Source organism: Neolamprologus brichardi, chromosome 3 (genome assembly GCF_056152115.1).
Source record: "Neolamprologus brichardi isolate AB-2024 chromosome 3, ASM5615211v1, whole genome shotgun sequence".
NCBI classification, from domain to species: domain Eukaryota; kingdom Metazoa; phylum Chordata; class Actinopteri; order Cichliformes; family Cichlidae; genus Neolamprologus; species Neolamprologus brichardi.
In genome coordinates, this window is record NC_142106.1 from 17,906,612 (window position 1) to 17,957,685 (window position 51,074).

At 39.1% G+C, this 51,074-nt stretch overlaps 1 protein-coding gene across 1 annotated transcript; it reads left to right on the forward strand.

Moving 5' to 3' along the window:
• The first annotated feature begins 14,651 nt into the window (after positions 1 to 14,651).
• LOC148103701 (uncharacterized) lies at positions 14,652 to 42,596 on the forward strand. Its single transcript, XM_087833311.1, has 11 exons — positions 14,652 to 14,717; positions 38,107 to 38,182; positions 38,557 to 38,898; positions 39,205 to 39,498; positions 39,592 to 39,717; positions 39,975 to 40,093; positions 40,883 to 40,999; positions 41,333 to 41,449; positions 41,838 to 41,996; positions 42,206 to 42,313; positions 42,408 to 42,596. Exons 2-11 carry the CDS (start codon positions 38,125 to 38,127, stop codon positions 42,558 to 42,560), a joined length of 1,593 nt encoding a protein of 530 aa, XP_087689437.1. The 5' UTR covers positions 14,652 to 14,717; positions 38,107 to 38,124; the 3' UTR covers positions 42,561 to 42,596.
• Positions 42,597 to 51,074: the final 8,478 nt, after the last annotated feature.

The following is a 51,074-nucleotide window of genomic DNA, read 5'->3' on the forward strand; positions in this document are numbered from 1 at the left end:
GTGGAGAGTCCCAGATATAACCCTAGTGGGAGTGTCCCCCCACAGAGGGACAAAAGGACCCCCTGATGATCCTCTAATCGCCTGAGCCAAGGTGTGGAACTGGGTGTGGGTCCCAATCAGCCAGAGTTTCGGGTAAGTTCATTGTGAAACCTGGCCCCACCTTATCATGCGAATTCCTGAGGTCAGATGGCCCAGGGTGTGAGTGGGCGTTAAGGCGTCTGGGAAGGGATCTCAAAACTGGATTATAGATGGCAGAGAGTTGGTGTCGTAAACCACCGCCTCTGTTCAAAGATGGTCGCTCACAGTGGACATAGATGGCTTCTTTTACTCCTCTTTCAAACCATCTGTCCTCTCTGTCCAAAATGTGAACATTGGCATCCTCGAAAGAGTGTCCTTTATCCTTAAGATGCAGATGGACAGCTGAATCTTGTCCTGTGGAGGTGGCTCTTCTGTGTTGTGCCATGCGCTTGTGAAGTGGCTGTTCGGTCTCTCCGATGTAGAGGTCTGGGCATTCCTCGCTGCACTGTACGGCATACACCACATTGTTAAGTCTGTGTTTTGGCGTTTTGTCTTTCGGGTGAACCAGTTTTTGTCTGAGTGTGTTGCTGGGTCTGAAGTACACCGGGATGTCATGCTTGGAGAAAACCCTCCTGAGTTTCTCTGATACACCGGCTACATAGGGGATGACAATGTTGTTGCGCCTGTCCTTCTTATCCTCCCTCGCTGGTGTCTGATCTTCTTTTCTGTGCCTCTTTGCTGACTTTAAAAACGCCCATTTAGGATAGCCGCACATTTTGAGTGCTTCCTTTACATGTGTGTGTTCCTTCTTTTTCCCTTCAGGCTTAGAGGGAACATGTTCTGCCCGGTGGTGTAGGGCCCTAATTACTCCAAGTTTGTGTTCCAGAGGGTGATGGGAGTCAAACAGGAGGTACTGGTCCGTGTGTGTGGGCTTCCGGTAAACTTCGATGTTGAGGTTGCCATTCTCTTCAATGTGCACAGCGCAGTCCAGGAAAGGCAAACAGTTGTCCTTTGTGTCTTCCCTGGTGAACTTGATGTTTTTATCCACAGCGTTGATGTGCACAGTGAAGGATTTCACTTCTTGTGTCTTGATTTTGACCCAGGTGTCGTCTACATATCTGTACCAGTGGCTGGGTACTCTTCCTTTGAAAGAGCCAAGAGCCTTCCTTTCCACTTCCTCCATGTAAAGGTTGGCTACAATAGGTGACACGGGGGAGCCCATGGCACAGCCATGTTTTTGTCTGTAATAGCCTTCGTTGTATTTGAAATATGTAGTGGTGAGGCAGAGGTCTAACAGTGTGCAAATCTGATCGGGTGTGAAGTTGGTCCTGTCCTCCAAAGAGCTGTCTTCTTGTAGTCGTTTTCTGACAGTCTCCACTGCCTCCGTGGTGGGTATGCAAGTGAAGAGAGATTCCAGCAATACTCTGGCTCCTGCACCTGTATCTCTTTACTAGGAGGAAAAACTTCTAACCATTTGGAAAACATGTCAACCATCATAATAATAATAATAGTGGATTGCATTTATATAGCGCTTTGAGGGTCTCGAAAAGCGCTGTATAAATACCACTATTCATTCCCTCTCACATTCACACACTGGTGGAGGCAAGCTACAGTTGTAGCCACAGCTGCCCTGGGGCAGACTGACAGAAGCAAGGCTTCAAACCACATTTTCCTTTCAGTTCAGTGAAGTTTACTTATAGAACATCAAAACCTTATCTGAACATGGACTTAACCCCCCTGTAGAGGTTTAATACCTGTACATGAACTGTTAATCCCATAAATCACAGTAAAAAGCCATGGACAAAAATATCATGAAAAAACTCATGGAAAACATAGAAAGCATTGTTTCATGTTAAACCTAGAATCCCTCTTTTTGACACATGGTCCCTCCCATGAGTCAACTCATCAGAACTAGGAGAATAACAAAAAGGAAAAGGTTAGTTACACAAATTCTTAGACAACATCAGGGCTTCTCCTCCGGAGTAATTTCACTTCAGCCCTGTAAACCCTGTGTTAAAGACTAAAATCAGCATTAATGTCATGTTAAGTGGGTCTAACTCTTGGCTCTGCCTGGAGCCTGCATCCACACCACAATTACCTAGAAACCAAAATCAGTGAGTAAATACAAACTTCACACTTACAAACAACTGTAGGGTCATAGGAGCAATAAGGCATCACACACCACAGACACAAGTGTGCCATGTGCAGTTTATGTCCCCAGATTATTAAAAACACTACTGTTGCCATAATTTACCCAAATCATGAATCACCCCATGTGTTTAATCAAAACTACCGTAACCAGTGACTTTTCTTAAGTAATGTCACTCACGTGCTTTCACACTATGAGCTCAACAGTGATATGATAATGAGCCCAACAGTAAGATGTTCTGCAATCACTGCACAACCTTTCACTTATGTCTGTCTGTGCCGAATCCTCCACAAGCAGTCTTTGAGAGAAAAAAACATTAGTAAAACATATGAAGCATCCTGGAGGTTGTTCCTGGATCAACAGATTCCAGAGGTGCTGCAAAAAGATCATAAAGTTAAAACCCTGCTGTAAAAGAGGTAATACTGGTTTCAAACACAGTATGTTTGACATTGTATTCACATTTTCTCCAACATTTTCTCCAACATTTTCTCAACAACATAGTGTAATTGCATAACCAACATATAACCTGCAATCACAGTTGCCTTCACACATAAACCCAGTGCTTTCTCACCCAGTCCTGTGAGAAAAAAAAATAACCAGTTGTGTGTCCTACTATAAATCACAGAATCAGGTCACATGATGAACTCTCTGCTGTAGAAAAGAGAATGTAAATGTTAGAGCCAAGCAGGTGTATACACACTTTCTCACAGTGACCTCTGCATTTGGCAATACTAGGTTATAATAACACTCCGCTGGTAAATTCACACACACAGAAAGTGGCATTTAAAAGGTTAAATCAGCACACAACCTAGGATGTTGCTGTCATCTTTCCACTCCTTTAAAAACAGAGAAACACACATAGATACATCCACCCTGTCGTCATGTAGAGGTGCAACCTCACTACTTTTAGCATTTATCCACCTCAAATAAATCTATGGTCAGAGCTTTGTGACTTCCTGCACATGGCGGGCCCAATTCATGCATTCAACGGACCCGTCTGTGTTTTGATTAAAATTTTGTTTCCTAATGAAGTCAGCAGTGGGTGAAAGCCGTTAATCAGAGCATAGCTTAACTGCTGCTGATGTGGGCTGGCCTTCTCTGCACGCTCTTCAAGGCCGCTATGTTTTCTGCCAACTTCTAACATTTGACATTTTCCAACAATACAGTGTGTTACCATAACCAACAAGCAGCCAGTAAAAACAGTTTCTTTCACACAAAATCAGTAAAACAAAAAAGTAGCAGCGTAAGGGTTAAGTTTGCAAGGCCCGCCCACTCTCATGTAAACCTACAGTCTCTCCTCCTCTGGTCTCTGTCATCCTTCTGCTTCTGCAAAAACAAGCAAACAAAAACACATACATCCACCCTTTTTCACTGTTTGGGTGGATTAGGCATTAGAAGTGACTAATCCTAAAATAGTTACTGTCTTCTCAATTTCAAGTCAGTCACATTTAGTCCACATCATCAGTCCAGCCACAGTCCTCTGCATTTGCATTTATACCAATCACATGCATTCATCTAGTCACATGCATTCATAACGATCATTGCTGATGGTGGAAAACCACGCACAAATTTAAATATCCACTGACAGCAATATTTCAGTGGAAACAAAACAAAAACAAAAACAATTCTCATTGCTTTGAAATGGATTGAATCGCTACAATCCTGTTAAACACAGGATTTACCATCTAATATGGTCAACGTCCTATGTAGGTGAATTTTCTCAGAATCCAATTGTAATCTAGAGAAGCTCACCTTATATTTGCTCTCAATTAAAGTATTTTATAGCGCTTTTGCCCCCCATCTTGCAGGCCTGCTTTTAAATCATCAACACACAAAATATCACCCCCAGAGGGATGACACCTGGCAGGTTTTTTTTCCCTAAGTGCACTGTTACAAAAAAAACCCAAAACATATTAGGCCTGGTTCCAGACATGTCTAAGTGTAAAAAAACAACAACAAAAAAACAGTCTTTCTCTTAGGTTTAGGTTGTTTTTCTTTTTCTAACTGGGAGAATCAACCTGGTACTAAAACAAAAACCCCAAAAACTACCGGAAAAATCACAGGAAAAGTTTTGCCTCAGGTGAAATAACAGGCTGTAGGGGTTAGAACCTGCCATGCAGTGCTGCAGTCACTGCTTCTGGCTTTAATTAATAACTGATGCTTACATGGTCTGAAATCAGACTTAAGAGTCACTACCTTTGTTCATTTTCCCCACATCATATTTACTGGTTGCCCACAAGTGCTCCAGAATATCACACAATTGTCTGGGGCCAACCAACATAGTTCCACCTGCTAAACACAAACTTTTTTTATTAGTAGCTGCACAGTTCAAACAACACTAATGTTCACCATTAAAAGCTTCCTAAACACTTCATATCAATGTTTTATCACTGGAATGTGGATTTCTTCCCCCTTTTTTTCTTCCCCAAACATAAAACGTGTAACATGCTGTCAGGTATTTCACAAAACAGGTTTGTTCTCATGTAATCAGATCTGGGTGCAAGCTTCACCCATACATCAGAAACAGGAAAACAATTTCAACCCTCTGCTACATCTTATTCACTTGTTTTATAATCCAGTCATCCTTCCCTGATCTAGTAACAATAAACTAATTTGCATATCAGCTAAAAACTCACTAAGCTGACAGTTAACTGTCAGCAGTGGATACACTCATCATTTGATAACAAGTGTCTGTGAAATTTGCACAATTTTAACAGTGACGACAGATAACAAACTGATGTTCATTGCATGTGTGTGTGTGTTAGTAGGCAGGTTTAATGGATGTGTGTGCAGTGGAGCTGCAGATTCAGCAGGGCATGTCCTTAAAGCTGCCTTTCCTTCACATTTCTCTGTTTATGTGTGTTTGTGTACGTATTATTTTTACCTTTGTTGCGATCCTACGGACTCTTTATCAACCTCCACAAGACAGCCGGCCACAGTTTTCCAACCCAATTTTCATGTGTTCTCACATTAACAACAACAGACTTCATTTTTCCTCCATGCTCTCTTCTCCCCACTTCTCACAGCTTCTGTCTCTCTCCCACATCTGCAGCAGTTCACAGTTGTGGCGTGTCAGGGACCCAGTGGGCCGTTCTTCTTCAGCTTTGCCTTTTGTCTTTCACTCTTTTAAGTCTCTTCCTTTGCCATTTCAGCTCCCAGTATAGCAAACGTGAAACTCAGACAGTCTTCTCAAGTCCATTCACACACAGTGATGTCGCTGGTGTACCTCCGAGCTTGTGATTGGGAGCGCATACTTCCATCTATCCATGGTATTTGTACATGCTGCTGAACCCTTCAAGGTTTAGGGCAGTGTTGCTGTGTGTTCACATTGTTGAGTCTTGAAGTCGACGCAGTTGCTCTCGAACTGCATTTTCTCTTCAGGGAGAGATTGATTGTCCTCGAAGCTTGTTCTTCATCGTAAGGTGTACATGGAGTGAAGCTGTGTAATATTCAGCCAAAACACAGGCTGGGTGTGGTTCCAATTATGTTAATCTATCATTTTGCTCCGACATTGATCCAGTTCCGTAGCCACCTGTACAAACACACTAAAACATTTATTTAATATAATTTTCATCACTGCTCATTAACACTTTCCCTCTCTTATTCTTCTATCCACATTTTAACTCTTTAATCTCTTTCCATCACTCTCGATTATACACACACCCACAGCACTTCTCTCACACACACACTTCTCTTTACTGCATTCCTCAGTTTCTACACACTTCATACTGTACGTATTCTTTCCCATATTTCTGAAAGAGAAAAAAAATCATGCAATCAAATCCTGGATTTGCCCGGACCACCCGGAGGTGGCCGTACTGCTGACCTCAGCTTTGTGGACAAGCGTGTTCACCGTCCAGCCTTTTCCTTATGGTGCAAAAGTGTTAAACACCATAAACTAAGGACAGAGTCCTTCCCACAACAGTCCTGAAATTAGGTGTCGTATTCCTGAGGTTTCCCTCCCAGTGGTCCATCCAAAACAAAAACAAAACAACAAAAGGAAAAAGAAAACAACAAAAGCAACAACAACTTAAAAAAACCCCTACAAACAAACAAAAAAAACCCTCTTATTCCTGTCAACATCTTTCTCTTACACAACACATACTTCACCCATTTGGAGTTTTCACCCAGACCACCTCCAGGGACACAACCTCCCCACGGCTCCTGTAGCCGCTTTGCTGAGCTCAGCACCCATTGCAGCCGGGCGTCCCCTCTGCTGCCTTTGCTTTGGTACAAAGTGCTAAAAACCATAAACCCAAGGACAGGAGAGTCCTTCCCAAGGACAGAAAAGTCCTTCCCACGACAATCCATAATTTAGGTGTTGTTTTTTTGAGGTTTTCCCTTTTTGTGGTCCGCTTGAAAATTCCCCCCAAATCAAAAAAGCTCACTGTTGCAGATTCTTTTCCCATTTCTTTCCTCATAGTTCGTTAAATTCCTGCATGTGTGAGTCGCTGAAGGCCTCTAGCGGTTCCCCCTTTTTTGAAAACAAAAGAACGGTGGGACTGGGACAATTTTCCCCCAGGATGGCCAGTCACCACATACCTGCGATTCAGCGAAACTCAAGTGAGGAATCCTGTTCGTGACGCCAAATTGTTATGGAAATGTTAACAATAACCTGCAACACACCCAGTGATCTTGATTTGAAGTGGGTTTAATAAACACATTGCAATGTGGAGAGAGCATCCCAGTGAAACACCAGGACCATCTCTGAATTGTGGCCACCGCCCTTACATCTTATATACAGAGACACAGACAAAGAACATTCCTCAAACTCTTACATATTGGCCCCTCTCCGGGGGGGGGGGGGTTTATACCTCCTCCCTCACCGAGAGAATTATGGCCTTGTTTTCTGCTTAGCCATCACCTAAGGATTTACATCCCTGATAAGCAGAAGGAGCCTCACTATCTGTTTAACGTCTCTCATTACAACGGCCTCACTGTGTTAACTTTCCACATGCATGTAAACTAGTGACAGGAGTGCTCTTACTATGGTAAAGTGAGAAAGTGATATAACTATAACTAATGTGATATGATTAAATATGTGATTAATACATGAGAAAAGAAATCTGCCACCACACAGCCTTTCAAGCAAAATGTAATGTTCAACGGTGTCAAAGGCTAACGTGAGGTCCAACATCAGGAGACTGCAGAACACTTTCCTGCATCATTTTGTATCAGAATGTTATTGGAAACTCTAAGATGGGCTGTTTCAGTAGAATGAGCTCTACGAAAGCCAGACTGAAAACAATGATATTATGTTTGTCTAAAATTGCTGTAAGCTGCTTAGCCACAACCTTCTCTAATATCTTAGCAATTAACTGTATTTTTGAGATTGGTCTGTAATTGCTAGTGAGAGATGGGTCCAGCATAGGCTTTTTTAACAGGGGGTGTATAACAGCAGTTTTAAAATAAGCAGGGACTTTACCAGATGTTAACTATGGTGAGCACACAGGGACCAATAAAGTGGAAGACATTTTTGAATAACGATGCGGGTAAAATGTCGAGTGAACAGGAGAAGGCTTTTGTTGCATTAACTATTTTTTCCATCTCTGATAGTGAGATGGGTAAAAAGCTTTCTAAAATGACAGGCCGAGCTGGCGTAGGAACTGACGATGCAGATGCTGATGGGGACAATTTTTTCCTTACATTACTAATTTTTTCTAGAAAGAGCGAAAGAAATGTTTCACAGTCTTCATTAGAAGAAATAATGGCAGCAGGTGGAGCAGGAGTAATAATATTAGTCATAGTGTCAAATAATACCTTAGGTTTACCTCTGCTCTTTGCAACCAGATGAGAAAAATAAGCAGCCCTCGCATCTCTAATTGCATTGTTAAAAGAGGCTAAAAGATCCTTTAAGTAAAGGAGATGAATTCTTGGAACAGAGTTTAATAAACTGAATCATATGAACAGCAGGAAAAATACATACAGACATTTAGCAAGATAGTTACATAGCAGAAAGCAAGCAAAGCAAAACCCCGGGGTGTACAGCCTTGAGCACAGACAGTAGAGCAACACAGAGACGGACAGAGAGTAGCAACATAGGGGAAAAAGTGCTGGGGGTGTCCTCTGGTCCTCTAATATATAGGGACCAGTATCCCCGCCCCGTGCTGCTGGGTAACTTTCCCACACGCCCAAACAGAGCTGCAGGGGTCAGGTACAGGCCAGGGTACGGGCAGGGATCTGGCTGAGGGCCCCGCCCAAAGGGACACCCTCAGGTTAACCCTTTGCTTTGCCTTCTGACAATAGGTCACAACATGGTCAAAGGTCACACATTAATCCTAATTATTAAATATTCGCAATATATAATCTTATAATTACATTTAAAACACTTCAGTGTAGTTCAAAGTATGTGCGTGTGTGTGTGTGTGTGTGTGATTATATTGTATCTCTGTTACAATGTTACTGTTTTGGTTGTGCTGCAAGATGTTGAGTGTGTATTAGGGAAGGTTAGTTACCGGAGCTGGAGAGTGAGTTATTCAGGCGAACTCTCAACAGCATTAACTGTCCTGTTACTGTAAAACCTTAATAAACCATGGTGAAGCAAAATGTCTTGTGCTTAAGACTCTACATGAAAGTTAAAATATATATGTTCAGTGCACATAGATATACAGTGGGGCAAAAAAGTATTTAGTCAGCCACCGATTGTGCAAGTTCCCCCACTTAAAATGATGACAGAGGTCAGTAATTTGCACCAGAGGTACACTTCAACTGTGAGAGACAGAATGTGAAAAAAAAATCCATGAATTCACATGGTAGGATTTGTAAAGAATTTATTCGTAAATCAGGGTGGAAAATAAGTATTTGGTCACCTCAAACAAGGAAAATCCCTGGCTCTCACAGACCTGTAACGTCTTCTGTAAGAAGCTTTTCTGTCCCCCACTCGTTACCTGTATGAATGGCACCTGTTTGACCTCATCATCTGTATAAAAGACACCTGTCCACAGCCTCAACCAGTCAGACTCCAAACTCCGCCATGGCCAAGACCAAAGAGCTTTCGAAGGACACCAGGAAAGGAATTGTAGACCTGCACCAGACTGGGAAGAGTGAATCTACAATAGGCAAGCAGCTTGGTGTGAAAAAAATCAACTGTGGGAGCAATCATCAGAAAATGGAAGACATACAAGACCACTGATAATCTCCCTCGATCTGGGGCTCCACGCAAGATCTCATCCCGTGGGGTCAAAATGATCATGAGAACGGTGAGCAAAGATCCCAGAACCACACGGGGGGACCTGGTGAATGACCTGCAGAGAGCTGGGACCAAAGTAACAAAGGTCACCAACAGTAACACACTACAACGGCAGGGAATCAAATCCCGCAGTGCCAGACGTGTTCCGCTGCTGAAGCCAGTGCATGTCCAGGCCCGTCTGAAGTTTGCCAGAGAGCACATGGATGATACAGCAGAGGATTGGGAGAATGTCATGTGGTCAGATGAAACCAAAGTAGAACTTTTTGGTATAAACTCAACTCGTCGTGTTTGGAGGAAGAAGAATACTGAGTTGCATCCCAAGAACACCATACCTACTGTGAAGCATGGGGGTGGAAACGTCATGCTATGGGGCTGTTTTTCTGCCAAGGGGACAGGACGACTGATCCGTGTTAAGGACAGAATGAATGGGGCCAAGTATCGTGAGATTTTGAGCCAAAACCTCCTTCCATCAGTGAGAACTTTGAAGATGAAACGAGGCTGGGTCTTCCAACATGACAATGATCCAAAACACACCGCCCGGGCAACAAAGGAGTGGCTCCGTAAGAAGCATTTGAAAGTCCTGGAGTGGCCTAGCCAGTCTCCAGACCTCAACCCCATAGAAAATCTGTGGCGGGAGTTGAAAGTCCGTGTTGCTTGGCGACAGCCCCAAAACATCACTGCTCTTGAGAGGATCTGCATGGAGGAATGGGCCAAAATACCAGCTACTGTGTGTGCAAACCTGGTAAAGACCTATAGTAAACGTTTGACCTCTGTTATTGGCAACAAAGGTTATGTTACAAAGTATTGAGTTGTATTTTTGTTATTGACCAAATACTTATTTTCCACCCTGATTTACGAATAAATTCTTTACAAATCCTACCATGTGAATTCATGGAATTTTTTTTTCACATTCTGTCCCTCACAGTTGAAGTGTACCTCTGGTGCAAATTGCTGACCTCTGTCATCATGTTAAGTGGGGGAACTTGCACAATCCGTGGCTGACTAAATACTTTTTTGCCCCACTGTATAGTGTATATAGTTAGATAGTTATACATATCACACAAAAATCACCACACCATATGGGAATGCGCTCAAAACTACTCTCTGCCTCTGAGCAAACCCCCCCCCCCCCCCCTTTCCTATTGGTGGAAAAATGTATAATTTCTACCAATCAAAAAATGATATGAGAAAATGGCATTTAGTTGTTTAGGAAGGGGGGAAGTTTTGGGAGTGACGGCGGTGTTTTGAGATGTGTGAGATTTCTGACATTTAGCGCAAATCTCTTGTAGTTAGTGTGTAGTCTAGTCAATAGTTTTGTTGTGTGTGTCAGAACAGTGAGGAAACTGCTGAATGTTACAGGAGTGATACATCTCCTGTTGTCAGGCCTGCAGGTATCAGGCTGTTGTTCTCCTTTATCTCATAGTGGACAGAAATTATTTTTTGGAGTGGCACAAATAATTTGTGTGGCATCAAATTTGACACAGAACAGCTGATTGTTCTGTAAATAGTTTGAAATGTTTATTTAAAAACTGCCTTGGCTGCATTTTCAGGTAAACAGCTGCAAAAAACTTTGTTGTTTGCAAAACTCAGTAACTTTTTTGAATAAGTAACTATATAATCAATTGCCCAACATTGGTCATTATTTACTGTATTTTGCAGACAGAGACACCAGGACTCTCTCCCAGACCACAGACTCAGACTCATAATACAACTCAGAGACTTATAAAAAAAAAAGTTCAAATTATTTTTACTTCCAATAGTGTTAACATACTACACAGGTCATGAAGAAGATTTTTTTTGTTGTTGTAATTTTCACTGTAAGTGGGCTTAAGCACTTAATTAAAAGTAGTCTAACATAAATGTAAATGCTGTAATTTGATTATTTAATAAACCATGTAACTAAGATGGATTTGATGCTGGCGTGAGCATAGTGCACACGTCTAATGTTGCTCACAGTGGTCCAAGGGATCGCTCAGGGAGCTTGTGTGTTCGCTCAGACACATTGGTTGTGCATGTTTCTTCTTCTTCCTCCCAAATTGTTATTTGACTTATTTTGAAAAATTTGGTCAAGATGATTGAGCCTTTGCCTCAGATTTGATAACTGAAGACTCCACCCTTAAACTGATGTATTATTATTATTATTTTTATTATTCTTTTTTTTTTTTGCCTGTCCCATTTGGTTCTTTAGCCGTCAGAATTGTTGTCTGAAGACCAACAAGGATACCCAATGGATTTATTTTGCCAAATGGATCATCATGGCATTGCCGTATTGGTCCATTTGATCGACCTTTGTTGTTGTTATTAATTTTATTTTATTTTCAGTTGTTACAGACGGGACAGACATGAGTGAGGGATAGGAAAGGGAGAAAGAAAGATGAAGGAAAAGAAAAACAGAAGAGAAGAAGAGGCAGAAGAGAGAGGTTGGTTAATTGGTTGTTGCCTATGCGCAATGTAGACAAAAAAATGCACATAGATTTAAATGATTGTTTGTCTCTTTGTTAGCTCTGTGACAGACTAGTGATCTGTCCATGGTGTACTCTGCCCACTGCCCTATTGTACTGTAACTGGGGAAGGCTCTTCCCTCGCCCCCCAGAAACCCTGATAAGCATAAATAGAAGAGAATGGATTGATTGGAGTGACAGCTCAGCCTCCATCTCCACTGTTTAAGTGGGCATCTGGGATGTCTTCTTGATCAGTCTGTTCTGTTTCTTTTGTCCCAGAGATACGGATGCCCCAGCACACCACAGCAGATTCATAGAAGGGCTTCAAAAGATCCTCATGCACTCCAAAATTTGCAAGTGTCCATTGCAGATACAGCCTGCCCAGTCCTTTCCTGTAGATGGTATTTTTGTTGTTAATCCAGTCCAGTTAATTGGTCGAGTGAACAACCAGGTCCTTTTATTGTATGAGTCTACTGTCCTTTTTCACATTTCTTCATCTCAGCTCATAGAGTTTATGTGAATTGTGAAAAACTCCCCAGTAACTGATGTTAAAAACATCTACGCAAATTTTTGGCTTTGGCTAAATGTTTAAATCATCATCATCCTCCTCATCATAGTTTATTTATATAACACTTTAAAACACACAAGGCTGACCAAAGTGCTGAACAATAAAATATAATAGATACCATAAGAATATTAAATACGATAAAATAATAAACATAGCAAAAACAATAAAATATAGGTAAATACAAGTCAGTTAACCACTGAGTCAAAAGCCAGCGAAGAAAAATGTGTTTTCAATCTGGATTTAAAAACCAGCACTGATGTCGATTGCCTAATGTGAAGAGGAAGATTATTCCAAAGCTTAGGAGCCACGATAGAGAACGCTCGGTCTCCTCTGTTTCTTTTCTTTCTTTTTTTTCTTTTTTTTTGCCTGTCCCATTTGCTTCTTTAGCCGTCAGAATTGTTGTCTGAAGGCCAACAAGGATACCCAATGGATTTACTTTACCAAGTGGATCATCACAGCCTTGTCGTATTGGTCCATTTGATCGACCTTTGTTGTTATTATTTGTTTTATTTTATTTTATTTTATTTTCAGTTGTTACAGACGGGACAGACATGACTGAGGGATAGGAAAGGGAGAAAGAAAGATGAAGGAAAAGAAAAACAGAAGGGAAGAGGGACAGTGAGAAAGGGCACTTAAAAAGAGAAAGAAGAAAAAATCTCCTGGATCACCTGTTGAGAGAAAAAGAAGAGAAAACAATGAATAAAAAACAAAGCAACATACTAAACACAACACCATCGTATTAATCTAGCTAAGTGTAAACAGCAGTAAATACTAAATATTGAATGTTGTTGTGCAGCACGCAGGACCGACAGCACACAATGTGCTTTGAAGTAGCAGCCAAGAAAGGTGTAGTTTATGTCTATGAACAGTGAACACCCGTGTGCACACCTGTGTGGATCAGTGCGCTTGTATTCAAAAGGTTTCCCCATGTAATGGTCTGCAAGAGGATGTAGAGAGCCATAGCCCCGTCCTCCAGGGCATGAAGCAGGCATGGAGGAGATCCAGTCTCCAGACATCCAGAGGCCCCAGAGTGCAAGAGCCCAAGGAGGACCACCGGAGAGGCATCCGTGCCACCCTCCTGGGAAGGGCTGAGGAGATCCCCAGACGAGGGGTTACCCAGTAGCCACGGAGCAGAAGCCAGAGAGGGCTGCACCGGCGTGCCCGCCAGCTCCCCCCGCGCAAACATACTCTTTGATACTTTGAAGGTTACATAGTACATACCCAACTGAAATGAGGTTTACAAATAGGAAAAGAGTTCACTACAAGTAGCATATGTGTTTAATATCATTGGAGGGACCTGTATGCAAGACAGGTTTAAAACAAGCATAATACACGACACATATAAGTTATGTAATGTATAAACAAACCTGTTAAGAAGTCTGATTAATTACATAATGATGTGGAGGCAGGGAACTCACAGCACAAGCATCCTAACCTATTATAAGATTGTTTTGTATATTATTATATATAATCTATGTTGTTTTAATATCTAATGACAAAAAAAGAAACAAAATAAGATCACAGCGAGGCACATGTGGCGATATTTATTCATCAAAATAATATTATTAATTAAATAAACACATGTATTTTTTCACCCCCAAAAAATACATGTTCAAAGCACCACAACAGCACCCTGATAGTTCACAGACATGTCACATGGTATCAAACAGAAGTTGATAACTCGGCTCTGTAGAGTGGGTAATCATAATGAAGCAGTTCATTTCAAGCTGTAGATGCAAGCTGCTCTTCATATTTGTGGCCACCAGATATCACCAACAAGCTTTGAGTATGAATTGTTTTTCAAAACAACTTTCAGAAAGATTAATTTGGTCATTGATAACCCTGAGTCTCTTATCAGTGTGCATTCAGTCCTGAACTGCCACCTTCAGTAAGATATTTTAGATAACACCTACCATGTGAATGCTTTTTGAACACTGCAAAGAGAGATATAGTTTCAGTTTGATTATTTTATAACAGGCTCAAAGATCAGCAATGGTATTCTCTAGAAAAAGTCAGCATAACGAAAATAAACTCCACCTAAACTTGGTTTATATCTGACCCAGATAGACTGCAGGTCACAACTTCTTACATGAAGTTCAGTTCACCTGACATTCGGATCTGATGGAATATGCAATCAAGGTCAACCGACCCTGTGTTCATTGTGCTCCGTGTTTATCTGATAAATACACCAAGGAATGTGCAGCAATGAACGTTAGAAACTGATCAGACAGGTTCGCAGTGACTCATTAATCATTGTCTCAGTTTTTGTTTCCTGCTCAGCTCCAGTAAGCCACTTCACTTTGACAGCGGCAGTTTGGATCACTGTGTCGAAGTCTGGGGTCTTTATCTGTGGTAAGTCTTTGTGTTTATTTGTTTGTTTGGTTTTTGAGTCAGAGAACAAACACGAATGTTATAACAAAACACAAAAATTTGTTGTGAAAAACAAAAGGATTTTTTTTCTAGATGCTACTGAACAAACTCTGAATGAAGTCAGACTGTTTTTCTCTGTCAAACTGGGAGCATATACAAGATAAAAAATGTCTGTCAGTCGTTAAAACCTTACACAGAGCTCCAAAAGTAGCAGCAAAGTGTGTGAAAAGCTGTATTTATGTTTATAAAGACTTTGTCCCATCGAGGTGATTAAAAGAAACTCTGAGCTTTCAGTTGTAGGTACTTATGTGCCTATAAGTTACACTTATAGGCACATAAGTACCTGGGTCACCTCCAGTCTTGGCTGAGCCTTTGTGCTTTTCTTTAATGTATTTGCCAAATAGACATAAAACACAGAGCTGACTGCAGCAGCAGGTTTCTCAGATTGTCTTAAGACAGCTACATAACCACAGGCTGCTGGTTATTGGTCTGCTGTTTACAGAGTGGGTGGAGTCAACTCACATAAATTGTTTCGGTTTCTCCTTTGAAAATGACTACTTGATACAAACTCAGGAGCCAGCTGTCTGAAATACCTGAAAATGAAGCACTTTTACTAAGGTTAGGTAAAATAAACGGAGTATGTACCTATCTGTGTTGAACTGTGACAATCATCAGTTAACACGACTTTGCAGCTGTTTGGGGCAGAGTTTCCTCCTCGGAAAAAAAATTGTGGGTGTTTGGAGGTGTTTGGTTGATTTTAAGCTTTAGAGTCATCAGGTTTGTTCTGCACTCTGTCAATCAAAGCTAGAGAGCTCACTTCTTCTTTTTTTGTTGTTGTCCCTTTTGGATCTTTAGCCATCAGAATTGTTCTCTTAAGGCCAAGAAAGATGCCAAGCGGATTTATTTTACCAAGTGGATCATCATGGCCTTGCCATATTGGTCCATTTGATTGACCTTTATTATAATTATGTATTTATTTTATTTTCGGTTGCTACAAACGGGACAGACATGACTGGGGGATAGGACAGGGAGAAAGAATGAAAGAAAGAGAGGGAGAGAAAGAAAAATAGAGGGGAGAAGAGACGGTGAGAAAGGGGGGAAGAAAGAAAGAAAAACAAACAAAACACCTGGATCACCTGTATGGAGAAAAAAAAAAAGGAAGAGAAAGCAAACAAAAAAAGAGCAACATAATAAATACAGCACCATCACAATAAACTAGCTAGCAGTAGATAACAGTAGATACTAAATATTAAACGTTATTGTGCAGCACGCAAGATAGACAGCGCACAATGTGCTTTGAGGCAGCAGCCAAGAAAGGTGTAGTCCGCATCTGTGAACACCCGTGTGTACACCTGTGTGGATCAGCCTGCTTGTATTCCAAAGGTTTCTCCATGTAAAGATCTGCTAGGGAGTGTGGGGAGCCATAGCCCCGTCCCCCAGGGTATGAAGCAGGTATGGAGGAGATCCAGGCCCCAGATATCCAGAGGCCCCAGAGTACGAGGACCCGAGGAGGACCACCAAAAAGGGGGGAACCGTGCCACCCTCCTGGGAAGAGCTGAGTAGAGCCCCAAACGAAAGGTCACCCAGCAGCTATAGAGCAGAGGCCAGAGGGGGTTGCAGTGGCGTGCCCGCGGGCTCTGCCGGCAGCCAGCTCTGCCAGAGAGGACCGAGCTTCAGGCCCACAGGCCTGAGGGCCACCAGGGCAGGGGGGCCCAGGCCCATCCGGACCGGGGCCCGCAGCAGCAGCACCGCCCAGCCCCACAGAATCCGGGGCAGCCCACCCGACTCCACCCCTGAGAAAACTGCACCCACCCCATCATCCAATCATCTCCCAAACTACACAAGACAATAGACACCCAGGTTGAGTTCATTCTCTACCTGTTATGCTGAGTGAACGGACTCTATGGCAGAACACACAGAAGCGCAGAAAATGCAAGGAGTGCTCTTTATTTGTGGTGTCAAAGTTATATGAAATTATATAGAGGGACAAACAGAGGGAAACCAGGGGAGGACACTGACACGTATTCGGAGGGAAAGGGGTTACCCGCGCACGCAGGGTGGATCTATAAGAAAAAGAAAAACGAAACTTTAGAGGGAGATGCCAAACCACCGGTAAGAAACAGCAACAAACATGGGGAGAGTTGGAGAGCTCACTTGTCACACTGGCTGTACGGGCTCGGGCGAGGATTCTCGGGATGTGGGAGAAACGCTGTAAATGATCTCCGTAGTGATCCCGGAAATGCGGCTTCACAAACAGCTGACAGGTAAGCGGGTGATGGATCCGGCTGAGGATACAAGACAACAGGTAAGCAAACAAAATCCCAGATATAGGTTGGCCGTAATGCACACCGCGGAGAATTAAACACGTTACCACTCGAGGAGGTGGCAATACTCCGACACCAGACGTCAGTCGCGCTGCTCCTAAGTAACGCTCCATCAAATGACGTCTGATGCACCGCCGGTGTGTCAGCATCCCGTGACACACCACCCCGCCTACCTGAGCTGAAAACAGAAGCAGACCCCGTGACACCACACCAGAGAAACCCCACCAACTCCTAACACTACCTCTCCTATATCTCTCCCCCACCTGCAGAGTGAGCTCCTGTAGAGAGGAGACCACCTGCAAAGATATAACAACCTCCCCACCAGTTAGAGAGCCCCCTAGTTGAGCCGATGCACCAGAGGTCCCTGCACTGGGGCCGAGCCCCCCTGCACCCACCCGCCCACAGCTCCGGTGACACAACAGCCAGGACCCAAGCCCCCAAGGCCCAGCCAGCACCCCAGACCGGGGGCGGAGCACCCCCAGACCCCCAAGCCTCCACGCCCGTCCTGGACCCGCCCAGGGGCAGCCAGGCTACCAGGCCAGTAACCAACGTCCGCCAGCACAGACACTCCCCCATCTCCGCTGTACGCTGCCACAAGGAAAACACCATCTAAGAGCCACCAGAGCCCCTAACCAGGTCACTTTTCTACTTTTAAAAGAAAATACTATCGCGGCTGAAAGAGAGGGTGCACTAGCCCAAAGACTCATGGTTCATCCTGAAAAAAAAAACAACAACAACTACAAAAACGGTTATCCTGATGATGACAGTTGTGATGTATACATAATAATCAGTGAGTTATATCCTTAAGAATGCTTAAAAAACAAGTGGACATTTAATTTATGAACATAACCCCTCTTATTTGACAAAAATAGTATTGTGACAAATATTTTCTCATATTTTTTCAACAAATCATAAAGTACTGCACAAATTACATATTACACAAATTATAGCATCCAAAAAATGGTGATATAAAAACAGCTCTCATTATGAAAGAGATTGAACAACTATTTGCTTGCATTGTAAAATTGATTTCAGGGCTGACTTCAAAAAGTGTAAAAACACATTTTGAATAATAATTTACAATAATTATTGAAAAGGGGAGAACAATCAAAATGTGTCCACTCGTCCACATCAGGTGGAGGCTGCAGGTGCCAAAAAGGTAACCAAAAAAAGTACTGTCAAAATTACATTTACACTTTTTAAAACAAACATTTTTCTTGTTCTTTTTCAGATTTTCAGAACAGCTTTATATTGAGAATGCCTCGCTTTTGGAGTCAGGTGTCACTGCTCTCTGTGGCCTGTAAGACAGAATAAAATATTCTAAAACAAACATGCACATATGTTTCACATAGCTTAAAACCCAGGCTTTCTTTAGTAAGCAAGATTTAGGCAAGAGTTAATATACATTTACATAACTTCACTTGCACCCTTACAACAGTACTAGTTTTTATCCACTACAGACTAATACAATATCTGTTTTAGGCCTAGCACAATTACATGGCCATTTCACTGAATGTACTATGCATGGCAGCCACTGCAAATTGAATGCATTTCTCAGAATGGAAGAGGCTAACTTTCAATATATGGAGGATACATAATGTTTAAAAGTCTTAAGCCACAACTAATTTCTTTATATTTTACTTGGGAAATTGGAAATAAGTGCAGCAATTTCTTGAAATATGTAGTGTAGAACCACAAGAATTCCAAACCACTGACAACCACCTGGGGGAGCCACATCAGCAGTATTAGCAGTCCTTTCTTGAAGGAGTGGTTAATTTTCACTTCATACTTCTAATTCAAATGAGTAATTATAAATTTAAAGGTATTCAAGATGAATTTTTAGGTGTTTCATTAGTGATGACAACTAACCCCTAGGATTGATATACAGGGATGTTATACTATAATTGTTTACAGTAAGTAGGAAAGGCCAAAGACCAGTAGTCTTACAGATCTGATGGAGGAATAAATATCTTCCTTGACTGTGAAGCCTGGGCCTTCACCTCCTCTAGAATTTACTGCAAAGTCTGATTCTGCTAAAAAACAAGAAGATTACATGGTTTACTTTAGTGGAGAAATGATACAACAATCTGAAAACATTCCCATAAAAAAATTTCAATAACATAAAATAATTAGGACTACATTAGCAACTTTTGATTTCACTGGCATTTCAGTTTAACATCTTTAGTGACAGGATAAAGTTAAAGTTATTATCTTACAGTGGCTCTAAAGAGCAATCAGTGGGCTGGTATCATAATATTGTAATTACTGGAAAAAAAAATTTATATGCATTCAAAATACTAACCCAGCTGGCAACTTTGTTGTGCCCCACGTATGGTTAAAGTGGAGTACACAAGTTCATTTGATTCATCTGAAGAAGAAAAAAAAAAGATGTATATAACATAACCAGTTATAAATACTGATATTACCGACTTAACTTGTGCTTTTTCTGTCTGTGGATTTATGCTGTGGTTTGACACAAGACATGTTCAGATTAGCACAAACACCAGATGGGTTGAAAACAAAACCCTGAATATAACACATCGAGAGGAGGTAAAAATATGTATGCAGCGCATCTCAAACATTGCATGATGACACTTCAGCTTCCAAATTTGACTCTCATGATTCTAGAAGGTTAACCTGTTATAAATATTAAAAATATTTTAGTCTCTCAAATGAAGTGGCGCATGTTTAAAAAAAGTGTTAATAATTCAGACATTTTGTGATTATCACACTGAGCTAAAGAGCAATTTAAATAAAATATCAAGTAAACTATCAACTATCAGATACCCTGCTTTGTGGCAACATATATAACAGAATAAAAAGAACCATGTCTTTCTAGCAATTGAAAAAAAAATATCAGTTGACACAATGCCACTATTTTGCTGCAAATCACTCACCTGCTTGATTGGCTTCAGCAGAGTGTGATGTTCTTGTTAGTATCCTTTGGAAAGGCCATGAACAGAAAAGCAGAAATCCTGACATGAATAAAAGACAAAGAGAAAGAAGATGAATTCAAATTTAGCTTTCTTCTTTAATACAAAATTAGATTAAAAAAAAAAAAAGAAAACTGAAAGCCATTTCCTGGTTAATGTTTTGGCCAATCATTAACATAATCATAAAGAACACGATTTATAAAAAAAAATTAACTACAAAAGTTAAAAAAAAAAAAATTAAAGTTGTAAGCCAATATAGCAGTGAACTAAAAATAAGTAATCTATTCCAGAATTTTAGAGTCAAATCCAGTATTACACTGCTACATGTTTCATACTTTGTGTTTCTTTGAGAGTCTTTTGCCTACAGTTTATAAAAGTAGCAGTCATTTTTACCTCTGCCTTTCCCTGTATGAAGAAATCGACCCAGCACAGTCACCAGTATCATGATAAAAATGATGATGGCAGTCCAAAGCAGGGCGATGACATATTTGTAGTCAGAACCAGAACGGTGAGTCTCTTCATGAGGCAATGCAGGTAACGCTACAAATAGAATGTTTTTGTAGTTGAAAATGATGCATATCATAATAAATGAATAAAAAATATGCAACAGTTATTGTTTAATGAGCACTTTTAAATTAAATTTGTGCCAATTAATATGAATAATTCTCTCAGTTTTCACACACATTCTTTTTTATTTTTTTTCCTTCTGTAGTGAAAAAGAGAAAGCTGAACTTTTCTTCCAAGTTTCAAATTACTAGATCTGATCATGTGCCTATACATTTACATCACTTTGGTTAAAGCTTAATAATGAGGTATTTTAATTCAAGGATGTGTTGATATTATGACTCACCTTTCATGGCCAGCCAGCTTCCCGGTGAATATCCAACATGAGGGATGCTGCACTTGTAAAGGCCTTCATTGAGCTTGGAAAAATTGTTAATTTTTATGTTTTCTACAGCAACTTGTTCCAACTTGATGTCATCTTTGTAGAAAAATGCAAAGTTAGTAGAAGATGTCTTATTTCTGCAGAGAAGAGTAACACTGCTGCCTTCAGGTATAGCAAGAGTCAGACTGTCCAGGATCACAGAACCACCTGAGCAACATGTTTAAAACAAAGATTCACTTGTTTAAAAAATTACAGAAACATGTTTGTTATGTGGATTCCTAGTGTTAATCTATTAACCCTTTAAGACCTACCATAGAACCAAGTCTGCCAGAGTTTATATTATATTTTTACATGCTGTAGTGCCATTTATGGGAGCATTTCAAGGTGCTATACATCAGTACAACCATTATAGCCCAAATTTTAATAATATGTATGCATTAAGTGCATATTAATTACATAAATTGCAAAAAAGTGCAATAAACTACAAAAAAATTGAAAATCGTTTTTGCTTTTTTAACATATATTTCTAGTTAGAGAAATTTAAGAGGCTTATCCCTCAAAACTGTACATATAAAAAAGTTGCACAAAATAGTTTCCCACCACAGAAAATTTATTTTGAGTGTCTTCATAGTTTTATTTTTGAAATACACAGATTTTTATATACTGCAGGAAAAACAAAAAACAGTCCTATAATGCAAATTTGCAAAACAGCATATGCATCACAATAAACTATTTCCAGCAGTGCAATATGAGTCCTAAGCATCCCAGAAACGACACAGAAAGTCATAAAGTCAAAGATAACTTTTAAAAACACCAGTATAGCATCATGAGGCCCTGATGGTAAAAAACTACATTTCCGCGAAAATGATGTCACTTCCGGTTTTGGGCAGGTAATGGCGGACATCGATACTTCGTGCTGACGTCTATTCCAACCTAGGAAGTGTTACAAACAGCTGATCGGATCGGCAAAGCGTGTTTCTGGAATATTATGTTTTTGTTGCTGCAAGTGCTTTTTATGCAGTTTTTGCAAAGCTATATGTGGAAGGAAACCGTGACCGAGGACAAGCTGATGGCATAAGATGTAAGTACAACTCCTCCGGTTTCATATGCAAAAAAAATTATTGCGCTAGCTTACATGGTTGCAGTTCTACAGGGATTTAAAAGTAGTTGCGCAAAACGGAGCGTGCCCGCTCTGACCGGTTTTAAAGGGTTAATTGATTGATTGATTGATTGATAATACTTTATTCATCCCACGGGAAATTGGGTTAAGGCTGCCAGCCATGCCAGTGCCCTTCCGACCAGACATACATTACACAAACATCACATGGTGTTGAAAGGTCAGAGAGCTATAACAATGGAAAATGCACAACATGAGGAAAGATGAGGAGAAAAAAAAACTCCCCCCCAGACTGACTAACCCCCCTAACACCACAGCACATGAATCATCACATCTCACAACATAGAAGACATAAGCTTCGAAGGCATTTGGAGGGCGTGGGGGGGTGAGTGCAGGTCTGTGTCAGTGTGCATGCGTATGTGTGCGTGTTTGTGCGTTCCGTGTTCAACAGAGAGACAGTACGACCTTGGTAGGCCTTCAGCTGGCACCAGTGGAATAGAGTGAAGATGGTGATTTGGGTTTAGTGCAATTGGTCTAATGTCCATCACTGGTCACCAATTCTCTCAATTCCCATTGTTCTTCTCCAAGATGTTATCCATATTGCAGAGCCATGGGCTTCGCCAAGATCTTATCCATATTGCTGAGTAATATGAATACTCACAGCCAGTGTTGGTCAAGTTACTTGAAAAAGTAATCAGTAACTAATTACAGATTACTTCCCCCAAAAGTAATCCTGTTACTTTACTGATTACTTATTTTCAAAAGTAATTAATTACTTTTTAAAAACACGATTTACAACCTGAATAGGTGATAAAGCGATAGATCTTTCAGCCCAATTCTACTTTTTCTACATAATCCATCATATAAAATGTAATCAAATGGAAAAGTCTCTTTTTAAAACTTGTTTTATTAGTTTTAATCTTTTAACTTTATGCATCAAGCAAAAATGTAATTATATGCAACATTCTCTGACTGGAAGAAATTTGTTTAATATTTAAACCTATTTTCTTCACATTCCAGCACATAAATTTTTTTTTTTGTGTGTGTGTTTACACTCACTCTTTCAAATAGATGCAAGTAAAACACAGCAGAAAACAAATAAAATCAAAGACCGGCGGTCCTTTTGCTCTATTTTCACCTGTAAAGCAGGAGTAGAGTAGGCGGAGGTTTACCCTGGTGCAGGTGTGCCGCAGCGGTCACTGGAAGAATCCGCAAGTTTCTCTGTGAGTTTCCTATTACATTGTAGCTACTCGGTGCTTGCTTGGAAGTTTAGGGGGTTTTTTTGCTGTAAAAAGAAGTTTTCTTCCCACGCACAACGGACACTAATGTTTTTGTCACTTTTTATGGAATCAAACTTAAAGTAAGGTCAGTACTTCCACGCTTTAAACGCTGCACGCTCATACTCTCTCCCGCACTCGATATATTATCCATTGTTGATCTGCACACAGCTGTTGCCACAAACGTCGCACTCGCTTCCGTCACTGTCATGAGACATTCTCGCAAAAAAAATCACGGTTTTAGTAACGCAGTACTCCTACGGGAAAGTAATGGTAATCTAATTACCGTTTTTGCAATAGTAATCCCTTACTTTACTCGTTACTTGAAAAAAGTAATCGGATTACAGTAACGCGCTACTTGCCCATCTCTGCTCACAGCCCTGCCAATCTAGTCTAGTCTAGTCTATCATGTCAGCCAGCCTTGTGGGATTTTGAACAGCCAGGTCCAATCAGCCAGAACTCTGTTATCGCGGTTCCGAATTGGTAGATGTCGTTCAATGTTCTACATCGAGAGTGTCGCCAGACACACAACGCAACTGACCATCGAGTATCTGGCAGCAAACGTCTCCACGGGACAGTTGGGCTCTCCCAAGCCCAGGAAGGTGTCAATTCCATTACGTGACCAGTTGATCAAATCCATAATTCTTTAGGTTTTAGAGAACAAGACTGAGAAACTCTTTGAGGGTTAGTGAATAAGCGAGACTATACAAAAGACATGAGAAGCCAAGCAGGAAAGATAAGGGGGAGAGGAGAAAAGTGCGACCGCCTCCGTCAAGAGCCGATTATGGCTTTGGAAAGATTATGTAAAATTCTAGTTTGATAAAGAGAAAAATATACTTTACTATTATGCACAACAATACAGGGTTCAAAAACATCCAGATAATACTCTTAACTGGCAGAAGGCACACATGATGCAAGTAACTGCATGCTCTTTTCATAAATAAACACACATATATAAATATATAAATACATGAATAGGAAAAAAGCAAATTGATTTGCAGTATAAATCAGATTTAATACACATACCTGTGACTGTGATGTTGATAGTATTACTTCTCTTTCCTCCTTTAGCCCCACACCAGTACTCTCCACTGTCTTCTTGATAGACTTTATCAAACACACAGGAGGACCCTGATGATGTCTTCTTTGTTATACATGCTGGATTAAATGTTTCATTATTTCTAAACCCTCTCAGTTGAGTGGAGCCATCACAATGCAAAGAGACAGATTCATACTCAAAGTGCTGCAGTCTGTTTGGAGTAACACGAGGGACAGCTGCATCTGAAATTAAGAATTTATTTGTTACCTATTCACTTGTTAAAACAGAAACTGTGTAAATGCTTATTTCTTTTTTTTTTTAAACTAAAATGCCTTCTAAGATAATTTAGTAATTCAACATTAACAAATCATAATGAATCAATAAATCATAAGATTTATCATAAGACATAAGTCAACAGTTAAATTTATCAATAAGAAATGCAAAATGGAAGAGCCTGATATTTTAGGCACATACAGAAAATGTTTTAGCTAGTTTGTTGTTTATACAACAAGAATGAATGAGTTCTAAATAAATTATCACACAAAAAATAAACTCACCCTCATCCCAAGTGCAGCTTTTCTGAACTTGTGTTCCCAGCAGAATAAATTCAACCATCACTTGAAAAACACAGAAAAAATAAGTCCTTGATGTTTTTCCTTAAAAATAATCTATAACTAATATATAAAGTCATACAAAAAAATGAGACTTAGTACTTACTTATCCTGAAGCACAGACTTGTGACTGCCATGTTGCCTACTTGACTCAGTGTTAGACTGAAATACATATAAAGTATTTGAGGCCTTCCTCTTCCTGTGCAGAGTTAGAGACATACTCATTGTGGCCTCAGTCTATAAACAACCACTGCTGGGGTTTATACCATCCTTTCCCTTTAAATACTTACTCTACTTAAGTAGTAGTAAGATTCATAGTGCATATCACAGACATAACAATCACAATGTGCTGAACAACAATCACATCACAATATAAACAAAGAAACATATTTAAAAAAAATTAAGGTAAATACAAATAACAAAAGAATGTTAGTGTAACCCAGTGTTAATCTGGTTATCTGATATTGTGTGATATTCAGTATATATGTATATATCTATATTGGGTGTTCAGTTATAAAATGTTCTTCAATGATTTTGAGTTTTTTTTTTTATTGCTATTGGTTTGCGGCTGCTTTACGACAGTCGACTGTGGTAGTACATCCTAGCGGGAGGGGCTATGAGCTCACGTGGCTTGTAGCTGTGCCAGAGAGCAAGCTTGGGTGAGCTAGCGGGGAATATCGCCTTCTGCAGTAGCCTTAAAAAAAAGACTATTGTTCGTTCTCCTGCCAGACGCTTCGCTGCTGTGCTGCCTTACTGCTGTGCTGCCTTATACTGTGCTGCCTTACTACTGTGCTGCCTCGCTGGTGCCATTAAAGGACTGGCGGCTGCCATCCATTCATCCATCCGGACCTCGATTATTTGGACCGAAGTACTCACACACACGCCCGCACTCAGTGCCATACACTCTCTTTATTTTGCTGGCCAGCTAACACCATTGTTTGTTTGTTTTTTCTTTTTGCATTCACAAAGACTATCCAAAGACATTTTGGTTATTGTCAAATAGACACTCTCTGATTACGGACTGAGGAGGTTGTGGTGTTACAACCCCAGGACTGAGAAAAAAAGACTCTTTACATAATATATTCACTTGTCTCCTGGTTAGGAGAAGTGACTATTGATGGAAATATTTTTTCTTCTTCTTGTCTTTGTTTACATTGTATCCCAGAGAAGTTTTAAGTTGTTCAGGTTGAAACATTTGCACTTAAAGTCTGTTAAGTTTCCTTTGATGTATCAGTGTCAAGCTGATGTTTAAGAGGGTATGTTAAGGACAGATGTGCTCCAGTCCATCAATCCTTTAAAGTGCTGGACACCGATGGTAAATTGCCATCAGACCCTAAATAAATTGTCCTCTGCTGTTATCCATATTGCTTCACTCATTCTTTTGTGAGTAGACATATTGGTTACATTAGCAGAAGGCCTGATTAAACAAAAAAGTTTGTAACTGTTTATTGTTTTAGCAGTGTCAGCTAATCGGAGTTGGAGCGGTAAACTGTTCCAGAGCCTTGGTGCCACAGATTGAAAAGCTATGTCCCCCTTAGTCTTTAGTCTTGTACGAGGCATAGCTAATAGATCATGAGCTTTTAAGGGAAGACTGCAAGCAGCAGTGTGTTGGACAAGAAGTTGAGATAAATAATATGGAATTGTTCATTTAGTGCTCTGTATGGAAGTGTGAAAATTTTGTTACTATTTCTAAAATCAATTGGGAGCCAATTTAAAGAAAATAAAATACAGGCAATGTGAGCTTGCTTCCCAAAGTATGTCAGGAGTCTGGTTGAAGCATTCTGTATTGCTTGGAGGCGTGACAGATTATTGTAATGTAGTGATGTGTCACAAACGAAATGGCTCTTAGAGCCGGATCTTTGACGTGAATGACGCCAGCCGGCTCCTTATCACGAGCCGTGTTTTTTTTTTTTTTTTCTTCTTCTTTCTCTCACCCTCGCTCTTGCACTTTTTTTCTGCTTCATTCCGCACGCGAGCCTTGTGCTTTGTGCTGGGAAGAAGGGGTAGGGGCGGTACTTACACTCGCAGTAGCACAGGAACAGAGCAGGAGGGAGAGACAGAGAGAGAGAGCCAGGGACAACAACGTCACATTAGAAAGGTATAGTAATCATCCACAACTATTTTATTCATGCAGGCCCATATGACAGAGAATGTGCATCTTCTTTATGTTTTCATATTTTAATTTATATTTAATTGTGTTGTGGTTTGCAGTGTTTTGTGTTGTTTCACTTTAAATTTCTTTAAGAGGAAAAAGCTGAAAATTTAAATAGTTAAAAGTTGAACTGTGAATAGTTGGTTTTTGTATTACAGTGGAACCCCGACTTACGAAATTAATCCGTTCCCGAGGGTCTTTTGTAAGTCGAAAATTTTCATAAGTCGAAGCACCCATTGCGGGTTTTGAGTGAGGCGATGCTGAACAATAGGCTATAGGCTAATTGCTAACTAGAACAACATTACATCGTTCAAGTGGAACAGCGAAGCACAAGTACTGTATTTGTAAGTCGGGGTTCCACTGTATATAATTTATTTATTACATTTTATGTGGAGTGAATAAATAAAAGTATATTTACGGTGGCCCCTAGAGACAAAACACGTACAAACTCCAAAACATGTACAAACCCTGAAGCACGTACAAACTCTGAAGCATGTATGAACTCTGAAGCACATAAAAACTCCAAAACACATACAAAACACAACAGAAGTGCTCCAGGATGCTGGGCGCAGTGTTGAGCTTTTGTTACCTAGTGGCTACACAAGCCAGCAAGTACCAACGACTGGATTAGGTGTGTGGTAGTAACAGGTAAATTAATATTTTTTTAAAACTATTTGAATATATATGAGTGCATGTGTAAAAATACAAAACCATACACATATGCTTTCAATTGTGTTATTTAAGTGATCTAGGTAGCTCTGTTTTGGAGTTTGTACGTGTTTTGTCTCTAGGGGCCACCGTATATATTTATATATAAACAGATATAAATAAAACCACTTTTTTTTTTACATTATTAATTCCTTTTGTGTATAATTTTATATTATTGTAAACAGTGATGGGAATAATTTAGTTATTTTTTTTCAGTAACCTAACTAATTTCCTATCGTTACAACGGCGTTACAGTTACTAACAAGGAAATGCGGTCCGTTACTATTTCTCAACAAACAGACGGTTGAAGCTGTGTTCAGCTTACCGCATCTTATATCAGTTGCACGGAAGTAGCTGATTACATAAGTGGTATGGGCGCTACAGCTTTAAGCAGCTGCGCGCTCCTGCAGACGGTAATCACGATCACTGTCTAGCACAACACCTGGAGCTAAGGGGGAAAAACAATTGCATGAGTGCTGCTGTTTGACTGAGGAAGAATGAAGTAGCCGTGATAAGCCAATCACGACCACTTAAAGACAAATCAACAAGGTGATATACCGGTATACCAGTTTATAAATTGTGTTGATAGGCCACGTAAAACCAGAGTCATGATAAACAATATATACGCGTGTTTTTCCTCAATAGTTTCGTCACGTTTACTGTCTAAGGACAGAGCTAGCAAGCACTCTCTGCTTATGACCCAAAAACAAAACCAAACAAAACAAAAACAAGGGAAGTTTTAGGAGTGACGGCGAGAGAGAGAGAGAGAGAGTTTTGAGATGTGAGAGATTTGTGACGTTTAGCGTGTTTGGGGTGTGTAGTTAATGTGTTGTCTTGTGTAATTAGTGTGTAGTGTTGTGGATAGTTTTGTGTTGTGTGTCAGAACAATGAGGCGACTGCTGTCTCCAGGTAGAAACAGGAGTGATACACCTGCTGCTGTCAGGCCTGCAGGTGTCAGGCTGTGATGTTCTCCTTTATAGTGGACAAAAATTATTTTTTTGGAGTGGCACAAATAATTTGTATTGAATGCAGAACAGCTGATTGTTCTGTAAATAGTTTGAAATGCTTTGAAAAGGTAAAAGGTAAATGGATGCAAATAGCTTTGCTTGTTTGCAAAACTTGTGCATAGGATTTTAAAATTGACAATTTATATTTGCATTTAAAGTTATGAAATATGATTCATTAAAGATATTTGTGGTTGTTACAGTAAAAAATATAACTTCTTGTACTTGGATTTTATGTTTTTTGTCTTTTAGATCAATTGTGTTAATACAGTATGTCAAAATGAAACCATAACTGTAAATTCAGACATGTGAGGTTGTGCTGAAAAGAATGATAGACAAGGCAAATAAACTGTTTTTAAAGGTGAAATGTGGAGGGAAAATCAAAAGTAGTTAAATATGGCCAATTATACCCTGGACCCCAGAGGGTTAAACATTTTTTTTTAAATTCAATTCAATTCAATTTTATTTATATAGCGCCAAATCACAACAAAAGTCGCCTCAAGGCGCTTCATAGATACAGAGAAAAAAACAACAATCATATGACCCCCTATGAGCAAGCACTTTGGCAACAGTGGGAAGGAAAAACTCCCTTTTAACAGGAAGAAACCTCCGGCAGAACCAGGCTCAGGGAGGGGCGGCCATCTGCTGCGACCGGTTGGGGTGAGAGAAGGAAGACAGGATAAAAGACATGCTGTGGAAGAGAGACAGAGGTTAATAACAGATATGATTCAATACAGAGAGGTCTGTTAATACATAGTGAGCGAGAAGGGTGACTGGAAAGGAAAAACTCAATGCATCATGGGAATCCCCCGGCAGCCTACATCTATTGCAGCATAACTAAGGGAGGATTCAGGGTCACCTGGTCCAGCCCTAACTATATGCTTTAGCAAAAAGGAAAGTTTTAAGCCTAATCTTAAAAGTAGAGATAGTGTCTGTCTCCCGAATCCAAACTGGAAGCTGGTTCCACAGAAGAGGGGCCTGAAAACTGAAGGCTCTCCCTCCCATTCTACTTTTAAATACTCTAGGAACAACAAGTAGGCCTGCAGAGCGGGAGCGAAGTGCTCTAATAGGGTGATATGGTACTACAAGGTCATTAAGATAAGATGGGGCCTGATTATTTAAGACCTTGTATGTGAGGAGCAGGATTTTGAATTCAATTCTGGATATAACAGGAAGCCAATGAAGGGAAGCCAAAACAGGAGAAATATGCTCTCTCTTTCTAGTCCCTGTCAGTACTCTTGCTGCAGCATTTTGGATTAACTGAAGGCTTTTCAGTGAGTTTTTTGGACATCCTGATAATAATGAATTGCAGTAGTCCAGCCTGGAAGTAATAAATGCATGAACTAGTTTTTCAGCGTCACTCTGAGACAGGATATTTCTAATTTTAGAGATGTTGCGCAAATGGAAGAACGCAGTCTTACATATTTGTTTAATATGTGCGTTGAAGGACATATCCTGGTCAAAAATGACTCCAAGGTTCCTCACAGTGTTACTGGAGGCCAAGGTAATGCCATCCAGAGTAAGAATCTGGTTAGATACCATATTTCTAAGCTTTTCAGCGCCGAGTACAATGACCTCAGTTTTATCTGAGTTAAGAAGCAGAAAGTTAGTGGCCATCCAAGTCTTTATGTCTTTAAGACATTCCTGCAGTTTAACTAATTGGTGTGTGTTATCTGGCTTTATGGACAGATAGAGCTGGGTGTCATCTGCATAGCAGTGAAAATGTATGCTATGTCTTCTAATGATGCTGCCTAGGGGAAGCATGTATAATGTAAACAGAATTGGTCCTAGCACTGAACCCTGTGGAACTCCATAATTAACCTCAGTGTGTGAAGAGGACTCTCCATTTACATGCACAAATTGGAGTCTATTAGATAGATATGATACAAACCACTGCAGTGCAATACCTGTAATACCTACAGCATGTTCTAATCGCTCTAATAGGATATTATGGTCAACAGTATCGAATGCTGCACTAAGGTCAAGAAGGACAAGCACAGAGATGAGTCTACTGTCAGAGGCCATAAGAAGATCATTTGTAACCTTCACTAAAGCTGTTTCTGTGCTGTGATGAACTCTGAAACCTGACTGAAACTCTTCAAATAAACCATTCCTCTGCAGATGATCTGTTAGCTGTTTGACAACTACTCTTTCAAGGATTTTTGATATGAAAGGAAGGTTGGAGATTGGCCTATAATTAGCTAAGACTGCTGGGTCTAGGGATGGCTTTTTGAGTAAAGGTTTAACTGCAGCCACCTTGAAGGCCTGTGGTACATAGCCGATTATTAGAGATAGGTTGATCATATATAAGATCGAAGAATTAATCAATGGCAGGACTTCTTTGAGCAGTTTTGTAGGAATGGGGTCTAAAAGACACGTTGATGGTTTGGAGGAAGTAATTATTGAAGTTAACTCAGAAAGATCGATTGGAGAAAAAGAGTCTAACTTAACATCAATGGTACTAAGAGTAGCTGTAGATAATATTACATCTGTGGGATGATTATTGGTAATTTTTTCTCTAATGATAAAAATTTTATTTGTGAAGAAGTTCATGAAGTCATCACTAGTTAACGTTAAAGGGATGGTTGGCTCAAAAGAGCTCTGACTTTTTGTCAGCCTGGCTACAGTGCTGAAGAGAAACCTGGGGTTGTTCTTATTTTCTTCAATTAGTGATGAGTAGTAAGCTGTTCTGGCTTTGCGGAGGGCTTTCTTATAAAGCAACAAACTATTTCTCCAGACTAAATGATGATCCTCTAAGTTTGTGACACGCCATTTCCTCTCCAGATTACGAGTCATCTGCTTTAGGGTACGTGTTTGAGAATTATACCACAGGGTCAGGTACTTCTGATTAGAGACCTTAGTTTTCACTGGAGCTACAGTATCCAGAGTCGTACTTAGTGAGGAGGTGAAATTATTAACAAGATAATCGACCTCTGTTGGGGTAGCGTTCAGATAGCTGCTCTGCTCTGTGTTGGTACAGGGCATTGACGATGATAACAGTGGCTGGATTATATTCTTAAACTTAGTTACAGCGCTTTCAGAAAGACATCTACTTTGATAAAGTCCACTCTCCACTGCTGCGTAATCAATTATTGTAAATGTAAATGTTATCAAGAAATGATCAGACAGGAGAGGGTTTTCAGGAAACACTGTTAAATGTTCAGTTTCTATGCCATATGTTAAAACAAGATCTAGAGTGTGATTAAAGTGGTGGGTGGGTTCTTTTACATTTTGAGAGAAACCAATTGAGTCTAACAACAGATTAAATGCCATGTTGAGGCTGTCATTTTTAGCATCAACATGGATGTTAAAATCACCCACAATAATTATTTTATCTGAGCTCAGAACTAAATTAGATATAAAGTCTGAGAAATCAGACAGAAACTCTGTTTAAGGCCCAGGTGAACGATAGATGATAACAAGTAAGACTGGTTTCTGAGTTTCACAGCTGGGGTGGACAATGTTAAGCATCAGGCTTTCAAATGAATTAAAAGTCTGTCTTGGTCTTTTATTAATTAATAGACTGGTGTGAAAAATTGCTGCCACACCGCCCCCTCGACCTGTGCTTCGAGATTTCTGGTAGTTAGAATGACTCGGGGGTGTTGATTCATTTAAACTAACATAATCATCCTGCTGCAACCAGGTTTCTGTAAGGCAGAGTAAATCAATTTGTTGATCATTTATTAAGTCATGTACTAACAGAGACTTGGAGGAGAGAGACCTAATATTTAATAATCCACATTTCACTGTTTTACTCTTTGGTTCAGGTGTGGATACTGTATTGTTCTTTCTTTGTAAATGTTTAAGTTGTTTGTTGCTAGTTTTTAGTTTGTTTTTTGTCTTTTTGGAAGCTGACACAGTCTCTATGGAGATGGGTTTTTGGGGGGGTAGCAGGAGTAACGCAATAGTTACTTTTCAAGTAATTAATTACTTTTAGAATATTGTAACTCAGTTGCTAAATCAGTTACTTTTTTGAAGAAGTAACTAGTAACTATAATTAATTACTTTTTCAAAGTAACTTGCCCAACACTGATTGTTAATAATAAATAAATTAAAGCAACAAAACAACCTGAAGAGCCGGTTCGGAGTCGAAAGAGCTGTTTCTCTAAAAAGAGCCGGAAATCCCATCACTATTGTAATGACTTCTTTACAGGCATAGTGTCATGGTTCTGGGTCTTTGTGACACAGCATTTTGAATTCTTGTGTTTTGTTATTATTTTGTATAATGGTTTATGTTCTGCGTACTTCTGCTGTTTTAATTATTATTATTATTATTATTATTATTATTATTATTATTATTATTATTATTATTATTATTATTATTATCCTAGGTTTTGGTTATGGCTGTTAAGGTTTTAGTTCTTAGGTTTTGTCAAATGGTTTCCCTGTGTTCCATGCTGTGTCCACTCTTTGCCTTTCTGTCCCACGTTTAAGGTCTGTTGTCTCCCCAGTCTCTGTTAAGTTTACAGAGAGTTCAGTCAGTGTGTTTCCTGTTTTAGTTTGAACGTCTGTGTCTCATGTCAGGGTTCCTCAGTGTTTTTAAGCCTCATGTTTCTCTTTATCAGTGTTGCGATCTTCCTCATGCATGTCTGTGTGTTCCGCTTGCCAAGTTTATGTTTGTATTCCAGTTTAGTTCCTTCTCGTGTCCAGTAATAAAGCAGCCATTTTGAGTTTAAGTTTTACCTTTGCGTTGAGTCTACATTTTGGGTCCTTTCCTGCCTCCCTGCACGCAGACCATGACACATAGACTATACAGTCTTTAAGTGATGGCATGATGAACCCTGCTAATTCACTGCTAACTTCTAATTCTGTGAAATTTCATAAATTCTGTTTTCATGGATTCCTGGATGTTGAACATAATTGCTACACCTGGTAAAGCAGCAACGCTGATCATTTTATTACAGATGAAAGTATTTAAACAGTTCTTCAACTCTCAGTGATGCCGCAGTGATTGTTTGACATAGGGACTTGCAGCAGAGTTTGGGCCCAGACATGGCTAATGACGTCAGACTTAAAGAACATATGGCGTTGCACGTTAAGGAGAAAATTATTTTGAGCAAAGAAAAGTTTAATTTGAGTGAATAAAATAAATTTCTGCGGGCAAGAAATGAATTTCAGTGTTTGCGATTATCCATATACACACACAATAACAGCCCCTCTTGCTCAGTTGTTGGCATTTGCTCAGAGCTCTGTGTGCTGACAGACATCTGCAGACCTGCTCTGTGTGGTTCACGCTCACAACATCTCTGTTTCGTGCCCGCTCAACTCTCTGTACACTGTTATACGTGTACCACAAAACCAACCAATCCCAGACTTGGATGCAAAAATTCCGATTGGTGTACTTGGTCTCCAATCAGCTCGCTAGCTACTGTAGCTAAGCTCAGGCAAATATCCCAGAATGCATTTCGTCCAAAACTCAAATGGAGCAGTGGCGGAGGAACGCAGAGTGGCAGAGTTTGAAATATTACTATTTCTAGATCACAAAATACTTTTAGGATATTTTCAGGTAAGAACGTTGCTGTGCAAACTTCAAATATCTGCTCGATTTTTCAAGACATCACATATTTGCAAAAGTGCTCTTAATGTTTCAGGAGATGCCTGTTACCCACCAGCTTAAACGTGGTGCTGTTGTTTAGCGCAACATCCACTGGGTTCCTCTTTCTAGCACAAAGTGGACAATAAACAAACAAGAGAGAATAGCTTATCATTTGCTGATATACATTGTCTTGCACAGCCATCAGCTGTGCAGTCAGCTGTTGGTTAACAGGCATCTCCAAAAACATTAGAGCCAACTGCAAGTATGTGATGTCTTGATAAATTGAGCAGACATTTGAGCAATTGCAAATGCCAACAACTGAGCGAGAGGGGCTGTTATTGTGTGTGAATATGGATAATCACAAATACTCAAATTCATTTCATTTCATTTGCTCAAAATAATTTTTTGCTCAACATGCAACATTTGCGCTTTTAAATCTTTTTTTTTACATGCGCTCAGAATAGAGGCACTAAAATAACACTATAATCTCTTAAGTGCAAATGCATGAATAATGTCTTCTACTTCAGAGGAGAAGACTAAAGAAATTTAGAAATGTTCCTTAAATGAAAGAGACAGGAAGATCGATTTTATATGTGAGTCCTAGGTCAAGGAGTAATCAGATGCTATACCAAGATTACCACTTGTCTTTGCAGATAAGCAAAAAGAAGCAATCACTTGACTGATTCTTGAGTGTATATCGGGTAGAGCTATAATCATGGTTACAGTGTTGTCAGAGTTTAAAACAAGGGAATTTTTTGGTAGCTGGTCACTAATCCAGCAACAACCCTAACCCTAATCCAAACAATGAAGTAGGTTGAACTGCCTATCCTAGCCTGTCCTAGCTGGACAACCCAACTGGTGAGGTTTAAAAGACATGTACAATTAAATGTCATTACCATAAAATGGTCAAACAGAGAAAAGAGAAGGATTATGGATGCCGGCTTCATGAAGCATGTCAAATGAGAATAATAATGGACCTAGGATGGAACTCTGAGGGACCTCACAGGTCAAACAAGCAGGGTTGGAGGAGAAGCTGTTCTGTAAATAGGAGTTAAGCCATTCAAGGGCTGAGCCAGAAACACCAGTCAAAACCTTCAGCCTAGTAAAGTATTATAATTGACTGTATCAAAGGCACCCATGAGCAGTGTTGTTCAAGTTATTTGAAAATAGTAATTAGTTACTAATTATCGATTACTTCTCAAAGAAAGTAATCTTGTTACTTTATTGATAAATTATTTTCAAAAGTAATTAGTTACTTTATTACTATTGCTGTTGTGCACGGGAGGAACCTTCTCTGCTCAAGCCCGTAGACAGCATGCAGAGGGACCTGATTTGCCCGAGCTTGAGGGCAGCGTGCCAGAGGGGCTTGCCTAGCCCATGTTGGAGTCACCGTTCCATCCCGTCCAACGGCGTGCTCGCCAAAAGGGGGAACTGTTTCGTCTCTGCCAGGGGTGAGCACTTTGTGTGGTCCTGCATGCCGGCCACCTGCAAAGCCACCTGTGAGCCTTGGCTTACGTCCTCTTCTGCTGCACCGCTAAACTTTCCTAATCAACATTGTCACTGGACACACAGTCGTGTGTGTCGTCCCCCCCGAACAAACCCTCCCCTGCCGCTGGTCCATAGGCTGGGGACACCGATCTTCATGGCCAATTTCCTCCCCTCCTGAGTGGCCTGACGGTATGCCAGAATCTCTTTTTCAAAAGTCTTTTTCAATGGCCTCTATGAACTCCTCCCACACCCGAGTTTTTGCTTCAGCCTGCCTATCAGCTGGCTCCGAAGTGCACAAGCTAACCAAGCCCAATAGGAATGCTAAGTGAATTAGGTTTTTTTTAACATAAGAAGATAGGAATACTGCTCGTCTCCAATGTATAGTTATCCTAAAAATATAGCTGTCACTTTGTGATACACATATGGTATGCCAATCTGACAATGTATGATGAGTGGCACTTGCATTCGTGCTCCGCTTTCTCTGGCAAGATTTCAGAGATGACCCTGAATGGCAGCAACTGAGGTATGCTGAGGTCCATCCTGTTCTCTAGTGGCGGGGGAAAAACAAACCCTTTTGCTGAGTCGGGAAACAATCCATGTCAAATTTGATCGCCCGTAGTGGATGGCAATTATATGTCTGCAACGATGTGACACCGGACATAAATGTAAAACCAATACTGATTAAACATTTTCAAATAAACAATCACATAGACAGAGCAAGAGACAGAACCAGGTCAATCATCGAAAAGTCCCAAGAACTGGCTTTGAGTCAAGATTTGAAAATGATGAGGTTAAAGTTTTATTCCAAAGAATTGATGTACCAAAAAAAAAGACAAATTTAAGCTACTGTGACATGACCAATTCGTTTCTTTCATTTTGGGGCCCCCATGTTTAGCTTTTGAACCATGGATAAGAAGCTTAAATGGAAAGTTCAAAATGGTGACTTCTCTCTAATGCCACACTTTCTAATGCCAGGATTCTGTCATCTAATGCTAACAAAGCGTGTTTAGAAATTCATATCCGTGAATTGTTACCATACTATGCAAAGAAAAACATACTAACACTGAACTATAAAACTGATGCACAGACTTTGTGATTGTACTGTAACTTTAATGCAGCATTATCAGCCATATATTATTATTGCAAATAATTTAATGAAAAGTTAACCAAGATCAAAAATACTGTAGGCAAAACAAATTAAGGTAAAGGCCAGCCGACAGCTTTTTGCTAAAAGTAGCTTTCACTGGCACACCAGTCAACTAAAGGTCACTTATTTAGCTCTGAATTCAAATAAAATTTAACTCCTATGTACTAGGACTGTACTACTTCTATGTACTCCACCTACATCATGTTGATGTTACCTTCCACCACTACAATAAAGACAAGAAATGAACAGCAGCTGTACAACAGAGAGTTCTCTTATTTCACACTTTCAATTTCAGCCCCTCAAGTTAATTCACCTGCCTAACACATTAAAAGAAGTCCCGTTTTGCCCCCTGCACTATTATAGCAGACTTAACAACAACTCCATGAGAGCTCATAAGGTGGAAAGACAGCAAAGAAACAGTCTTGTTGTTCATTTGAATTTTTGATGTAGTTCTATTTGTTTTATAACAGTAATCAGTTACCTCGCAACAGGCTCTAGGTTCTTGAGTAAGATTTTACAGACACATATACACCCTGGATGTTTCACTAACTTAGTAATGATTTACTAAGTCAGATTGTGTGTTCTTTTAAAATGAGTGCCACTGCAGCAGGTATGTTGTATTTTTATTTAAAAAATTTCCATGTCTAATTTATATCTTACCAAATATCTTGTCTAAAATACCATCTCATACAAAATACATCTAATACATCTTCTAGCACTGAGTACCAGGTCTACATGTATGGCTAAGGGACACATTAGAACTTGGAAGTCATTTCTGTTTATAGCTGCTTGGAAAAGCTGAAATTTGACTGAAGCTGAAATTTCGTGTCAGAAGACTAACTAATTGTTATTTAATCAATATTTTTCAAATAAATATGTTTTTAATGTCTGAATTTATAGGTTTCATTTTCAAAAATTACAACTATGACATGGTATCAGAGAATGTCAAAGAAACAGTTGTATAATATACATTTTAGTCAATCACTTCATAATTACAATTTATAATAGAAAAATTATCCAAAAAGTAACTGTCACTTAAACCTCAAGGGCATTCGAATTGAATGTGAAATTATGAAACTGACTTGGCCATATGTTATTGTTTTATTAGTGACTATTTCTTTGAATTTTTTTTTTTTTTTTCCATTTCAGAGCTGAATAATTCATCAGATGGCTGGACCGTCCTTTTATTCTCTCAGCATTCTGCATGTCCTTCTTGTACATTATTGTAGGTAACCTCTAATATAAGATCACAATTATTATTTGTGTGTGCGTTTTTAATTAGTGGCTCAAATTGTCTTGTTTAAATGGCACATATACATTTTTCATTACTTTTTTCTTAATAGGTGTAATTTTGGTAACTATATTTAAATAATGTATCTACATTATAACTAAATGTGACATCGTTAATTTACATGTCATGATGAAAAATATGCAGAGGTTAAATTTTTCCAAAGAATTAACATATTTGTTGTAAAGTATTAAAGTATTTTGAAAATTAAAATGTCGGCAAGGAAAAGAAATCTTTCCAATAATATTCAGCAGGATTTCTTGGAAGTTCTCATTCATAAATAAATTAATTATCTGATGTTTTCTTCTCAGGTCAGTCTCGGTTGATTGGTCCAAATCAGCCAATTACTGCGACAGCTGGAGAAGACCTCACTTTGCAATGTCACCTGGTACCAGGAGAAAATGTTGCTGCGATGACTTTGGAGTGGACAAGACCTGACCTGGACCCCAGATTTGTGTTTCTGTGGCGTGCAGGTCAGGACCTCATAAATATGAAAAACCCCTCCTACAAAGGTCGATCATCATTGTTCACTGATGAGCTGAAACATGGAAACATTTCACTGAAACTGTGCAAAGTAAAACCTGCAGACGAGGGCAGATACAGATGTCACATCCCAGACAAGAATGAAGAAGCTTTTATTGATCTTGTGGTCGGTAAGTGAACAAATTATATACATTGTGAGTACAAAGTGCAGTTAAATTAGGTTGAATCAACACAGTTTTGAGTTATTGATTGTTACTCAAGCTTGGAAATGAAATATAATTATTATATGAAAATATTTACTATATGATTATTGACCAAATAAAAAAGAAAATCTGAATTATCATTAAAAAATGAGGCAGCGCGAATGAAGTTTGTATCAGATATCCATTATTCAAATATTATCTTTACATTTGTGCAAATATATTTTTATTGATTTGTATTACTGATCAGTATTTTAAATTGGACATTTCATCCAGCATCGAGTGCTGTCTCCTCACCTGTCATCAGCTTAGAAGGGATTGACAGAGACAAGACAGGAGTGATGTTAGAGTGTAAATCTGAAGGTTGGCACCCAAAGCCTGAGCTGCTGTGGTTGGACGGTGAGGGAAACCTCCTCTCTGCTGGACCTACAGAGACCCTCAGAGGTCCTGATGACCTCTATACTGTCAGCAGCAGAGTGACTGTGGAGAAGAGACACAGCAACAACATCACCTGCAGAGTCCAACAGAAGCAAATCAGCAAGAGCAGAGAGACACACAGACATGTTCCAGGTAAATATTGGTTATAAAATGTATGATATGCTTAATTTCAGCCTAAATCAAAATCTGTTGAAATAACATGTAATTTTGTGTTTATTGTTTCAGATGAATTCTTTGAGCTCACATCCAGTTCTGCTGCTCCCATTGTTATTGGTTTGGCTGTTAGTTTGGCTGTGAGCATCATCTTGATTTTGATTGGAGTCTTTTTCATCTGGAGACAAAACAAAACAAGTAAGATACAAATTGATTCACCATGCTGTCTAAATTAATATCTCAAGTTATTCTAACAGGTTTTGAAGCAACAGAAAGACACATTTGTGTAAATTACACTTATTTTTTTTATAAGCAGCTAAACATCATTGTGTGTTATGAGATAAGGCATAATATATGCACTTCATAATTTAGTTTAAAATGAGATGATTATATGCTGCATTATCATTTTAGCTCAAGAGAACATCATATTGTAATCTTGTCTATGCTTTTAACAGATGTCAGGAGAGCTCACTGTGATGCATGTAAAGAACAAGAAACAGCAAACCGCCCTGAAAGTGACAAAACTGAAAGAGACCAAGAGCAAGATAAGCTCATGTCACAGGACATCGTTGCAGTGAGTGATATGAAAGAAACACAAGAAAATGAAAAGACAGGAAATTTTGAAAAATAATCAGGATATTACATGTATATGGGGAAGAAAGAGTGAGTGGAAAGAAAAGAGAGAAAATGAAAATGAAAATGGCACAAATAAAAAGAATATATGAATAGCAAGAGTGATTTGAAACAAAACACAAGTGCCTCAGTGGTTTTCAGACTGCTATGGTTTAACAGTCCAGATAGTTTTGTTCAGTCTCACATTTGTGTTGATATATGTTTGTCTGTCAGCTTGAGCAAAACCAACATCTAGATGACGAGATATTTAACAGGGCCAATGAAAAACTGAATTACAATCTGAGGAAGAATGATGGAGAGCCGAAGAAACAAGGAAACACAATTTTACCGTGTCTAGACCAATTTGACCCATTTCCAAAAAAAAGCCTCTATTCATTTTTGTAATGCTTCACCTCAAAAGAAACCAGGAACCTAAACTCATGCAAAATAAGTGAAGAAACACACTACCAAACCAAAGACAAATACAGATAATATGCTACAACTAAATTAAAGACCACTGAAAACATTTATGTTCCTAATGATTGACATCACTCCCCCTATGACCACGCTCACAGTGAAGATAGAAATGCAATAATATCAAATTATCATCAAAATTCAGAAGAAACCTTAAATGTCTTTAAGATGTATTAAAACAAAAATATGAGCATGAGTAAAACATTTAAAAAATGCAAAAAAAAATGTTGGGGTTCTTTTCAGGCTGAACATTTGTGTTGATCTGTTTGTTTGTTAGTGCAAGAAAAACCAACATGCAGCTGAGGAGAAGCTGAAGGAGGCAGATGAAAAACTGAAAGAGGCTCATCGACAATTGAACGAGAAAAATGCAGAGATCAGCAACATGAAGAAAGAAGTAAATACACAGATAAACATCCACATTTCCATTATGCTGACTCATATTCATTAACAGAAACCTTATCCTAACACTAACAAACAAATGCACAGATTTACATGTATGCATTAGTTTCCATTTTGTCCTCAAAAGAAAGTAATCCAAACTCCAGTGGGGCAAAAGCAGATTTATTATCCATTAAAATGAGTGATGAACAAACACACTGCCAAACAACAGACACAATGTGCTACAGCTGGAAACATCCATGTTCCTAATGACAGCAGCACTCACTGTTCGAGCACACCCATAGTTAAGTTAAGGCTAAACTGTTGTGATGATCTGTTTGTCTGTTAGTGTGAGAAAAACCAACATGCAGCTGAGGAGAAGCTGAAGGAGGCAGATGAAAAACTGAAAGAGGCTCATCGACAACTGGAGAAGAAAGATGCAGAGATCAGCAACATGAAGAAAGAAGTAAATACGCACAGACTGTTGTTTTGAACACTTCAGGACAAACACATTTATTTACTGGGACCTCGCTCTGTCCTCAACCATAAACAAACAAACATGCAGAACATTTACATGTATTTTACACTTTATTAATGCTTAAAAAGAAAACAAAAACCCAAACTCAGTGTGTAAAAACAGATTTATATTAAAAACACAGACAAAGACTCTACTGTCTGTTATCTAAAGAAAAAACAGGAAGACAACAAGACCCAAAGTCGTGTCGTCTTCTTGAGTAACTGGACTGCAAATAAAAACTGGAGATCAAATCAAACAGTGTTTCTCATAGGCTCAAACATCTTGTCCATCTCTCCCTCTCGCACACACTAATCTGCATATGTTGTCTCTCTCTCAGCCAGAGACAAGCAAACCACATCTTGAGAAATATCAGACCAGTTTTGAGGAACAGAATAAGAGCGGCTCAGCCAATCACAGCTCAAAGACAGGTGACATCACTGTGGTCGAGGTCGAGAGAAATGGCGACTATATCTGTCTGAAAAACACTTCCAGTGAGGTACTGCTGCTTACATGCTGATGAACAATGAGTACTACCTAAACACAAACAACGTGTTCCATGTATTCAGAAATATTTTAAAAAGGTCCTTTTCACTTATGTAGATGTAACACACTCATTTATAAACACTTTGGATTTAACACACACTGAACTTTATTATTGCCTCATTCATTTTCCCCCTTTTTTATTCTCTTGTTTTCCTTTTACAGGATAAACTTATGTCAGGTTGGAAGTTAAAACTACAGATCAACAACAGAGAAAGTGTCACATACGAATTTAAAGAAAACTTTACACTGAAAGCTGGAGAGACACTCCTTGTGAGTCTCTGTGTTACTAGATTTTTCGTTCAGTCTCTCTTATTGTTACTTTTCGCTTGGACATCTGTGACCTTTTTATTGGTTACATTTACAGTTACGGCAAGATGCTGTCTCCAAGCCAATTAAAACTGATGCTGACCTGCTGTGGATGAACATGGTCAACTGGAACATTGGAGACGATGTGAAGATCGACCTCATCAGCAACACTGGAGAAGAGCAGATGCTGTTTAAAAACAAGATCATGTAAAATAATCAGAGTAACTTTTTTGAGGAATAAATTAAATAAGAGCATTATTACATTTTATATATTTCATATCATTTTAAGTCAGTTAAAAATTTGGTGTTTTTATTGAATTAAAAATATGTAAATAAAAAGATCTTTAAAAAGGAGTCTTTATTATTTAGAGGTGCAACACAAAAGTAGTTTAACTGCAAGGTTGTGGACAAACATGAGACTTTGCTGTGTGTTTTAAAGCTGAGGGTGCATGAGTGAGAACTTCACAAAGAGAAAATCTTACAAGATCTCAAGATCTCTTTTTCTGTTTTACTTTGAAAAGTGATTATTATTTATTTTTTGTTTTTTTAAAAAACCATAAGTCACAGCGACCACTCCCTAGTTGACTATTTGCATTAGAGACATAATTTTTTTGTTTTCCATTCTTTAGCACAGATTATAGAACAGGAGGTGTTTTGTAATTAGCATAGTTAACGTCATCAAGACAAGAGCACTGAATCCAAAGTAGAACAAACAACAGGTTGTTGTACTTTGGATTGATGACTGGCCAAGCACTTCAAGTCCTGATATCATCATCCAACATCATAACTTCATACAGCTAATATCCTAAAGTAACAGTTAAAACAGTGCTCAGGATAATTGCATTTGAGTAAAGCACTCTTTGAAGGCAGCACTGTTTTAAGATGTGGTTCACCAACATCAGATATGCTGCACTTGTGTCATCCTTCATCAGATATGGAAACACTGTGGCTCACCATATCTCCTGTTATTCTGTTGTCTATGAGAAGTCTATCCTTATAAAAATCAGAGAGGAGGTGGGAGGATGTGTTCTTGTTTTTGCAGCTCAGACTCACACAGTTACCCTCCAGCCCAGGAAAAACAGGCCTCTGCAGGATCACAGAGCCAACTGACAGAAAAAATGTTTTCATTTCCAGTCATGTTCTCAAAGATTGAATAAAATTACTTTTTACAGAAACTTTCCAGTGACGGTAAAGTTGACAGAGATTTTTCTAAATAACTGGTTGAGAAAAATAATGACCAAAATATGACCAGTATCACCCCGCCAAGCTCAATACTGCTGAGATTCCCATTAAAGTCTTGAGTCACTACTGCATTATGTCTCCCCAATACTTTGCAGATTTCTGTTTCATGTCACATGCTTAGAGAAATCCTTCAGTATTCCTGATCCTTCGCAAATGAGTGGACCCATCAAGACCTTCACAGTGAAAAAAAGAAACTGAAACAGCTGCTGTCTGTCTGGAGTGATGTGAAAACCTGCATCTAAACAAAAACACAAAGAAAGCAAAAAATATGATATAATGAAAATACAAACAAAAACATTCATTTCTATTGTAAACCTCAAAAAATTCATACAATTGACAAAAGCAATAAAAAAAATTGTATAGTATAAAAATTTGTGGAAAAACGATTTACTGCTGTCCTGGACATGTGCACTCAGCAGAATGAATATGAGCATGGCTGCACCGACAATGGTAGAAAAAACACAAAAGAAATAATAACAGTATATTAGACTAAAAGTGTAGTTTTAGCTTGAAATAATTAAAACATGAAAAGAAGAAATAAATAAAGGAACTTGTGCAGCAAACACTAATACTAGTGTACTGCAGAGAGCTCTCCAACTTCGAGTTTGAAGCTTGTATAAGAGCATTGCTGTCATATGACTTTTACTACCTTGTACTTACTTTTGCCTCTTTATGCCTTCAGTTCCCTTCTGCAACACTCAGATTTGACTCACCTGCAGTGCAAACTCCTGGATGCTGATCGCTCTTGTTGAACTCACTGAGTCAGACTTCAAACACCCTGATTGCCATGTGTTTTTAAATATTTAGATGAAAACCATAGTATTCTATGAGGATTACTGAAACTTTTATATTAAAATTAGATTCAATTATATTGTGCAATATCTTCCCATAACCAAGATTGGTCCAGTCACCAACTGGACCAATCTCGGTGACTGAGGAGTTCTGTTGTCCCCATGATCTTTCCTCCTGTTGATCAGATTAAAAATTGACAGCACAAATTTAAATTATGACAGCAGCAAAGTTATATGGTTGTGTGTTGTGTATTTCATTATGCTAAAGAATAAAATAAGCAAAACATTTCAATTCATGCAGTAATTAAAAAAAGTTTGGACATAAATATATTTTTAAAACACAAGCTTGGAAAGGTACTGTACAGTTTCACTTGGTTGCAGTTTTTGTGTTAATTTGATTCATTATTGTGTCTGAAACATGAGCATTTCCTCCTTCTGCTCTTTCTTCATGTAACATTTCAGCTGCAGTCAGAGAAGAAAACTGAAATCATCAATCAGCTCCAGCAGGTGAAACAAACAACAGAGAAACTGAAGAATCAGGTAGAGAAAAAAAAGCATGAGGTTTGTCTTTCAGTTCTAAACATTCAGAATGTGCTGACTCAAATCTCTTCATGAATGGAATGCACATCAATATTGACTCACCAAATATGAAGGTCTGAAATATAAAAAAAAGAATCCAGGATATATACAATTTATACCCAAGCTCCAACGTTGTGGCTGATGTCTTCAGACGTTGCTTAAACATGTACACATGATTGTTTTTTCTCAAAATGCCATCTATTTTGTGAAATGCACCAGTCCCTTCTGCAGTCCCCTTTTTCCTCAAAGATGCTGTTTATCGTTACAGTCAAACAGTTTTGTTTGGTAAGACCTCAGGACATGTCTCCAGAAATTAGGATTTTTGTCCCCATGTGCAGCAGCAAACTGTAGTCTAACTTTTTTATGGTGGTTTTGAAGTAATGGCTTTCTCCTCCCAGAGTAACCTTTCAGCTCTTGGTGGTACAGGACTCGTTTTACTGTGGGTGGTGACGCCGTCTTTCTAGTGTCAGCCAGCATCTTCACAAGGACTTTTCATCATGTCCTGCGTTGTTTCACACATTTCAAACCAAAAATGTTCCTCTTTGGGACTCCGTCTCCTTCCCAAGCGGTTTGATGGTTGTACGTTCCCATGTTTTTTATACTTGTGTATTATTGTCTGAATTGATGAATGTGGGACCTTCAGTTATCTGGAAATTACACCAATAGATGAGCCACACATGTGGAAGTCCACTGTTGTTTTCCTAATGTCTTGTTTGATGAAGACACAATAAACTTATTGCATGAAAGTAATAAAAAAAAACATAACTCTGTCTTTATTCTGACATTACACAAATACAAAAAATATGTTAATATTTACTGATCTAAAACAAAACAAAAAATTTCACTCTGATTTGATGTTTGACAGTATATAAAAAAAATGTATTTGTTTTTTTTCTGAAGTGTATGTAAATATCTGATTTCACCTGTATGCTAAAGCAGCAGTCCCAAACCCCCGGGCTGTTTGGTACCAGGCCGCGAGAGTTGAGGCTCGGGTGTGAAATTTATGGTTTTCAGGGTTTTTATCATTTTTATTATCTGGTTTTATTTTGTTGTATTCATCCACGACACCTTAAAGACCGGTCCATGAAAATATTGTCGGACATCAGAATCAGAATCGTGTTTATTGGCCATGTATATGTGCAGACACATACAAGGAATTTGGCTCTGGTAGATGGCGACTCTCTCAAGCACAGCAATGTAAATCACACACACACACGTGTCTATATATACATTACACATGCATACATATACATACACAAACATACACAAACATACACAATGCTGTGTAAACCAACTATAAATACCCAATCTAAACTTATATACATAGAATACAGGATGACAGAAATGAAATGAGGTGGAATGAACACTACAGACAGGTCAACTGTTTAGAAGGGAGATGGCGAGGAGAAAGAAACTGTTCCTATGTCGGGTGGTCCTGGTCTGCAGGCTTCTGTACCGTCTGCCAGAGGGCAGCAGGTCAAAAAGTCTGTGACCAGGGTGTGAGGGGTCTGCGATGATTTTCCCTGCCCGTTTCCTGGTTCTTGAGAGGTACAGGCCCTGGATGGAGGGCAGGGGGGCACCGATGATCCTTTCTGCTGCCTGTACAGTCTTCTCCTGTCCTGTTTAGTGGCTGCATGATACCAGACTGTGATGTGCAGAAAAAAAATCTAGGATATATTCATTTAAGAATATAAAAAAGTCTGTATGTATACTATTAGTGAGGAAAAACTGTGCTGGATCTTTGGGTCTTATCGTCCTCCACACTGACATTGTGTTGTGGAAAAATAAATCAAAATGATTTTCTGACATTTATTTACACAGAGTAATAACCTTGAACACAGTTTACAATTTGTGTGTTTTCAAATCGTCACTGATCATTAGTTCAAGAAAGTTACAGCCACATACCAAAACATAAATTTTCTATTACATTTCTACACTTTTGAGAATTTTTAAGAATTTTTAATAGTATAAAATGTGTATGCAAAATAATATTATAATATTTTAAAATATTAAAAAAAAGAAAGTTCCAAAAACATCACAGATTACAGATCTGCAGTTTAAGTGAACACATCATAAACTGGAATTATAAATGACGATTAGTGGTTTAACTGTAACGAAAGACTTAAAACTTGATTTAAATGAAGCTGCTCATTCATGAGAGATTGTTGTTCAATTAAGGAAAACATTTGGTGTCAGACATCTGTAAATCCATCAGCTAATGTTTCTAATGTGGAAAACAATCAGCAGCAGCAGCATTGTTAGGAATAAAGTTTCTATATCTATCACCACACATCACGCACAGACTTTGGAGCTGTTTGATCATCAGACTGGCTGCTAGAATCTGCTCTCATACAGCTTTAAGTGCATGTCTAGTGAAATTTTCTGTTTATAAAATCTGTAATTTGTTGCTTGTCTATCACATACCCAAAGAAGAGCCATGATGTCAATTCTGAGGCAATTTAATTGTGTACTTTATACTTATCAGCAGAGATGGGCAGTAACGCGTTACTTATAACGCGTTACTGTAATCCGATTACTTTTTTCAAGTAACGAGTAAAGTAAGGGATTACTATTGCAAAAACGGTAATTAGATTACCGTTACTTTCCCGTAGGAACGCTGCGTTACTGCGTTACTAAAACCGTGATTTTCTTGCGAGAATGTCTCATGACAGTGACGTAAGCGAGTGCGACATTCGTGACAACAGCTGTGTGCAGATCAACAATGGATAATATATCGAGTGCGGGAGAGAGTATGAGCGTGCAGCGTTTAAAGCGTGGAAGTACTGACCTTACTTTGAGTTTGATTCCGTAAAAAGTGACAAAAACGTTAGTGTCCGCTGTGCGTGGGAAGAAAACTTCTTTTTACAGCGAAAAAAAACCCCTAAACTTCCAAGCAAGCACCGAGTAGCTACGACGTAATGAGAAACTCAGAGAAACTGCGGTATCCTTCCACTGACCGCTGCGGCACACCTGCACCAGGATAAACCTCCGCCTACTCTACTCCTTCTTTACAGGTGAAAATAGAGCAAAAGGACCGCTAGTCTTTGACTTTATTTATTTTCTGCTGTGTTTTACTTGCATCTGAAAGAGTGAGTGTAAACACAAAAAAAAAAAAATAATAATAATAATAATAATAATAATTATATATATATATATATATATATATATATATATATATATATATATATATATTATTATGTGCTGGAATGTGCAGAAAATAGGTTTAAATGTTAAACTAATTTCTTCCAGTCAGAGAATGGTGCATATAATTAAAATTTTGCTTCATGCATAAAGTTAAAAGATTAAAACTATAAAACAAGTTTTAAAAAGAGACTTTTCCATTTGATTACATTTTGTATGATGATTATGTAGAAAAAGTAGAATTGGGCTGAAAGATCTATCGCTTTATCACCTATTCAGGTTGTAAATCATGTTTTTAAAAAGTAACTAAGTAACTAAGTAATTAATTACTTTTGAAAATAAGTAATCAGTAAAGTAACGGGATTACTTTTTTGGGGAAGTAATCAGTAATTAATTACTGATTACTTTTTTCAAGTAACTTGACCAACACTGCTTATCAGTGACCCCTTGAGAAAGACCCATTGTCGCGTTTTAGTTAATGGACTCAGGCGCAGACCGGGAATCTTTGCAGAGTTAACAATCAGTTTATTTACACAACGACACCAGGTGACACTATTTACAACGTGCTGGAGGAAGGGGAGGGGGGTCCAGGGTTCCGGGGTATGTGAGGGGAAAGACGGGAATCAGACGCACTGCAAAGGCTCTCTCTCTTCACTCCCCACACTGGGGAAACACAAATCCACTCGTCCACACGGAAACAGGCAGGCAGGGAAAGGTCCGGGGTAGATCTGCACACAGAGACGGGGGTTAATGACAAACAGACGGAAATAACTTTACGGAGTTTAACTCACAAATGGTTGAGAGACTGACGCTGATAGCTCAACGATCCAGCGACGAGTGACACAGTGCTGCCGTCTTAAATCGGCCTTGCGATCATCCCGATAGGCAGCAGGTGCGTGGGCCAGGGGCGGGAGCCCATAATGAGCACCGCCCTGGCAGGTGAGAGAGAGAGAGAGAAAACATGTTGCCTAATACAGGATCAGCTGGTGAGGCACAGTAACCATGACACCCATGGTGTCTACATACACTTTGGAGTCAGCTTCAAAGATGTCCTTGGAACATTTAAACCTATCATGAGGGGATAGTGCCTGTGGTTTAACCTGTGAATAAATCCTGGTTTGTTACATTAACTGCCTTTAAGTACCTTTCCAGGTTTGTAGTAATACCAGAAGCAGCCAAGCTACACGGGACAACTTTTACCCACTCTGAGAACATGTCAATAACCTGGAGGAATACTTTTACCTCCATATGGTATTAGTTCAATGAAATCCATTTATAGTTGATCACAAGGTTTATCTGATCATATTTGTGCTACCTGTAGAGTTTCAATACCTGTACCTGGATAGGTAGTTACACAGGCAATAGAAGAATTACAAAATAACATTTCAGAAAACACTTTAACAAGTCCGCAACAAATTAACAAGTGGCTCTTGACGGAAAGGGATTGTCTGAAATACCGGAAGTGACTCAACGATTAGGCTTACTCCATATTTGTAGTACAGAAAAGTGATTTGTCACGGGGTTTTAAGAAAATCCCTGTAGTCACACTTTCACAAGCAGAAGAAAAAGAGACTGAAGGCGCCTCAGAAAGAAGTCAAGGAACAGCCCCAAAATCAGTGCTGTCCTTTCTGATTTTATTTTTATTTTTAAAGAATTATTTTACATTTATGTTTACATCAACAGCTGGTGTGCTTAAGCCACCACACATTCCTTTATATTTTACTAAGGAAATTGGAAATAAGCACAGCAATTTATTGAAATGTGTAGTGTAGAACCACCAGAATGCCAAACCTCTGAAAACCACCAAGGGGCGCCCTTTTGATCCCACCCTGCAACATCAACAGTATTAGCAGTCCTTTCTTAATGGAGGGGTTAATTTTCACCTCATACTTCTAATTAAAATTACCAGTTACAATTTTAAAAGTATTCAAGATGAATTTTGAGGTGTTTGATTAGTCTGATTTTATCACATTTTTGACATGTATGAAAACTGGACTGAACAGCTAATTGTCTAGATTTTAAAACTAACCTCACAGTTGTAACCTCACACTTTGTTCTCACAAAGTAAGAAACACATTGTAGTAAATTAATTACTGTAAAAGTATGACAAAGTTTATCACACCCTCCACAACTGCCTTTGATCACCAGACCTGTAGCCTCCCTCAGTCTCCAGCCCTTGACCTACCATTTTACCCTTCACTTCACCAACTACTTGGTTTATGCAGATTTTGTGTCCAACAAAACAAGAGAGTCAGCCACATCAGAACTGCATGCAAATGAAAATTACCAGTGTGGCAACTACACTACAGTCACAATACAAGTAAAATTACACACTTTTCTCATCCACAAACTGGAAAAATGTTTCAGATTAAAAGTCTGATTACCTGTGCATCTACCCATGTTATACATATGATAAGTTACCCGTGTGCATATACATAGTTATATATAACTTAAAACACTAAATATTGTGTTTTACATCTGATTGCCTCAAGGCCTTATGACATCCTCCACTGCACTTGAACATATTCTGATGAAGTTGTGATAAACATTTAATCTTATAATCACTGAATTATATATTTTGCTCTATAGAAACCAAACTAATATAACAGGGCTCTTGAGGGTGTTGAGACCAAAACTTTAAATCTGTCTTCCAGGTTTATTCACTGTAGATTTTATAGCTGTGATGAATTCTATTAGCACAAAAGAAGAACAACTGATCTCTGCCAACAGGTTTCCCACAGCAGCTGTGGATTTCTGTCATTTCTTATGAGATGATCTGACCAAAACCAACCCAGACGTTGCTCAACATGTAACTGAAGAGTGCTTGAGGTCAAAGCACTTCATAATAGAGAGACTTGATGTCTGTTATGTCACTGATTCATGTTTAAATAATCAGTTGTTCAACTTGTAACACTTTATTCAATCCAGACTCGGTTAAGTGAAGTAAGCAAAAGCTCTTCTCATGCATCTAA

Bases quoted from the DNA above. Each gene is read 5' to 3' on its own strand.
- LOC148103701 (XM_087833311.1), top strand. From the start codon at position 38,125: ATGGCTGGACCGTCCTTTTATTCTCTCAGCATTCTGCATGTCCTTCTT. The intron at 41,450-41,837 runs GTAAATACGCAC...TCTCTCTCTCAG, and splicing joins TCAGCAACATGAAGAAAGAA to CCAGAGACAAGCAAACCACA. The intron at 42,314-42,407 runs GTGAGTCTCTGT...TTACATTTACAG, and splicing joins AAGCTGGAGAGACACTCCTT to TTACGGCAAGATGCTGTCTC.